Raw genomic sequence first — 55,821 nt, forward strand, 5'->3', positions numbered from 1 at the left:
AGGGGAGAAGATAAAATTCCAGGAGCTGAGTGGGCACTCTTGGGAACACAGGGAGAATGAGGCAGAGCTTCTGCTGGCTTGGTCACCCTCAAGCATTTTCAAAAACTTCATACAGGAATTCAATGTCTTCCATTCCCATCAGTACATAAACCAGAAGAGTTTGATCTCAGAAGGATCAAGGGATGAGACCCACAGAATCACAGAACAGGCTGAGTTGGAAGGGGCCCACAAGGAACACGGGATCCACAGGATCTCGGAAGGAACAGGCCCACATGGGGATTGGGCTCACACCACGCCGTCCCAGCCCAGAGCCTTCCTCCAGCCCAAGGACACGAGTCCCTGCGTGTTCAATAACACATCTGACTTGGGAGCACCTTTCCAAAACACGTATCCAAAAACGTGCAGAGCAGATCTCATCAGCCAGGCTCCAGCAGCTCTGAAAGCACAAGCCCTGAGGCGCTGTCAGCGCAGGACAGGGCTGCTGGCCCTGAAGCCACCTTCGCCTGGGGAGTGCTGGGCCGGGCTGGGCAGCCCAGGACAGAGCCAGACCACAGCCCCGCTCCAAACAAGCTCATGCTGGGACAGAAACGTGCCGAGAGCTCAGTTAAAATAGTTCACCTTCAAAGGAACGACAACAGATGAACAACCAACAAACCCCAACAGACGTGCTGTCCCACACTTCATATGCAGAGGCCTTTGTCATGGGATTTCTCACATTTCGCTTACTGCTAAACCTTGGGGAAAAAAATTCATTTGGTTTCCAGCCCCTCTGCACCAAGAAACTGCTCACAGTTATTCCCCTGCTGAGGAGTTCTATGAGAGATATTGAAAGAAAAATGAAGGGTAAACTTTGCTTAGAATTTGTCTTTTCCTAAAGCTTTAGAGTTCAGAGAGTTGTGTCCTCTCTCCACCTCCAGCCGTGACTACAGGCAAACCAAACTCTGGTTTTTAAACCTCCTGTCCTTGGTCCTTGACTTCTCACCAGTGCTCTATCTTCAATGAGAAATTTCTGCCCTTGGAAAATGGAAAAGGAAAACCCAAGAAGAAGGATTAGAAAGTGAGTAAGAAGATGCTGAGAGGCCAAAACCAAATTTGTCTTAAAGGCCTACAGTAAAACAGAGGGATAGAAGGGAAGGAGATCCAGAGGACATCATAAAGCAGGGAACACATGGAATGAAAGGGAATAAAATGTAAACCTCAGCCTCACCTCAGCCTTGGTAAGAACACAAGAGCCAGCATGTGAAGAGGGAAGAACAGCTCACTGAACTGTTTGCTAGGGTGACAGACAAAGGACAGGACACGAGGTCTGCTGCCTGCAGGGCTCAGGTTCAGACAGCTGTTTGTACCAATTTTAAATCCTGGCACTTACCTGGGAGACTAAAATTCAACTTCCAGCCAAGTCCAAAAGTCTTGAATAAGCAAAAGCAGTTTTTCCTCTCAGAGAAAGGTCTGATTAAAAAGTACCACATTTCCTTCAGGCTTCTCAAGTTTGTCCCTTGGTTTGCTGTAAGACACATCTATTGTACTGCACAGGCTGTCAAAACACTCAAGTATCATTTACAACTCTATTTCCATCTCATGGGTTATTCTCATTTCAGCCTCACATCAGGGTATGATGGTAAGGTTTGAAACACTAATGCTTCTGCCACTGTAGCTGAATGAGCATTTCATGGCAAAACAAAACCAAAGCAAAGGCAAGCCAAGCCTTTCTGCTAGGCTAGAAGGTAGTAGCCCTCTGCATCAAGCTGGGTCCTTCCATCCTCCATAATCTGGGATCATCACGATGTCTGTCCAATTCTCTTCATTACAGATAAAGATTTCCAAGTCTGTGGAGCACAGTCAACACAAAATAACTCAGCCTTCACCTTCTGAAAAAGAGCAGGACAGAGCCAGCAGTAGCTCTATGACATGAGAAGCATCAGCAAAACAAGCACTGGCCTCACAAAAGGGAGAGGCTGTACTTCAGAAATTTTTTTTTAACCACCCTAACAGTCTTCAGGGCTTCTTTTTTTTTTTAGTTGGAATATATGCATACATACATATCAAAGGCAGCTGTATACAACAGTGAGTTTCCTAGAACCAAGATTTCACATGTATTATTTAAAAAGGGATATCCCTTTGACCAGCTTCAGCTACCAGAGAAAGCAGATGATAAAAAACCCCCAGAGGTACAAAACCAAACCAAAATACACCCTCCCCCACCAAATTCATGTCCACACATGGAGTCATGGGTCAAGCTAAGACCATGGGAGCACAGCTCAGGAATCCTCAAGCTTAGGTGTTAAGAGTGACAGCCAGGAACCCACAGGCTCTGGGCATGTCAATTTTATTAAAAATTAGGAGATCCAAAGCAAGGCAAAGCACAGAGATGCCCAGCATCTTTCTTGCTTAGTGTCTTGCTCAGTAGTCCAGGAAGCAGCAGTAGACACTGACACACATGATGCCATACCTGAATCATATGCCTGCACACATGCTATGGTAAAATGTTGTAACTAAATTAATATATACAAACCAAATTAAAAACAAACAAAAATGCCAAAAAGCAAAGAACAGAAATAGAGAACAAGTATGCTTAAGGGATGTTGCAGAGTAATAGACAAGCAGGAAAGTACCAGAATTTCTAACAAAAATATTCCCTGCTTTAACAGCAGTAGAGGAAATATTAAGGGAATCACTTTTCCCTTTTATGCTGCCTATGAGCTTGCATTCTTTTTATACCAGTGGCTATTCTTCTCTATTCAGAGGGGTATTTTGGAAAGGGGTTTTTTTAGAAGGGTTGTTTAGGGCTTTTTTTGGCTTGCTTGGACAGGGGAAGTTTGTATCTTAAAAAACCAAAACCAACCAAACAACTTAAACACTTTGTTTCCTGTCTACAAAAATCTTTAAAGAGTGCAGAAAAACATTGTTAAGTAACAAAAATTTTAACATGTTTACTAGCTGATTAACTTAAGGTTGTATAGTCTTTAAAGTGTGGTATTTCCACTTTTTTTTCTACTTTTAGGAAGTTCTGAATACTAGGAGGCAGTTTATATGAACCAGAACTGAGGTGCCTTCAAGGATGGTTGATTCCCTGTTTAATACTTACAAGAGATGGCAGAAGGGCAGACACACACTAAGGCAGACTTTGTGATTTACACAGGTATTGACATTCCAGGGCACTGCAGTGCACCTCTTTGTGCTCACAGTGCAAACAGAGATTTCTTCTGTGAAATTCATGCTGAATTTGTGGCTCTTGCCTTCCAGGGGGTGGGCCAGGAGAGAAAACTGCCCTGCAGCACACAGGAGTCAGAGCTTCCAAAGAGCACCAGGCTTGCACTCCTCATTAATGCAAAGCTGTCCAGTAAAGGGGGCTGTGAACACTTCTGTATGGCTCAACATCTAATTTTTATTAACCTGGATTTTTTTAAGTTTCTAAAAGTGAAACCTCCTCAGTAAAATTTTCACTGAGTTACCAAATGAATCAATACACAAAATATGTATGATACATGTAAGAAATAATGTGAAGTTACCCATCTTAGCTGTTCAGAGTTGCTCCCAAAATACAGCAATACTCTGAAGTACATATTTCAATCTTATAGGTATGGCATGATCAGCATTATGTTATTATAGAAATATTTTTCTCTAACAGAAATAAATATACATGTATTTCTAAGCTCCTTCATATCTACACAAAAAAAACCTTTAATCTTTCTCCTAGCTGTACTTAACTACCTTACACTTACAAGGCTATGGATTTAAAAATACCTCTAGACAAAAAAAAAAAAGTAAAAATAAAGACACTAAAACCTGTAGCCTTTGGTGGAAACAACTACTCTGGCAGTGCAAAGACTACAGTTCATGGCCTTGCAAAAGTGGAATGTACCCAACATGTTTACAAATGCTAGGAAAGCAAGATCTCTTTAAAAACTATATTTTCTTTGATGAAATGAGTTCTGATCACAGAAGAACCTGGAAAAAAATACTGAGCAGTATTTATTTAATGCAACCACAACTCTTGTTATGCATTTTGCCACAAGCCCTTCCTGCTATTAATGCCCTTAAGAATTTGAATCTTCTAACTCTGGAATGCACAGTATGAAACCAGTTTGCAATAGAAGAGGAAAAAAAGAAATCACTTCTATTTAATTCTTCTGTATTACATTTTAGTAGGCCAAAGTCCTATTCCTTGCTTTTTCAAGGCAGTCTCTCAAAGAGTCCTAATGAAAGATCCAGGGCAAAATATAGCACATTTAAAGGAAAAAATCTTTGACACTGATGTAAACTGTTCACTGCAGGAGTCTGTTTGCCTTTACAGCCAGGAAAGTCCTGTGAGCAGCAGAACTCAGGCCCACAGGTGCCAAAGTTCAGGTAATGACTCTGGACAACTTGAATTTCTGTAACAGCAAACAGGTTTTGGAGCACTTGGATGCTTCCAGAGCAGCAGCATCAACTTCCTTGTCACCTCCCTTATAGAGCATTTTTGTGTGTCACTGTGTCACGGGGGAATTGAAGCAGAGCTCTTGTCAGAGCAGGGACAGTCTGGCCACCACCCCAGCCACCACAGCAGGACCAAGCCATCACACAGCAGAGTTCTGTCATTCTGCAGGGACTCCTTGTTAAGCAGTGCCACCTTCTTACAGGTAAATCACTTGCTTACTTTTAATTACACTCTAAAAAACAAAAAGGCACCAGTTTACATTTAAGTGTGTACAATCTACACAGTGTCAGCTTTAAAAATGGCACTGATGTATTTCAGTTCTTTAAAGAAAAAAATCAAAAAAGCAAAATAACTTTCTCTAAAAATAAAAGAGAAATAAAACCACTGGCTTATACGTCTGCACTTAGGCAGCAGATTTACAAGCAAAGTTGTGAGACAGATTTTATTTCAAAATAAACCAGTAGTCTGATCCTAACCAAGTGCTCAGTGCTTCCCAGTGCAGCCCCAAATGCTGTAAAGCCTCAGCGTGCTTCAGGCACTCAAAGTGGTACCACTCAAAGAGTCCCTGGAAACACAAGAGAGGACAGGACAAAGGGTAGAGAAGGAGGAAACAATTCTGCAACACTCACAACATCATCATGAAGAAAGTGCAACACATGACAATGCAAAAAATAAATATTGCTGCAACTAAGACTCAATGCACTCCACTTATACTGAACACTGCTACACTCTCCTTACAAAGCTTTAGTAGCTAATACAGCTGGTTTCATTCTGGGTATTCCACACAGAAAATTTGGATTTAGTGGATGCTTTAAGGTACATACGGCCATCAAAACATTTCTGAAGGGAGCAAAAGAAATGAGCAGTTTCTATAAAAGAGGAAGCTATAAGGGATTTTAATTCCTCCTAAGCATGTTTAATTAAAATTATTAAATTTTAATTAAATTATTATGCCTAAAAAGATAATGTTATTTGTAGCTTAGTACTCAGAGTTGCAACGACTGGTGTCTGCCTCAGGTTCCAACAGAGTTCTCTAGTCCAGTAAGACCATTGAAAGGCAAAGAAACACTGAATGCAGAGCGAGTAAAAGTACAAAAGAAATACCAGCGGATGGAGATTCCTCTGCAGCGACACATTCCTGTTCTCCTATCCACTAACATCACATACTGGCCTACTTCTGCCCCACTGCAATCTCAGGAATAGCAACAGTGACATAAACATGTCCCATTTAGCCTTGTACTGCACTCGCTGTGGCATTAAAGCACACTCATTTTTAGTGAGAAAGTTGGGAGCACAGACATACCACCTGTCATTGAAGTGCACTGCCACAAAAACAATGAAGCTACAAAATCTACATGGACAAAACAAAAATTTTTATTAGCAAACAAGTAAAGATTCATCATCACTGGTATTGTTTTCAGAGAGGGAAGTAGATGACTGTAACATTGGCACTTCCACAGAATGGCAACAAGCTGCATGAACACCCAAAGGCTCCTCCTGGTATGAGTTAGGGCAACATTGGTTTTGTCCATTCACTTGGATATGAACATTCACAGGGCTGTCTGGATAACCAGACTCCCACTTTTTTAAGGGTAATCTACATGGATCTTCACTAAGTGGATGACTTCCACTTAAACTACTGTCCTCTGGGACAGTCCTCCTGGATACTGACCCTCCATGGATCGTTTCTGTAACACTTTCAGATGAAGGATCTCTGAAAGCCTTTCCTGTATCTGCTTTACTGGACTGCTTAAGCTCTCTGTCAGAGTCAGCACTTAAAGATTTATTGGTGTGTCCAGCCTCAGGCTCTGCATGTGCTGCTGTGCAAGTATTTGGCTGGAAGATGTTGGAAGGCGATGGCTCTGTAAGTTCAGTCTCTGGCTGCAAGCTGCTACATCCAGCTTCTTGTGGGCCCCTGGCTTGGCCATTTGCCTCTGAACTAGGTCCTTCTGGGGAAGGTGGGGGACTCCCAACAGCCCCATCAGCACTGCTGATGATCCCATCACCCAGAGTGGTCTGTGAGGTGCGGGCAGGTGTCAGCAGGGGGATCTGCCCTCTCACCCGAGGTCTGTGGAAGAGTCTGCTCCAGAGCCTGCCCAAGCGCCGCCGCGACGAGCTGCGCCGGGACGAGTGGCGCCGCATCTGCCTCCGCATGGCTGTCCGGATGTTCTGCAGCACTGACGCCTGCAACACACAGGGAGCAAACCAGCATTTCACACTTACTCAAAAGACTTCTAAACCCTGTTCTCCCCATGAATATCTCCACTTTGCCACGATACTTAGAGCCCATCCCTGTGCTTGCTTCTTAAATGCGTATTATCTAACAAACTATTTGAGAACACCAAACGTGGCATTTGCATTCTCTCAACAGAGAGAGAGATCATTTTCTCTCACAAGTTTTTTCCTGGAGAAGCTTGGAGAGAAGAACAGAAAACAATTCTTGTCTCTATTTACTACTCCTGTTGTTTTTGCACATGTGCAATGTGTTAGGAAGATCGTTTACCTGAAGGGATTTGGTAATTGGATTCTGGTGATGGTTGTTTACATTAAGTAACCAATCACTTGAAGCTGTGTTCTGTCTGTCTTGAGACAGTCACAGGTTTTTCTTTAGTATTCTTTGTAGTATAGTATCTCTTTAATATAATATAGTATTAATGTAATATAATATGTTTAACAAAGCAATTGTTCAGCCTTCTGAATCAACGGAGTCAGACGCCAATCATTCCCTGCATACTATAACCAAAGACAGCTCTGCCTGTACCAGAAGATTCTCATAGGTTCATAGCATGGTTTGGCTTGCAAGGGACATTAAAGATCATCTAATTCCAAATTCCCCGCTGTGAACACCTCCCACTAGACCAGGGTGGTCAATGCCCCAGCCAACCTAGCCTTGAACGCTGCCAGTGAAGGGCAGCCACAACTTCTGTCCCTTACAGTGCTTCCTTTTTGAGTTTCAGCTCTGCTTGTCTGTCCAGGAAGTTAATTTTCCACTGGAGTAACAAACTACAAGCGCTTTATCACATTAGGAACTGCATCTCAGATGGATACTTCTGACACCATAAAGGAGTTTTCTGAGTACTTAGCAATGAAATAGAATGACTTAGTGGCTTTCCAGTATAATTTATCTGTAAATGAAAAACAACCATTTTGGAAAATTAAGAATTTTCCAAAAATCCTTATAGAGACTTTATTTTCTTACAATTTCAGGTGTATTTACAGTTTCAGCTTGAAAAGCCATTTTCTTCTATCTACTTTGTGACCTTTCTTTCTGTCTCTATTCCTTCTGTCTTGACATACAGCAAAAGTGCTTATGTCACTGCTGTTCCCCAACAAATACATTAAATGTATTTAATTTTAAATAATGTATTAATTAATGTATTTAATTTTAAATAAATGTATTTAATTTTAAAACTACCCACAGTAGCAACTACGGATCTTCAGCTCCATGTAACACATACACATTTTTATATTACTTCCGTATAATTAGCACAGCCACTGAAACACAGTTCCAGATTGATTGTATCTAATTTATAGCAGTTTGGCTGCTGAAATATTTATTGGCATGTGTCTGCATACTTGTGATGCATTGTACACAGGGAAGTCTTCCACGGGGGGGATGAGTCCTTGTGCAATCAGCTGTCCGTAGGAAGGTGGAGCTTCCCGCCGCACAAACTCTGCCTCCAGCCGCGTCATCTGAGTCTCAAATGCTCTGGGAACAGAACCAGAGAGAAAACATGGAACAGAAGTAACAGCTTGTCCTGCCTCCCTGACACCAATGTATAAAAGCACTGCCAAAGGGCTCCTGCTAGGAGTAAAGCCACAGAGCTTTCACCAAGCTCCATGGAAATCTTATCAGGGTGCAAAAATAAACAAAAAGACTGAGTACAGGGTATAAACACAAATGAATCAAACCAGCAAACCCTCTAGTGCAGTCTCAGGTTGGACACTGTACAAACAAGTTTTTTCAACCAGCCAGTAATTGTTGTGTCAGTAACAGCAATGGGACCAAAGTTATTTTTGGAAAAGACATTAAGAACTGGAAACAATCACACAACAGGGGCAGCTTGCAGTTGCAGTTTGCCAGTCCTGCCAGAACAGAGGCACTGAAGTTCCCACCTTAGCACAGCAGCTCTTTTGCAGGTCCTTAATCATGCAGATTCGATCAGGAGAGAATGTAAAGCACCCTGTTTCAAACACAGTGCCAGCAGCATAGCGCAGAGCTGGTGCACTTGATGAGATGGGACACAGAAAGTCCCTTACGACTCCTACAAGGCAGAACCCCACTTCTCATAGGCAAAGAAACACACACACAGTACACCTAGAATGAGGCATACAGAATCAGAGGAAAGGGGCACTGCTTATACCATGGACAACTCCCACTGAGAATAGGCCCCACCACAGCAGGACATCACTTTAAGAGAACTGAGAACTGGAGTATTTGGGGAGGGATGAAGGGTTGTTCAATTCAGATGCAGTGAAGACTTCACTGTAGCAGTTCAGCATTCAGTTTTTGGAAGGGGCAAGGGGTTTGTTGCACGGGGATGAGAAGGAAAAGGCAGATTAGGTTACAGATTCTGCCATACTGCACAATAACCACGTACTTCTCACAGACCACAGAAGAGCTGCTATTTCCACTCACTACTCACAGAAATCTTCTCTAAGCCTAATGCAATGACTACTATTTAGCTGTCATCAGGTCCTTGGATTTGATTTCACAGTATTTTGCAAATTCTCTGGTTAAGAATCAACTTTCTTTTCCTTTTAACACAACGGAAAAAACCACCACAGCTATGAACACATCAGCAAAGCAAGACACTCACCTGTACTCCCTGGTCCTCAGAGAATACAATTTAAATGCACAACCCAGTGCTATCACTAGCAGCAAGCCACACACGAGACTCCCAATCAGAGCAGCTGTGATGACCTTCCTGGGAACAATCACCAGGCAGTTACGTTCATCACTTCCATCCTGGCAGTCTTCTTGGCCATCACAGCGCCAAGTCTCAAAGATGCACAGATTTGTCCCGCAATGGAAATTTCCTGGCTGGCAAGTAAAGCAGTTTTTTTCATCTGAGCCATCTGGACAGTTCTTCTGGTTATTACAGCGGTCAAGTATTGAGTAACAAAGCCCACTGTTTCCTTCACATGGGTATTCATTCTTCTGGCAAGCAGGACAGTTCTCCTCATCCTTGCCATTTGGACAATGCCACCAGCCATCACAATGCTGCTTATCTGTGAAACACTCCTCATCACTTCCACAAGGGTGTTCCCAAGGAAGGCAGTAGCCTTTCACCTGATATGTTGCATTGAATCCATGGCCAGTGCTCTTGGAGCGGGCATGGTACGAGACAGTGAGCTGGCCCTTGGATGACTCCACACTCACAGAGTGCCTGTTGTTGTGGTGTGAAAACGTCTGCATTAATTTATCACCTCTCTCTCCAATGCCATCGTACACCTTTACATAGTCATTGTAGCCTAACTGCAAATCCAGCTGCAACAGAACGTGCCGATTGTCCTGCGTGTCCACATACCACGTGCAACGCAGGTCAGACCTGCTGTGGTCAGCACGGAATAGGTCTGGGGAAGCAAAGGATCCATAGAAATTCCCCAGCCTTTTGCCACAGGAAAGATCAGGACAATTATCTTCATCAGAACCGTCACCACAGTCTTTGACTGAATTACATCTGAGCTCGTTCAGCAAGCATTTAGTGGAGTGCCCTGTGCTACACTGAAACATTCCTGAGGGACAGATGCTGGAGGGAGGGTCTGTTGGAGGGATAGTGCAATTCTTCTCATCTGAGTTATCACCACACTCATCCATGGCATTACACTTCCAGGTACTGGGAATACACTTCCCATTTGCACAGTGGAATTCATCTGACTGGCACACAGACTGACCTATCTTTCCTGTGAAAGAGGACAAGGAGAAAAAAAAATCAGTATCAAAGCTTTTGGAACTATCTGATATCACTTTTCAGCACCTACTACCATGCATGTCAGAAGCCAATTAGTCAGGCCAGTACACTTCAGCAATACAGTTAAAAAGCCACATGCAAATAATACCAGTGTTACCACACCAATACTTTACAGTCATCAATGACCCAAGACACTTGTCAAAAAAAAGTACTCCTGTCTTCCAAGTTTTGCCAGAGAGAGTATGAAGTGAAGCCAACAAACCCCCAAGATTTTACCTCTAATATAAGAAAGGCGAAATCCCTGAGCCTGTCCTGAGCTTGATGCATCTGAGTGAAAAAAGATCCACACATGGTCCCTGGCAGAGATGAAAGATGGAGGTATGGAAGATCCACACACTTTGTACTCCTCCCTCTTGGAAGACGGGCCAATCATCAACCAGTCTACTGCACACTTCTGAGAGTCTTCCAAATCAAAGTTCTTAAAACTGTTGAGAACAAAAGAAAGCACAAGTTAGAAAGAGGACATGTATCTGGAACAAAACCTAAGAGAGAAAGAACAAACTCCAATGGCTGACTTTCTGCATCAAGCAGTGCTAACATAAAGGTATCACATTCAAAGATAATGAAACATCTACCTTCTATATACCACCCTGAGTACACAGGAACAAAGCACATCCCCGAATTTGGAAAACCACCCATCTCACAAGTATAAACATCATACCAGAGTAGCTCCAAAAGCTGAAAGAATGAGTCCTCTTTTACCCAGTTCTTAAATAAAACTGCTTCCTAAAATACAGGTATGAGGAAAAGCAAAATTCCAGAATACATTACACAGAAAATAGATTAATTTCAGCAGTCATTTCCAACAGTAAAAAAGCTATGAAACTAGGGGTGACAGGGCTGACCATTGTCTTGGAAAAAGAACAACAGAAAGCAGTACAAAGAATCCTAAAGGGCTAAATACAAGATACAAATCCACTCTTCAAGCCATGAATGAGAAGGAGAGACCAAGAAGAAAATAGGGGTGGAAATGGAACGTAAAATCTAACACCATTATCTTTTAATTCAAATATTCAAGTATTCCCTTTGTGGAAGTGAAAATGCAGAGCAAACAAGACTATAACAGAGTCAAATTTCTTGCCCTTCTGCTGACACAAGCCAAGTGATTATTCAATAGCAGCTTATCTGGTGCAAAGAGGAGCCCTGACTGTTTGCAGAACACTGAATACAACTGGATAATAATCCCTAACCTGTGGCTCAGGAACCATATGTGGTATTTGTTCTCTGATGAAACAGATTGCATTTCTATTCAGCAATCTGCAATGACAATAGCAGGTTGCAGACTGCACAGAAAAGCATACTCATTAGGAAAGGGCACACTGTTCAGAACACTTAGAAATGAATTTTGGTCCTTTTTTATGTAACTCAGCTACACCAAATTAAGTTGGCAGAAGTTGTGCATACTCCATGCAAATATCTAGAAAGAATTTTCAGAAAGGCAGAAAAGCAGTTGCAAAACACAGGTCTCCTGCTCTAAAGGATTATTCACAAACATCAATGACAAATTCTTTGAAAAAGATAAGTGGAAAGGTAATTTTCTGATATCAATGTGTATTTACAAAAGGCTGTCAATGCCTGCCAGATCTTGACCTTTGAAGCTGAAAGGGAAAGAACAGCAACCATGTAAACTAGCTAATTCATTTAGGCAGGAGACTCAGCCTACCCACACCTCCAGGTCCTGCCAAACACATTGGCTTAATAACTCTCAAAAAAATGTTATCAGTAAAAGCATGAGAAGTAAGAGAACACTGAAAATGATACGTTAAAATGGAAATTAAGAGATGACAACACATGTGCAAGGACATTCCACCCAGCAATGTCCTTCCTCTGTCCTTCCTCTTCCCTTTCTCCCAGCAACCTCTGTGTGTCTTCCCAGCTGTGAAGAACTATTCCCACAGCACTTAATTCTTTGCTACAAAGTAATCTCATCAAGCTTCTGAAACCAGCGTATTTTGCAAGGAAGTTTTAGATGACTGTGCAGCCAAAAGAAGATTTAAGTACTCAGCCATTCAAAGATAAACCAGAGTATTTCTGTTACAGGTGTTCAGCACAAAATGTTCTTAATGACCAAGAAGTGAACAGCCACTGCATCATGAAAAGGAATTATCCAAAGCATCAGGGAAGCTTTAGCTACTCACAAAGTTTGTTTGTTACATGAGATGTGAGAGCATTACTAAGCTACCACATCAGTTTTGCACTCTGTGACTCATTTTGGCCCCACACATCATGTAGGGTTTCTATCGTCTACTTGGAGGATTGCTCATAGGAAATTTTTAATGAAAACTTTTTGACTAAGTGTTAGAAATATCCATCTGCCCAACAACAGAAGCTTCTAAGAAAAGGGAACAGTCACTAAATCAAGAAATGTAAACTCAAAACTGGAAAGGGTGGGGGGAATGACTAAAAAATTTCTTTTTGCATGTTACAAACAACTTCATTTACTACATCTTCTGGTGCTTTACTTTTGTAGTTATTTAGATGTACCATGATGAACCTTAGAGATGCAAACAAATTGTTCTCCTATCTTACCCAGCTCCCTGCACTCCAACTGGGTCCCGCAGCCACTCATTTTCCTTGCTCTGCTGAAAAGAGCCACTTTTGTCTATCAAGTAAATAATTCAGCCACAGCATGGCTACACAACACAGTCTGCACAACCCAAGGGGAGAATTTGCCTATACAATAACCTGTCTATAACTTACTTTAAAAAGCATTTCTTTCTAGAAAAAAAAAAAAAAAAGAAAAATATCTAACACTTTCAAGAGTCATACAAAGGAAGAGTACAGAAAAGTCAGCCACATGCACATACCTTGTTTACAAACTCCTTTGCAGATGACAGCAATACCTCTCAAGAGCCTGCATTCATGTACAACTAATCTTTTACTTGCACCTTGTAAGTCTAGTATGGTACATTGCTAATAAACAGCTTTTTTTGGTTGTGGAAAAGTTTAGTTTCAGCTTCCAATGCAGAAGCCCAGGCATACAGAGGACAAATGATTTTCCTTAGTGTCACCTGTGGATCTCAGACAGATTCAGAGCAGAATCCCACATTTCTTCACTAACAAATCCAAACTTCAGCCACAGAGTACGAGGGTGATGAGGCAGAACAGACTTGCAAGGAAACACTGTGTTTAGTAGCTTCTCTAAGAACACCATGCCTCTCAGAGACACACATCCTACTGAAAAAAATGCCTTGCTATTCAAAAAGGGAAATACAGAATATTCACAAGAACAAACTCTTTTACAGAAACAAACATCCTAATCCCAAGTGCCTAGAAGTTTCAAACACAATTTCAAAATTTCTTCTGCTAAGAGACACAAGTAAAGTCAAAGCAATTATGTTCTCCCTTATGCAAACTAATCAACAGATGTATTTTCAACAAACTGTCCTTTGATTAAGACATCATCGCTCTATTTCAGCACCCTTTTAAGTCTGTGTATGTTCTAGTTCTAATGTGAAGTTTTATGTGTAATAGATACCACAGCAGTTATAAAATTTCTTCTGCTAAGAGACACAAGCAAAGTCAAAGCAATTATGTTCTCCCTCATGCAAACTAATCAACAGATGTATTTTCAACAAACTGTCCTTTGATTAAGACATCATCGCTCTATTTCAGCACCCTTTTAAGTTATATTGGCCCTATTAGAAGCAATTTTTTCCTCATTTACATTGATGGTGATTTTACAAGACCAAAAGCATTATACACACCACAATTAACACTACCTTCTAAAGAAATATGAAAACAATAAGAATACGTATGTTTGCACTTTTAAGTATATAAAATTTGGCTTCACTTCATAATGCATTTGTGACAAGATTTTGTGTTAGAGGTTTCTGCCATTCTACTCTGACATTAAGTAGCCAAATGATTTATTTTAGTCAAGACTCCTGAATACCGCACTAGCCTCTACAGCTTCACTTCTTTCATCATCTCTAATTAGATCTAGAGCTGCTCTGTTATAGTCCTCTGAAGAATAACTTAATCCTGCTACCCACAAAACATTTATTTATTCAGCTGAGCTTTCTCAAACTGGAATGCAAATTTTTCTATCAAAAGGGTTGAATGAGTATTGGTATACAGTGGAAATACAGGACAAAGACTTGTGCTTGTACTGTTTGTAGGACTACACAGCCACTGTACAGTCTTTGGAAAAGTACTGAAGTCTGTAGCTACTGATCTTGAGGGAAGTCTCAGACCTTTCGTATCAAAAAACTACATTTTTTGTGATTAAAATAAGAAGCAGGAGCCATACTGAAACAGAAAGTACTCACATGTAACATCATCCATATCTCATGCAGCACCAGCCAGTACCACAGTATTTTTAAACACCTGGGGCAGGGAAGCACAGGATTTGAGAAGAAAAGCAAAAGACAGTTCTGCTCAGTCACTAATCCTCTCCAGCAAAGCCCTCTGACAGTTCTGCAGGACTGGAACAGGGACCCAGGGGTCCATCCTACCATGCAAGCTGCAGGGCACAGCAGGGTTAACTCCAGCCCTTGCTCAATTACAGCCTTACCCCCTGCACCAGACACCCCCTCCACCCAAGAGTTTCACTTCCAGAGCAATGCTCCCCTGCCTTGGCATCTTGGCACTTGGTGATAAAGGGAAGGAGAACCTGGCTTTCCTCCAGGTTTTGTTTCCTCTCCACAAGCAGAGCACACAGCCCTAGTTCACAGGGCAGGGAGAGGAAAAGCAGTAAAACATTGGTATTTCCAGCACCAGAACTAGAACATAAACAAAATACAACACCCATCACAGAACATCCTTTAAAATGGCCTGGCCTTAGGCTGTTCTGTGGATCTCCAAAACAATACAGAAATGTAGAAGGAGACTGGTGTACAAGATCAAAATTATTGGACCAAAATTTTCAGGTTTTGTTTCTCCTGAAAGATGCTTTTGTTTTGCTCTTGGAATGTCTCTTCCACATTTTTATAGAGAAGTACAACAGTAACCAATCAAACATTGAAAGTATTCAGAATTTGAGGATCAGAACAACTCAATATGAACGGAGAAATGCAGCACTAAGTCTTGTTTTTACTGAATTCTGCAGAAATCAGTAAACTAATCTGATTCTTTTTCCAGTGGCATGATGCTAAAAAAGAGTTTACCTCCAACAGTGAGCAGACCTCCAGGAGTATACAGGAAATTACAATATTAGTCATATAGATCAGTTTTTGCCTATGTACTCACATGAGGTAACAGCCTACAATGGTATCTTCCTATTATCTATTTTTACATTGCTGGAAAGTACTTCATCAAACCAGACTACCATAAACACACATTAATAATCTATATATATGAGAAGAATGTGCTTCCTGCAAAACTAATGCTTAGGAGAGTTTAGTTTTTTGCCATCTGCACTGAAAGGAACAGTAGCAGCTAGGGGAAAAAAAAAGTACTCTATAAATAATGTAGGGAATTCTCTACAACCCTTTCAGTAATTTAGGCACGAGGGACTACAGAGTAAAGAAAAAGAAAGCTTTCTTAGTAACTGGGAAAGGACAAACATGGGATGCAAAATCTGAATGAAAGCAATTAGCAAATAAATAAAAAAGTAAATGTCCAATTTGGCCCTCTAAACTAATTTTAAAATTGGAGAATAAATATTATAGATAGGTCAATAAAGCACAGTCCCAAAATAAAACCAACCGACCAATTAAGCAAGAAAAGTTACTTCTATTTGCCAACTTCTCACAGAAAGTGTAGACTGTGAACAACTGATGACTTAATTGGCTCATTAAAACCTTCAGCTTAACCACAGAAGCACAAGGACCTGAAGTCAGGAAAGCTCTATTCCACTCCCAGCTCCCAAGCAGCAGCTAACTGCATAACCTTAGACAAGAGACACTCCCTAGCAGGGGCTATTTCTAGCAGGGGCTATTTCTTCAAGGGCTGAGCAAGTAAATGGCTATTGTGAGGTTTCCTCCAAATAATGTCAAGTTCTGAAATGCTGTGAGTTTGGTAAATAGACTGTGAAGCAGTCCCCTTAACTCTTCACACAATTACAGACCAGCAAGAATATATGAAGAGACCTCAATTTTATGCAGAAATTGAAACTCAAATGGTATCTGACAGTTTCTTTTTTCAAAGCCAGTGTTATGAATCACTGAAGTGAAAGCCAATGAAGGTGATCCCCTCACCTCAATTAATAAGAGACAGCTTGAGTGGGTCACTAAGTAGATCGTTTTTCAATACCCTTGTCTTGAATTCTGAACATGGAGAACATTTTACTTGCAATCCCCTAAATTCCAGTAATAAAAGAATAAATTTATACTCCACCCACACCAGGGTTAATTACAACCATCAAGTAACAGTGACTGCTAAACAAAATTTTTTTTCATCTTTTTCTTGATATGAGGAAACATAAACCTATAAAGCCTGTAAAAGATGGTACAAAGGCAGTTACTGCATATGACATCTTTATATCATCTTACATTGATTTATATAATTCTCTGTGAAAAGAAGCATAAAAATAGAGAAAATGGGTGGAAAAATCAAGTAGTTTCCAAAACAATAACTAGCAACTGATCACCTGAATTTAAAGAGACAATATAGTCCTGGAAAACAGTGGCTACAGGCTTGTTCACAGGTCACAATAGAACCATTCCATCAGACAGGTGAATTTGAAAGAAAGCACTGAAATATGCATATAGATATAAGCACAAAGAACATAGGTATAAGAACAAAGAACATATACTTTCTGTTCATGGGAGAGCTCCCACAAGGATTTCTAAAAAGTAAACTATAAAGCAAAACAATAACCATGGAAATGTGAAGATATGAAGAAAATCAATATACACATGAAAGACAGACATTAAGACATAGCTTCTAAAGGGGATGGCCACAGAAGCCAGCATCCTACATACACATGTATATCTGACCACTGCTCTACTGAAAGCTGCTGAAAAAAGGTTTGTAAAAAATAACCACCAAGTGCAAACAGTTTAGAAGTAAAAAAATACTTTCAATTGCAACTTTATCCCTTAATGACTCCTGCTGTATCTCATTATATATATATCTCTTACATAACACTGCTGCCTTGTTGTCAACAAGAATTCAAGATTACTTTCAATTGCAATTTTATCCCTTAATGACTCCTGCTGTATATATATCTCTTACATAACACTGCTGCCTTGTTGTCAACAAGAATTCAAGATCAAAGGAAGTGCATACTGTGTAACACAACACAAAGGAGATGGGCTTTTTTGAAACCTTTCAAAATGCAGATGTTAGCACAAGAACTGTGTTTGATTTTCCTAGGAAAATCTAAAAGGCTACTCTTATGCCCTTACCAACACATTGTTAGAATAAGAAGCATATCCAACAGGAAAGCAGAAAACATGTTTGCATCTGAAACCCCCTAGCCTAGGCAAGTCAGCTCCTTCTTTTACATCCTTGCCATTGCAAGGGCAACAGCCTTGTAAAGAAATCCTCAGCTGCTGTAACTCATACACTGGAGTGAGTCATTCCAAGCACATTTACAGTCACAAACATAACACCACAACACTAATCCCTGGGATGTAAACACACAGTTTCTATTGTTTGCATGTGCAGAGGAGGGCAGGATACGGCTGAGCATTCAGTGAGAGAAAACAAACCCATTCAGAAATCTTTCAAGTCATACTGCTGTGCATGTATCTAAACTGTACACACATTATTGGCACACCTCACGTTCCTTTGTTTCTCTAGCTTCTGTTACACTCACACTGGCAGAACAGAGTCCTAATTCTAACTGGAGCTCTGAGACATTTTCATAGCCTAAACTGCAGCATTATTCTCCTGAGTCAAGTCCTGTGTCTCATCTGTATGCTTTCTCAGTTTCCAACAATCTCTGCTTTGAAATGAATTCCCCACATCCAATGTAATGTAATGGGGTTTAAAAGCATATTTCTATTTATGAATTTCAAATGCTGGCAGGTATTTATTTCATTACTTTTGGTGAGTAGTTCCTATTTTGAACTACGGATGGTGGAGCCTTCCTATTATTCCATCTGTGGCAGATTTGTTTTCAATTTCTGAGCATCTGCACTTGAAGAGATTTTACAGCCCTTTTAAGCAGCTGAGCAAAGAATGAGCAGATGGTGTCAAATGTAACAGTACTAACACCCCCCCCCCAAAAAAAAAAACTTTTCCTAGGTTTTAATTTTTAAGTAAGAAATTCTTGTCTCATGAAGGATCCTACCACTAGCCCAGAGAAATTAGGCACATCCACAGTATGCTTATATTATACCCTAAACATTCTTAACAAACTATTTGCAGTACATTTTAGTCTTTATTGAACAGCATTTTTCTAGAATTGAGCTGAAATTGTACCACAAATGCTAACTATTATTTGATTTGTTGGAAATAAATATTAAGCAGAAAAGCATGTGTCTTTTGGTAAACAAGGAACAATAAGCAATAATTATCTTCAACTGTCTATTAAACATAGCACCATTTTAAGATATTAGTGAAAATGCTATTTTTTCCTCTAAGAATTTTACATGCCCATTGAAGCTGTTGCAGATTTTATAGCCTCCACCTACCCCTATTTATTAGCAATGAAAGGAATATAATGTGAGTAAATATAATGCTGTTTCTCACTCCCCCAAATGCCAGGGGTATATGAAATCTCACACAGGCATTGTGAAGATAAATACATAAAAGACCACAAGTGACTTGTGTAATCACAGATGTCAGAAGTAGCCTACAGAAACAAGCCACAGTGAAGCATTTTTAAATAGAGAGAGGTGCCCAACCTGGAATCATGTTCCAGTGTAACCAATTTCAGCTCTCTTTGATCAGCCAGTGGCTCTGAAGACAGCCTCTCATTGATGTATCAGGTAAACTCACATTTTGTTTTGTTTCAGCAAAGCAATCCTTTACCTCCACAAATATCCAACCATACCTAATTGTTATCATATCTCCATGATCTCCTTGGATGTACCAGCTGCAGTTTATGGCTGGAGGATAGTTGGATGGCCAAGAAGGACTATAGATGACTCCCCGTCTCTCCGTGTGCTGTTCCAGCTCTCCACTGCAAGCAGCTGTCAATAAGGGGAGAAAAATAATATTGTTAATGCTCTGCCTAATCAACAATTCACATTAGTTTCAAGAGCTTTCATCAGGTTCTGGAGACTGCAGACATAGGAGAGTCAACAGTTTTATCCTTTCACTGCTCTCTTCCCTGCCCTGTTTTTTAATTAAGACACTCACACCAAGTGTAGGTAGGCACAACCTGCATTGCAATGCAGGACCAATCCATAATCTTGTATGAATCTACCACAGACTACAATCAATATTACTGCAAGAGGATGTAATACAGAAATCCTCCTTACCTCCTTAGCTTCCCAAAGCCTAGGTAGGTCACCCAGCAAGTGAAGAAGATCTGTATTAACTGTAAAGTAGCTAGTAGCTCATTTTGCTGTGACATGTTTCTGGACATGCTGTTTATTCTCTTAACCACATGAAGAGTTTGTAAGGGTTAAAAAAATAACACCACCCACCACACCCTCACCCCTCCCACAAGAAAGTAAACTGCAGTCCAATGTTAAATGTTTTCACTGAACATTACTCAAGTACTCTAAATTCCTTCTGAACCCACACAGATGGGAAAAAATTTCAAGACAGGAAAGGAGCAAACAAGGCCAAATAAAGCTCAGCATTTTCAAAGCACATTTAGTTCTTCCTATGGAAAACAGCAGGCTATATCAAATAATTATAATTTGTAATTAAGCAATTCAAAAATGAAAATTAAATGTTCTGAGAACAAGCTGAAAAGCTGTTCTGATAAGAAAACATACTTCAAGCAGATTACAAGAGGGAAAATTCTCTGCAATGCAACAGCTATTCTGAACATTCTCCAAAAATATTATTTAAACTATTTTTAACACAAATTACTATCTAGAGCATGACTTGTGGACTGCAGCTGAATATTTCAGTTTTTGACAGAAGCTTACATTCTTGTAGCTGAAAAATACAGCAAGGAAAAAAAAAAAAGTTGCCTATACCTTGTCACTTCATACACATCCACATCCAAATACACTGCATTATAAATGAGAGATTTAAAGTATTGCTTGCTTGAAATCCAGCCACACAAATACACCACTTCCAATTCCCAGTTGGGATCAGATTTAGCTGCACTGGAGGGATGAAGGAAAGAAGGAGACCAGCAACGCTACTTGGCTGCAGTCGAGTCAGGCTGCCTGCAGAGCTCCTGGTGGGGCTGGGCTGCAGCACGTCCCCTCCAGGAAACCTAGGCCTGGCACTATTCTGTTTGTTCACAGTAAGCACTTTTGAAGTGAGAGCCACAGGAATACAAAAAGCATCAGGTGAGTAACTTACCTGAGGCAAAACATAAAAATGCTATTATTTTTATCTCCAGGTAGAGCATTCCACTGAAATACACGTATATAATTCCTACTAGTTTCAAAGGCCACAAAAACATACAGAATACATAAATACATGAAAGCATCTATTCCCAAACAAATATTTTGCAGTAATGAAGATACAAAAACAAGAACATTTTTGTTATCACATTTCTAAAACCAGAACAGCTCCATGCCACATGCTGGCAAATGCTGAGATGCAGTTGCAATTACAGAAACATAAAAGCAAATGTAAGATCCACAGGACTTTTCAACTCCAGTTCTCAGTTTCTTTAGGTCTATAATTGTGCTCCTCCACATACTTGTTGCTGCATCAACATATCACCATAGCAGAAGAGGACCAAGAGCTAGCAAACACATAAAGGAGCTGGAAAGGCTGCATTTCCTAACTGCCAGCTTAGTAACATTTCAAAATGGGAAGGAAAAATGAGGTTCTGGGTGAACGATCCTGCCTATAAATATCTTAAGTTTCTAATAAAGTTTCACGTCATGCCTCCTGAGTTTTAAAGTCAATGTCGTTGCTCCTCACCGTTCCTAATCCAAGGACGACAAGAAACAACAGCAAGTAACGACTAAAATACAAAACTGCTCAACCCCGTGGACCCCCCAAAACAAAAAGAGACCTCAAACAAAAATTGCCAGGCACAGCCCCAAGGTGGTGCCCTGGATTTCGAGCATGCAGATCACAGGACAAAGGAGGAAATGGTGTCAGTCTCTACTCCACTGCCCCCGCTCCGTTCTTCCATCTCTCCACTTGGCTTATCTCCTGACGGCTGGAGCCCTGACTGGAGTTCTTTGGATTCAGGGGGCTGCAAGCTCACGGAGGGCACTTGTCTTGTTAGAGGCAGGGGCAGTCAGGAGAGGGCGGCAGGGCCGGATCCTCTCGGCTGGGAGCGGCTGGAACCGGAGCGGGCTGCAGCGCCCTTTCCTCCCGGCGCGGCGTCCCCAGCGCCCGAAACCGCGGGGAGAGCCCAGACCGACACTGGGGCTGGAAATGGCTTTCGCTGCTGCTTCCTCTCGGACGGCCAGAGAAGACACCGAGCCTGCGGCTATAAACGGCATCGCTGCAGCTTCCCCTGTCCCCGTTATCTCCGAGCCCGCCACCGCGAGGCACAGAGAGGCTGCTCGGGGGGCAGCTTTTGAACAACACGCGCCAAAGCAAACTCGCACACAGCACTCACCGACACACAAACTCACACAGCACTCACAGACACACAAACCCACACACAGCACTCACAGACACACACACACACTCACAGACACACAAACTCGCACACAGCACTCACCGACACACAAACTCACACAGCACTCACAGACACACAAACCCACACACAGCACTCACAGACACACACACTCACAGACACACACACCACTCCTGCCCGGGGAACCTCAGAGATACAGGAACGATTTTTGGGCACCGATGATTATGGAGTACACTATCATTAGGAATGACACCAAGACAGTATTTTCAAAATTTAATTACACTGTTTTAACTGTATGTCCAGGGTCCCCTAAACCTGTTGGAGCACACCGGGGACACACACACATACACCCCTTCCAAAACTACTGTAGTGTTTACCCCAACCTCACTTAATTGCCTCATCTTTTTGATGCCTTTCTTCCCAATCTTTTTTTTCCTTATTACTACTAGTAGCCTTACTACAGGCTTCGCAAACATCAATCGACCTCCTCCCTAAAGCAGTCGCCTGCCCCTCCACCCCTTGTGCACTGACTGCTGCAAGGAAGAAAAGGTGAAACACCCCAGCACAGCTTTCAGCAGCTCTTTTTTCACACACATAAATGTTGAAAGAAATACTTTTATTAAACACAGCCTTCAGTGCTGACAACAAAATGGTAAAACCGCACAAGGGCAGATTTTTATACTGCTGGGGCTTCAATATTCATAAAATGGTCCCAATTCCCTCCTCAGCTCCTGGCCATGAAGTCTGCAAAATCACACACATGCCTAAGTATTGTGTTAATAAGTACTTAGGGCTTCACACTGTGATTCCTTAAGGAAAATAAACAAAAGCCTGTTCAAACTGCCAAAACATCTAAAGGAAAGGGAAGTTCCTAAATAGAAAGGCACAGTCCTGGATTCTGAAGACCTTATCATCAGTGACAACACAAAAAAATAGCAATGATAACACTTTTTCAACAATTCAGTGTCTTTCCACAGCCTTTCTGCACAAAACTAGAAGAAAAGTGAAATCCCAATTCACTAAAAACTCCAAACTTTCCCACATTTAGCGTTACTGAAGAAACATAAAATTACCAATTCCTGGTTTGGACAACCAACCCACCAAAAATCTTACTGAGGCGGTGCTTTTAAAGACAATATAAATTATAAAGACAGACAATAATAAATCTTCCACAGTTAAAAAAAAAACAAAAAAACTAAACAACAACTACCAAAAAAAACACCAAACAAAGAAAACCCCAAACTTTAAACAAATGCCAGAAGAGATCTGAGTTCAGAGAGTTTCTGTCAAGAGGGCATAAATCTTAATGAGGCTTTCTGTAATGATCAAATTGATTTCTTCTACTGTAAACAACAGTAGATTCCCTCTGCCAGCTAAATATGCCACAAATACGTGAAATGACATTTCCAAAACCTTTACATTAATAATATCACTTTTATTTTTGCAAGAGTAACTGTAATAAAATATACATTAAGCTTCACCAAAGGACAGCACTGAGGGTACTATGCTGCGCTGGAATACATTTTCAGACAATCCCAGACAAAAATAAATCATGTAGCTTCACATTCTTCTGCACCAGGGCCTGTCCCAGTCACAAGGAACACATCCCTGCCATCTGCTCCAGGATAACAGATGTTTTGCACTTGCACAAGGAAGCTCCTCTCAAACCCAAATGCCTGGCAATACACATTTCCTCAAGTAGCTCTCTCAGAGTCAGGAAACTCTCCCCAAGTTCTCACAACACTCCCTCAAGGAGGGCTTGCACACATGGTTTAATGCAGATCCCTTATGCCTGTGGAAAAAGAAGACTTAAGGCACCCCTTGGCTTTGCCCAGTCTCCAGCTGGATTCTGCTCTTGATCAGAGCCAGTGAAGGGACAGTCCAAGATGTCACAGATGTGCCAAAACCTGAGCTCACGCTGCTCGATCAACAGGCCCACCTAGCTTTGTGTGGGCACAGGTAAGAGAAGCTGCACATGGATGGATCCCTCTGTTGCAATGACCTTTGTTGATCATTTTCACCTCAAACTCCAGTTACACCAACAGGAGACAAGGTTACTCTCAAAAGTGTATGAAGACAAGAAAACATGAAGGCTACAATACTCTGAGGTTTTCAGCATACTTGCAGAATAAAAGCCAGATGTTACAACTCCATTTCTAGTGCAAAAAGTGTTAAAAAGCAGCACAGTCAACTGGAAGAAGCTCTGCATATTTTAGGCTGGGGCAGTATCACCAGTATAAGTAAACAACTGTGTAATTACTTAATTTACACTCTGTAAACTCATACATCATACACCAAACAGATGCCAAACTCCATCAAAAGCTGAAGAACCACCCAGGCAGAACATACGAGGACATAAATGACACTCTGTACTTTTTCCACTGAAAGAATGGAAAATACTGTGCTGCAAACAGCATGTCCTGCACGGTTTATCCACACTTCCTCTAAGCTTAATTTAGGCAGGTTACCTAATCATAAAATTACTACCTTCTCCTGATTTAAACCTTCTCTCAACCCCCAACTTTGACTTGAACACTCAAGCTCCCACATTATTTGATGTTCTGTCCTAGAATTATTTTTCTGTTTTCCAACATACTTTCCTCCCATCTCTCTTATTTGCTGTTTTCTTTTTTAATGTAAGTTGCAGCCTCTCTGGGAATAAAGTACATCTACACGCATGACGGTGGATTGACAGTCACAAGAGGGTCCTTATCACTAAGAGGACCCTGAATGCAATATTCCCATAATGTCAGTAAGTCACTGCTAGAGAGAAGAAAATTACACTAAGTGCTGTGATTCTGGTTGAATTTCCACACTGACATTCATGAGACATTTTTAATATTCTTGTTTTAGCTTCTTCAGGAATGAGCCACTCTCCCTGACTTGGTTCTCCCAGGCACACTTCCTAAACACAGAATTTTCCTCTAAACATACCCAGCACTACAACCTTAGCCTCAAGCTTACAATTTTCATCTATCACAATGACAATGATGCAGTCTGTAATCCTGTTGTGGTTTAAGCTCAAATGGAAAATAAACCCCATGCAGTCACTCCAGCCCCCTCAGCGTAATCCTGCTGTGGTTTAAGCTCAAATGGAAAATAAGCCCCATGCAGCCACTCCCGTCCCACAACCCTCAGGTGAGAGAGCCGAAAAGCAGACTGGGGTTGAGATAACAATTGACTGTTACTGGAACAATTGACAATTGAACAGCAACCAGAGGAGAAAACAGCCAGTGACAGCAGCGTGTGACAGAGGGTGATGTCCAAAGCACTCGGAGCGGGACAGGGCCAGGAGTGACCAGAACACAGGGACAGGGACAGGCATGACCAGAACAGAGGGACAGGGCCAGGAGTGACCAGAACACAGGGACAGGAGTGACCGGAACACAGGGACAGGAGTGACCAGAACTTCAGGACACCGCGACAAAACCTAGGAAGACTTAAAAGTCCTAAACTTCCTAAGATGTCATTGTTAGTCTGTCCTAAACAAATGTCATTTAAAAGGTCACTCTTTCGTTAGAACATCTCTCTGCATGAGGAAGAAACAGTAACAGCTCAAATTAACAGTAAACAGAGGTAAGAAAAGTATGTCTTACCTAATGAGGTAACAGCACTTTCTATTTTCCCAGTCAGGAGGAGATTCACTGTGTAAAGACAGAAAAACAATGTTCAGACAAATTCTAGCAGTACAGGGTGGCAGTCAATAGTTAACCATTCCTAGGTGTTTGCTGGGGTGTTAGCACAAATGTATTGCAGTTTCCCAACCAGAACTTTGCTTATCTGCACAGGCAGGTCGTGTAATCAACTATTATCCTTCACTGGAGCTAAAACAAGTCAATACACAGTGGATGTTTAGTATTTCTGAAACACACTATCAAAAGAAACAACTGCCAATCTATTTTAAATTATCTTCCATAGGATTAATTTTAATTGTGGAACACAGAAGAACAATCACACTAAAACGCAACTATTATCCTTAAATACTTCTCTGAATAAAGCAAAGTTTGTCCCCCTCAGGTAAATGTCACCTTGAAAATCAGCTGCTAAAGCTAACATGATTGCCTTGACTAAGCAAAAGCAATGAAGTTTTCAACAAGGTCCACTAATACAATCAAAACAGGATGAGGCAGTACTTGCAAACATATCTGACTTGCAAATTATGCTCCAAAGACTCTTCACTTTCTCAAAAGTCTCCTCTCACAGTGTATACCATTAAAGTGATCTGGAAAGAGTAGTTATTGCCGAAGAAAATTTGTCCTATGTCATTGTTGCTCCAGAAGTCAGCATTAACATGTAGTTCCCTATTAGTTTCCCCACACTTTCTTTAAAAATTACATCGTGTCCCACTGACCATTCTCATTTCAACAGTAATCTGTAATCTACAAAGATAGCCTATTAATAAAATGACAAATGCTTAAAAAAAAATTAGAAAGGTTTAAAATGTTACCAAAAACTTAATTTACAACATCCCAGCCCAAGCACTCACTTCGGCTTTATTTTTCATATGTTAAGTCCTAAATCTTTTAATAGGTAATCTCTTGGCAAGAATTTAGTTAAAAACATCATTTAAAAATCAACAATAGGAGAAGAGAGGAAGAGAAACCGTCCCTGTTCCCAACAGTCACTTAGGAAGCAGCTGACAATTAACACTATTTATGGCTCAGAGCGTGGGCCCCCATTGTCTTCTACACTGTCTAAACACATCCCAAAACAATGACCCTTGCCCTGACCACCTTCTGTTACAACTTAAACCAGCACAAGAGGTACAAAAAGTACTAAAGAGGTGGAAATAAAAAACAATCCCTCAGCTTTCCAGTTCAGGCCCAGTCATGTTTTTCAGTCACCACACTGCAGCAGCCCAGGTGCCTACAGCTGTCCCTCCAGGACTTATATCTGGCTGTCTACAGTTCAATTTTCTCCTTTTGAGAGGACTGCTACAGACCTCAGGCTGAGGCCAGGCCCTGCAAAACAGAGAGAAAACTGCTCCTGGGGTCACTCATCACAGACCTCAGGGACAAGGACAGTGACTTCCCCCTCCTACTAAGCAGTCTTGGGACTGAGCTTTTAGGAATACACGAAACAAGGAGGGAAACTAAATGGCAGCGTATGTAATGCTCCAGCTTGAGCAGAAACACACCTGAGCCATAGACTTGCATTAATAAGCATTATTATGATGTTCAAAGGACCCTAACAGCACTGATTTTATTACATAATCAGCTAACATTTGTAACATTTGTTATATGATAATAACAAGGTGCCATGTAATTATTTCTTCTTTCACAGTGCTAGTTTGCTCTGTTAGGTGAGTAAGAGTAGCTAGGAGCAAAAATACTATCCTGTACCAGGAAACAACACAGCCCTGTTAGCTCTGGCAAAGCAGCACATCCGTTTGTGACAAACTGGATCGCAGCAGTAACAGCAACACAACATTTCCTCATCCAATATTAAAGTGCCACTATTTCTGTAACCGTAGTAATACAGTCCTAAAGACTGAGATGAAATTAATTCATGATTATGTCACAAATTTATATTCACGAGAAGTAAAATACTTGGTTTTGCTCCAAAGAAAGTACATGAATATACTCTGCATAACTAGTATCAGCACAACTGAAAGCAGTGTTTGAAGATCCATTGCATGCAAGAGTCTGGGTCTGTACTACCATTGTAATCTTTCTGTATGTTTCCTACCTGAACATTCCCAACAGCCCTAAGAGAAACAAGCTCTGAAGCAGAGGTTTCCTCACGCAGCTTAGAAGTGGCCCCGATGCCCTTTAAATGGAAATAAGTAGGATGAAGACAAGGGGCACAATAGAGTGGAATTAGCCAACTCAGAGCTACATCACTGAGGACTGTTAAACAGAGAGCCCTCGTTTACTACCACAAATGCAGTTATAGGCAGCCTTGCACACCACACCTGGCAGATATCTAAGAAAGAGAACCCCCAAAAATACTCATTTATCTCTGCAAAAAAACTTTTATTGGTTGCAGTTGCAAGTTCTTCACTCTCATTTTCAAACCCTTTTATACCCAGAAGTCAGCAAAAATAGCTCTTTAAAATAAAATCTAAGTCTCAAACCAGATATTTTCCCAAGTAACTCAATAAGCTTACAGTTTCCAATACCCATTTTGCTCACTCAAGACCATCAAATCAAACCACAAGAGCACTGTTAAACCAGCACCCAACTCTCAAAACTAGCAGAGGCCAGTAAGAAAGAACAGCCATTCCCTACTGATCTTCTTGTCTCTTGTCAAAATAAAAACAGGCGAGAGACTAGAGTATTAGAAAGTTTCCTAGATGCTCTTTTTCTTAACTGTTGAGCAGATACGGGAAAGCCAGAAAAAAATCCCTGAAGTGGTTCAGTTGGCCTGAACTCCATGTAGGAAACTTACTGTGCCATTCATTTGGATTGCTAAATAATTCTCAGGGTGAGGTTTTCACCTTGGAAAGTGGCTATTTGGATCAAAAGGGAAATTTACATCTTGGCACCTCCAAACCAAATGACAGGCTTTCCCCACAGCCAGAAGGAGACATCAGCTTCACTGATTCCTTCTTATTCGATAACTTTCTATGTCCTCCAGAATTTCTCCAGAATGATAAACAAAATGGCTTCAGGAAAGAACAGTTGAAACAAACCCAAATCCAGCCTTTGGAGCAGCAGTTTACAGATGAGGTCACACAGCAATGGTCAGTGGCAGCACATTGATACAGACACCAAACACCCACACATGGGAAACACCCACAGGACATGGGAAAACAAGGAGAGAATGGCAAGAAGCAAGAACCAAAAACAAGGATAAAAGGAAAGGACAGACAAGCAGGAAGTAAAACACAAAAATAGTTAAAGTAGCAGCATTAAATTCTTATGGGCTCACTGAAGCAAAATACCTTACAAGCTTCCCTCCTCTCATGTTTCTCAACTTCCACTACTGTCAGTTGTGCAAGGAATAGGAATAAAACATTCCAGCTGAAAAGAAGAGCCAGACAGTGAAATTCTAGAAGTCATAGAAAGCAGAAATCTACTAAACTTTCACCTGACATCACCCACACCTAAACTTCCCTCTCTGAAGTGTTCTCACTTCAGCTCTGAAGTTTACATACGCTTTTATTATCTCATTAGTCATTTTAACAATACCCATGCTATTTACGACAACTAATAACAGGTTTAACAAAGGTCTGACTGGGCCACAAAAAAAAAAAAAAACCCTAAACAAAATTTTAAAAACCCAAAACACCCCCCAAAGAAGAAGAAATTCAGAGATACAGGGAAAATATGTATCTTTCTCTAACTTTAAATAAGCAGTGCAGCAGACATTATCCTCATGCTGTGCACATCTCTGAAATCCTGCTAAGACTCTGCAGAGTTGTATGACCTGGATGTTCAAACTGTTTTGTAGTTTAGCTAGCTTTTTACATTGTACTTATACTAATTAAAATAGATACGTTTGAAATAACCACAGCAACCTTTAAACTTCAACTTCCTACATGTTTCTAGGTAAGCACTGATGTTAAGGAAGCGCTTTTACAAAAACAAGCAGTCTGGCCACAAGATATCCCTTTCTGATCGTTTGCATAACGAATAGTAACTGTCACTTGGGATTATTAAAAATTAACTCTAATCCACTTTATTGTGGGTTAAAGCATTCTGGCTCAAGGAGCTGTGACAGTTTACCAAGTAAGTGTCCGGAGGGCTCAGCGCAGCCCCAGCGCTGCTCAGCTGCTCCTGACTGCGCGGCCCCAGCAGGATGCTCCGGCAGGGCGCAGGAGCGGAGCAGTCAGCTCCAGCAGCTCCGAACTCCACGTGCCCCTGTTACACACCGGGCCTGCCGTTCGCTCCTTCTACTCACAGCCAGGCGCCAACGCTTCTGCCTAACAACAGCCCTGACTGAACGGGCTGACAGACTGGAAACCAGTAATACGCTTCATCACGTTGCCATAAATTAACACCTGCTGAGAAGCAGAGCGGAAAGCAACGGCTTCAAGCAGACGGGAGGGAACTGAGCAGAATATGGTAGAGACAGGGAGGGAGAGAAAATGTTTCTTCTCGCTGCCACTCAAGAGAAGCGCCGGGCAGTCCGCAACCGAGCCCCGGCGCCGCTGCCCGCACGGCACTCCGCACACGCTCACAGCCCACGGAAGAACCGCTGATGCCTGCTGAACTTTTTTTTAAACTGGGCTATGCGAGGTTATGGCAGCACTTCCAGAGCCAAGGGCAAGGCGATGGGCTCCGCTGGATCCGGCAGCGCTCTGCGCGGCCCCACACCGCCGGGCAGCGGCCGGGCACGGCAGCCCCAGCGGGTGCCTGAGCGAGCCGTGGCCGCGCCGGCCCTCGGCCCGTTCGGAAGCGGGGAACGGGAGGGGGCTCCGCCGGCACGACCCGGTGTGGTGCAGCCTCGTCCCATCCCGCGCCCCCCATCCACGGTCACTTCCCGCAGGGGAGGAGGGGTCCCCACGGCCGATGCCCGCCGTGCCCCGCCGCCAGGGAGCGGCCGGGCCGCACTCACCCAGGCAGATGGCAGTGAGCGGCGCCAGCGGCGGGAGCGCGGAGCCGCGGGCCCGTGCCGGGAGGCCGCGCCCAGCGCTGCCGCCGCCAGCCCCCCAGCCGGGAGCCACCTCGGCCCAGCGGGTCACCCGGATGCCTTTTCTCGGCAGTTTCCTCAGGAGCTACGCAGAGTTGGCTCCGCTGCTGCTCCCGAGAGTGAGCGCTGTGATCGGTGATGGGCGCATGGAGAAAAGCCTCCCCAGGAGCCCGGCTGTCCTTAGAGCTCACAGCGCCTTCGGCCGCACCGAGTGCGGAGCCAGGCCCGAGCCCTTCCAGGCCCTGCCGACCGTGAAACAAGTCATCTGGTCATCACACAGGTAACGTATCCACAGCAAGGCAGCCAATTCGGATTACTATAAACGACTAAATCCATCCTCTCCCACTGAAAATGGACAAAGCTTAATGTGTTTACGAGCAGGAAGACGACAGACGTTAACTGGGAACTTCATGGAGAGAATCGCAGAACAGTGCAAGGGGACAGGTACCCCTGCCCAGCTACCCTAAGCAGCTACAGTGAACCAGCTGTACCTCACGTTTGCTGAACCTTTCCTTGTTTTCCCATCTGCAGATGCTCACATACTGCCCCTGAGAGCCAGTACCAGTGCTTTAGGCCTTTTATTTCAGCAATGTAAAGCGTGGCTATAGCCGTGTGTCGGGTTGAGATCCTTACCCTCGCTGAGCTACAGACCTGTGCTTTACCTTTTCTTTATCAATTCCTTTGTTGGAATTATTATAATTGTAATTTGCATTTGTCTATCACTCTGGCTCCTTAATGAATGCCTAATGGATGATTGGCCTGAGGATCAATAGTATCATGTCGGGTGTACCTGGAATGAGAGAAATGGATGTCATAATAAATACTTCTACTGTGCTAGAGATGCAGAAATAATAAGTGGATCAGTACAAAGTTTACCTGTAGGTGAGAAGGCCCCACACTCAGCACAGCAGTGAGCTGCCTCTGCTGAAGATACAGCCTATTTCACGTGTCTGTGCAATTTTAAATAGCATAATAAATCACATTTTTTTCACAACTAAATTCTTTGTAATCTAACCAGACAATTCTTAAACCTTTAATGGACCCATGATTGTAAAATCATTTCATCTGGGTTTTTGAGCAGTAATCCTCAAATTATGGGTCTGTAAAAGCAATAATGGAATGTTTCATAAAAGAATTTTTCCCTGGTGAGTCTATTATTGTAATTTGAAAAACATATACAGTCACTTCTACATTCTGCATTAACCCTTTTTATGAAAATTGGGCGTAAATTATATCTCTCATTTCCATTAAATAACAGCCTTGCATCTCACCAAAACAGTACACTGCATAGGACTGAAAGCAAAATGATGGATGCAGACTCCTTTTTTAATCGATTGTGCCCATGCCACTAAGTTGTTAAGATAAAATCCACTCAGTTTAGAGTTATACTTTGATGTTCACATAGGACTAATTTAAAATGTTGAGACCTGATTTTCAGTCACACACTTTTTGTGTTCACATAAATCTATGTAAGTTTCAGAAAACTATATATGAAGGTACATATGTGTATGCTCCAGCATCTGCTGGCCATGGGGAATTAATTATCACATCACAATATCCACCTTGAAAACACAACCAGCAGAACCCATCACAGGTGCTCTACTTTAGAGTGATTTGCAGATTATTTTAAAATCACTTTAAAAGAGTTGTGCCAAACTGAATCATTGCTCAAGCCAAGTGTCAAGCCTTCATATCCCATTTCAAAACATGATACAGAGATGGCTCTAGGAGTAGACATTATACATTATGTATGCTGGAGCATCATTTTAATGCTTTTGACAGAACTGGATCACAAAAAAGTCATATAACACCACCAAAATAAAGTTTTGATAAAGGTTTACTGAGTGTAATCAAAAGATATTACAATTTTTTAAAATATGCAGTAGAAAAATGAAGACATAGAATGATACAAAGATTATGGACTCCATCAATATTAGTACTAAAACCATTACAATAACTTGGAACCTTAGCCTGTCCATGTGTGTAATTAATACCTATCTTATTCTCATTACATGCCATTTTTTTACTTTATTCACATCAGTTCCAACTAATAAAAGCTTATGCTTCTTTTACAAGCATATGTATCTATGGATTAATTTGATTGAGATTTCTTTACACTAAGACTGTAATTTCACCAGTTCCACAAGTAGTTGATATGCATTTGTCTCCTTTTCAGCACATAGCAGTTTCAATGCATGCACAGATTTGTGCAGATCAGCAAGACTGTGATCCCATAGAATCACCATGGTTCTCTTTTGACAGCTGGCATTAAAGAAAAGTTGGGTAGAAAACATTAGGTGTGGTAAGACATTATTTGTCTCAGCCTCCCACTGTTCATCTCTGGTTTTATTGCATCACTGCACAGCACTATCTAGCTGCATTTAATAAGGTTTACATTTAGTGACAACTGCACTCTTCCTGAAAGAGAAGAAAATTCTCAAGGGTACTTTGCTGCACCAACTTTAACACTATTTCTGCCTTGATCCATTACAGATCATTACTAAACTTCACAGTGATCTATTTTCCTTCCTCTTCTTTAGGAATTTGTTATTCATGAATTCTGTGTAGAGCTGAAAAAACCCTGTTATAATTCACATCCATTTATAAAATGTGATGGGAATAAATATGAGCAATTTGGTATCACAGGAAGGCAAACACAAATTGTTTGATGGAGAAATACTGTAAGAACATCACCAATGTATAGGCCTTTTCCAAAGAGAGTGCAAAGCTGTGATATTCCTCTATGACACTTGGAGCATTCTATGGAATCCTGAGTTTGTATCAAGCAGACCAGATTATGAGCAGCAATTACATTAGGGTAATTACTTGAAAAACAAAATAAAATTATTCTCTCTTGAAAGGGTTCAGTTGTCTTTGTAACTACTATCAAGGCAGCATTAATTGCACATTAGGTTTTTTTTAATACTTGTAACTTAGCTCTCTTAACAAAACTGAAGGTCCACACAACCTCTCCATTAATTAAATTATGTCTCATTTGTGTTTAATTGTGTTACTAAGATCAGATTTTTGAAACATGCAGCATAATTACAGAGGAGGATTAGAACTGTCTGCGTTTCAAATACTTACAGAAATAATTGGAGGGAGTTTATGGAGGTTCCTTAACACATTTTTTAAGCTGCACTTTATTAATAAGTTGCACTGGACAACAAGCCATTCCAGACACCTGAAAGAAAAAGCCAGGCCACAACCAGCACTGTTTTATTTCTCTCTTCTCTGTGGCTTTAAGTATTTTCAGTGTGATTGGGTTTTTAAAGTATAATCTCAAGTTGCTGCTTCATGTCAGGAATGTGTCAGCTGTTTCAGGAGGCTGCCATCCATCCCAGGCCAACAGCCCTCTCATTCCCTGCAGCACTCTCAGCTCTGTGCCCTGCAATCTCCTGAGCTCCTGCCCAGTGCCACTGCACAGCACAGGCCTTCTGCAGCTCTCACAAGGACTGCAGCGAGTTCCTACACGTGCATTTCACTTGTGATGCCACACTGAAAGGCTATTTAAGCATCCCATCACATCTCCTACCTGCCTTGTGACTTTATCTTTTCATAACTGGATCTGGATTGATTTAAACTGTGGTGATGCTGGGGTTTATTATCTACTCAGTAGAAAAACACTGCAAGACAATAGTGAGACCCCATATCTACTAAAGATGCTAAACTTATTTCTCTCTTCTGCCAATTCTTTCATATCTACTGATGAGATGAGTTTGGATGATTTACTTTAGTTTATGACAAATCCTTTTGTGCTTTGGTTATATTAGGGGCTTACTCTCTCTGGTAGCTGGAGTCTTAAAGGATTTACTATTTTCCTTGACGGTAAATGAGGGCTAAAGTAACTCAAGAAGTAAGTCTCTTCTGCTTGTAAATGATAGAAGAGCAGTACCAAAATAAGGCTGAATCACATTTTAGGTGAATTAATGTGTTTTCAGATTCCCCTTCACCTGCAAAGATTCACAGAAAGAACAGGCTCAGCGGGGCCTGAGCTTGTCTTTATTACTTTACTTCTTTTCTACAGAAGGAAATGGAACAAACTATCACTACATTCTTAGCCAACATATACTAGCTGCTTGAGTTACTAGACTTATTTTAGAATTTAAGTAGGAGATCAAACAGATTGGAATTAGAAGCATGAAAGCTCCTCTAACTCACAGAATGAATGCACATTAAAGCTGTCTCCTAGGGAGAGAACGAATATCTTTGCTCAGAATAAATATTGTTATCAGAACAGATGAAAATAGCCACCTGAGGTTGCTCAGCAATGTGCTCCCATCCTCCAATTCTGTTAAAATGAAAGAAAAAAATTAGAAATTAATTAAAGTGTTAACACACAATCAGGCTTATCTAAAATGGAGCGTGCTCTGAAAAGCAAAACATATAATTAGGACTGAACAGACACTTAAATCAGTTCAGTGACTGGTTTTTGTAGTGTGGAGAAGGGTTGTAAACTACTGCAGTGCAGATGCAGAGGCTGCAGAGCAGCTCTCCTGTCACACCACCCTGTAGTGTTCCCCTACCAGCCCAGAAAATGCTCTCTGGTGTAATGTTAGCTGGAACACCAATAATTTTTAGACCTGCCTTCCACCCATTCTTAAACTGGGAAACTTGTGCAAAGACTTACAAGTTAGAGCACACTGTTGAGAGAGCTGCTGTCTGAGGAGAGGTGCAGCAAGTAACTCAGGGCTGGTGCTCTGCCCTTTCACCAAGCAGCTCGGGGTTAAAAACCACAGCAGTACTGACAGAACAGTTCTGAACCAGACTACAAGCACTGCAGCAATTCCACTGTAAACTGAATAACAGCTGCAGTCTGTACTACACTTATTAGAGACTGCCATTTTATTTGCACCCCATTTCCAGTTGAACAGAAAAAGCACAGCAGAGAATAAGGATAACCAGGCTTCTGCTGTTTCATTGACAAATATTTTCTTTCTTTTTTTTTCCTACTACTTGTGTTACCAATAACTAAAATTTATCATCTCTGGCTAGTCTTCATTAAAATTTGTCCCAGATACTTCCTTAAAGGTTTTGTTTGGTCCCAGAAAATGAAATTTGTGTTTCACCTGTCTCAGGGGTTGTCACAAAGACTGATGTATGGCTTTGTTTCCCTTATTTGTCTACTATAGTTATATTTTTAAAGTTCCAATGGTGTGGTTTCGAGCACAAATTTCTCTTACACCCATTCTGTATGAAGTGTGCACTTTTATTCACTGCAATACCCCACATAGTTTTAAAAGTTGTAATGATTTTAAAGTACGAAAGTATCCTTGAAATCAACTAGAGTAATTATTACTGACAATTCTAAATTTTCTTCTTGATGTTCTCAATACAAATTCATAGCACAGTGGTTTTGGTGTTCATAAAAGAGCAAATTAGATCTTATTTCCTAAAGCTCTTCTTAACATGAGTAGACTGATAACACAGTCTACTCATGTTAAGAAGAGCTTTAGGAAAACACAGCAAGAATTTGGAACTGTGCCTCAGTTCCAAAAAAAACTTCCACAGAGAGAGTGAAAAAGGATATAAATGGAAATATAAGGCAATAAATAGGAAATAAAAGGAAATACAATGTATTAGAGTATCAGGACAATAATCTGTTTAGCTAATTTCCCTAAAAGATAAAGTAAGTTTAAAGCACTAGGAAAGAAGAAATGCCAACCTGTGCTGAAGTGTGGATGTCTGATCTTTACACAGGCAGTGAGCCAGCACCTCCCAGGAAGAGGACACAGAATATGTCAAGTCCATCACTACTAAGTCATGAGGTGGATTTCCATGACACAAAATGCTCTGCTCTCTTTGGTTTGTCCACTGGATCAACAAACACTGTCTTTCTGGATCCTCAGTGATCCTGACAGCTATTGACAGTAACAGCTAGAGTAGTAAAAAACTGGTAGCATGTCACCAAGGATGGTGGGCTCACAGCTAGGGATGGGAAATTACACCCTCCCTGAAGGTGTAATGTTTTCATCTCTGTTCCATGCTGCCTAGGCTGTTTTTATTATTGCACATTGTACAAAATTTCTAAAAAGTACAATCTATCTGAAGCATACAAGTGAAGTCTGATTAATATAAAACCCAGTAATGTTTTCACAAATCAGCATGCTAATTCAGACCACATTACAGAGAGGAGAAAAAAAAAGGGATAATCATAAACCATGGAACAAAACGACTGTCAGAGATTTGTAGAATAATCAAAGCTGCTTCAACATTCAATGGAGTTTAAAACCATGGAAAGTCAGATTTTCTTGTGCATAAAGAAAACCCTGTAATCCAATATATCCTTTAACTATGACACAGTCTGTGCAGTAGAGCTGTGGATCCTAGTTGTATGTTCCAACCAAAGCATGAAAATAAAAGGAGAGCCTGTGATAAATGGGTTGAAGTACGAGAAGGGAAAACCATTTCAACAACTGAACAATGAGTGAACAAGACTGGCAGCCCTGTGGATTCATACACACATAGGCTGTAAGTATGCCTAGAGAGAAGGAAAGAAAAAAAAAGGCAGTGAGTATGAGGATAATCAGTGATTTAGATGATCAAAACTTTTAAGAGAGTTCTGGTACTTGTTTTAAACATACCTATTGTTAGGATACAACATCATCTGTAAACCCGATGCCTGAGGCAGTGAGATACTTGTCAAAAACTGGAAGACAGAATCGAGAACATTTCTGGCTGTGCACTTCCATGTTTGTGAAGGTTGAGTCATCTGAGATCCCCTTTCACACACATCAAGCTCTCCCAGGGGATCAGTGGTGCTCCCTGAGCTGGCATTCATTCATTTATCCCGAGGGCAGCAGTGCCATGGCTGCATGCAGAACTCCCCAAGAGGGCATCCTCTCCTCAATAGCTATGTGGCTGTCAGACATTCCAGCTATTTCCTCAGTTGAAGATAAAGGTGCCAGACAGGGCAGCCAACTAAATTAATAAAAATATTATTTAATAAAAATTGGGAAATAAAATCAAAGAAAACTGCAGTAAAACCGCTTAGGATAGTATCCACAAGTGCCTGTGGTGGCAGATGATCAGGAATGTTGCAAAAGGGTACCTACTTAAAATTGGAATTTTCTGAAGGTAACTACAACTTTTCTAAATAAATAATTTCTGTACAGAGTTCTCGCTCTGGGAAATCTCAGAACAAATCATATTTCAGAGGGATAGGGGAGAATCCTGCAGCAGGCAACAATAATAAAATCAATTCATATAAACATTGCTCTATACATTGCTCTATATTTATATATTACACATTTATGAATTCTTTTAAACAGGAAGCAAGCAAGCTGATAGAACCACTGGGGTCAAAAATCCTAAATTAAAAGTAGCTAACAGAAAAGTTCTTTGATCTTGTACAGATTTGAGAGGACTCCAGGGTAACATAGTATGCATAGCACAGAAAATCCCATGATCCCCAGATTGGTGTATACATCTACAGTGATCAGTGTTCAAATACCCTTCATTAGGGCACTATGGCAGCACAGTGATTGTTCTGTCCATGTCAGGGGAGGTGCTGGAAAGATTAAACCAGTTTTAAAACCTATTTGAGTAAAATACTGAAGTATTCATTTATATTTAAATTTGTAATCACATTGTCAGACTCACAGACTTTTGAGATGTTTATACATTTTTCAGTTACACAACCAGTTGTTCTGGGAGTTAACTGTAATTAGCTTTTATGAATCTATCATTATGCACAGACCCTCTTGGAACAAATGAACAAAAGTATGTGTATGCATTTGTTTTGTTGACTACCAAAAGTATGGCAGCTCACATACAATTGTCATGTACCTTAATAAAACCTACTCCTTTTAAACTATTTCTTTACTATAGTAATTTGCCAGCTTTCATAAATGAAAGTAATTACAACAATTGTTGTTTTTTAATCTTACTTATTCCATGCTCTAACTACAAAAAAATAGCAGTAGTTATGTCCAGGAAAATGGCATTGTACTAGCTTGAACAAGTCTGCTCTAACTACAAAAAAATAGTTGTTGTGGGCACGCTTCTTCAAATAGCAGTAGTTATGTCCAGGAAAATGGCATTGTACTAGCTTGAACAAGATCGTGATTCAAAGAGATAATATTTCATACCATTATTTCATTAGCCAACATGGCATTGACCTTTTCCACAGCCACAGGTGCAGCAATCACAAACACAAATCTTCTTGCCTCCCCTACTGTAAAGAACTGGTGTATAGTGATGAGTTAATTTGTTCTCAATCCTACATTTGCTGAATGTAATGGCAAAGCAGTGTCCATTGATTACAGTGACACAGAAGGAAAAATCACAAAGGCTTCCTACTTCTCAAAAGCAAGCCACACTAGCAAATATTTGAATGTCAATTAATGCCAAGCAATTTTAAATATTTCATCCTGTGTCTATACATCTACTAAAAGTACACTAATCCCAGTTGGAAACACAAATATTCATTGTAGTGCCCACATTTAGCTTGGCACCAATCTCACTGGTTTTGCTGGTAATTTACTTGATGCGTCCCAGCACAGGGCTCAGATTTCTGCATGGCCTCTCAAGGGCACAAAAAGTTAACACAAAACCCATCAGTGATATGTAAATCTTGATGTGCAAGATTTACATATTAAGACATTCACCATCTTAATATTCCCACAATGTAACTTTGTTTCAGAAATATTTGTATTTACTGCATAACATATGCTCCTCTTCCTTATGGGCAATTTTCACTCCCAAGGTCATTACTAATATTCCTCCTGAAGTTCTTCAAGGGGAAGAGCAGATGGAGAGCAAATATGTGGATCAATTTCAAACTGTACAGTACCAACCCAGAGCTCTGCAGCCACATTAGCTGTGCTCTCTGCCAGGCAGGCCTAAAACCAATCGTGCCAAGGCAGCCCCAAATCTATTTTTATGCTTTCCTAAGGGGCCCACATTAAGAGCTGCTGAAACACAGAAACCAGCAGCAGCTGCATAATCAGTTTATGGGAAAACATTTGGAAACTATTAAGTCAGAGACTCAACAAGATAACATCAAAAGAAGTGACTAAATCCTGCTCTTACAGTTATGTGACACTGAATTTGGACCACAATACCTAAACAACAGTGTTATAGGTCCAAGTGATGCCTTAGTAGTTTTAGCACCTTTTTTGAGAGATGTGCCATCTCAGCCTTAGGCTCTAATAATTCCAAATTTGTGTTTGCAACTACTAATTCATTCATTCTCCCTTAATCTTCTGGTGTTGTTTCCACAGATCACAGCCAGAGAGAATGCCAGAAGAAATCACAATTGACATCACAGGAATCAATGTTAAGGAGCACGTGAAGTTCACCCAGTTCTTAGAAGGGCAGCAGGTTCTGGCCATGGCCACCAAGGCAGTTTATTCATTTTGACCAGGTGTTCCAAGTTAGCTGTTCACCCAATGCTTTAGTTTGCCAAGATAGTAGTCAAAGAACTGCAGACAGACACCTGCATATCTTTTCAGCTGGTCAGAGTTGAGAAGTAAAAGTCTCGAGGGTTTTTTTCATTCAATATGCAAACTTTAGGACTCAGCCAGTACAGATAATATGGAATAAGGACTGGGTATAGTTTGCTTGAAAGGTAGAGAAATAATAGGACATTGGTACCCTGATCAATTAAGATAGTGCATCAATACAAATTTATTATATAAAGATAACTCAAAATACCTTGAGAAGCACATAATAAAAGAACATAACCCATAAGAAGAAAAAAAAAAAAAGAGTGATTCTGTTCTGCCTGAAAATGACATGCAAATTAAAATGTTAATTTTTAAAAAAATTAAGTCTAGTACTGAAAAAATAGCCGCTCAGGGCTGGCCAAACAGACCTGAGTTAGCATATTATTTGACAATTTTTGTTATTGACAGTAAGTATTTATTTTAATGGAGAAACACTATATATAGTGTAATTAATCAGAAATAAACATGCAAAATTAATTGAATAGTATCAGTAATTACATCAGTAATTGTTTTAAATATTAAGCCATACTCATAGTAATTAGGGACACTATAATAAATTATTTCTGAGCTATGACCCTCATTCAGCAAGATATGTTAAATGAAATAAGATGTATAAATGGTCATATTATTTGCTCTTATGATAGTATAACTCATATGATTTTTTTAACTATTATTTTATCACTGAACAAAAAGAGAGAAAGATTTCTGATGGACATAGTATACATACTAAAAAACACACTGTTTGAAAAAACATCTACAAACAACACTTGGTCAACCCTTAGATCATTTTTAAAAAGCTGTAATTCAGACAATTTCAAAATACTTCTCATGTTAAAGTATTAACAAGGGGTATTTCAGGAAAAGCCATCACTCAACAGTTTCCATAGACAACAAACAACTAATTATAGGGACTAATTGTGTTTACTCATTTGTAAGTAAAGAATAACATAACTACTACAGGAGATAAGGACAGACCTTGTTGTTTTGATGGCATTGCACAGTTAACAGCACAGGAAAGATCTACCCACACAGCTTGAATTGATTCATCTTTTCCTCCCTTCATTATGAATCAGATTCTTTATTGCCTTTTTATTGAATGAAAAACTCACTACAGCACAGTCAGTGGGAGTTGTGCCATCGACGTCAAGTGAGGTCGCTGCTTGTCTACCTCTCCAAATAATATTAAAAATAACCTTGCGTATTTAATCCTTAATCATAGCTAACTACAGTTTTCTGAAAGAAAGAAAAGTCCACAAAAACACAAAAGACAGATGCTTCCCCCTGGTGTCATCGTTCAAATGATGTTAAAGAGAGAAGCTGCTGGCTTTCTGATAGCTGCTGAATGCATGGAAACATGCATGCATCCCTTACAGGATGTGAAACAGAGCTTCCCACAACCCCTCACACATGTATGCCCATGCAATCTGTGCAATCTCACATCTCCAGGATCAGAAAACCTTAAGCCTACAAGCAACAGGTGTAAGTTCTGCAAATTACTTACAAATTAAACCATCCATATCAGTATTTTCTACAGGCAGCAAAGGAATAACTGGGAAATGTCTTTGTTTTCCAATATGCAGACTGCAGTATCCCAAACAGTTCTCCCCCTCCCTCTCCCCCAAAATCCAGAGCTGACACTGTGGCAAATCCTTCCACAATACAGACATCACATTGTACAGCCATGACACCATGGAGCTGAACATGCCTACTGAAGAATGACACATCACAGCACAGCTCGTCAGGAAAGACAAAAAGCAGTCCTACAAACAGGGGTTAACAGGCAGTGTGGCTTCACTTGATGTTTTTGTCAAATGTTTTCACCCAAGTCTTTGTGAATAACGTGCAGGCAGCAATGGCAGCTCCCAGGCAAAGTGGAAATCTCTTCCCCCAAGCCTACGGTCAGTGTTGCAATAAACAGCCACTAAACATTTGGCAGCCTCTAACTTCCCTTCTTTAGGCAACTGCCACTTTGATAAAATACATCTCCAATAAACAAATCTGCCTGCAGGAGTCACTTCGCTTTTCCCTATTCACAGACACGGAGGAATGAAAAATTAAATTTGATCAGATCTGTATTTGAAAGTTCAAGAGCCCAAGCTGGAAATCACCAGAGGCTGGCAGGGTATTCTGGCAAAACATTGCTGCCTGTTTGCCCTGTGCTTATGTTCTGCCCCAGACATGTGCTGTTGGCCATGGTTGTCAGAGAGGACCTGGGCCAGATACACTGTCAGTCTGATTCAATTTGAGTCTAGATATTTTCTTAAGTAATACTTGACTATTATTGTGGTAAGTTCTGGATACAATTTCACAGAGCAAGCTATGAAATGCCTAAGAAAAACATTAATCACAACAACACAAGAATTAAAGATCTTCTGCAGCAATTCTGACACTTAAAGAGTTCTTTACATTTCCAGATACTGGTTTTCTATTTCACCACTTCATATTTTTATACAATTACTAAGCTGCTAATATATAATTTCACATGCTATTCTTCCATAGCAGCTTGATAGAATCCCAGGACCTGATTCTCAAAAATGTTAGGGTTTTTTTAACAAAAAGGTTAGTTTTGTCTTCCTAATTCAGCTATTAATCAAAAACAGATACAGATCACATGTCCAGGATAAAAGCTTTTTAAAAATATACCTATCAGCATAACCAAAATTTATTCCCTACAGATCCGTAGAGATACTGCATAGGCTATGATTAAGTCAAACAAAGTATGGCAATATATCAACTTTTTCCACCACCTATGTGCAACTTATTTATTAAGTGTTCAAACAGTGTGTCAGTTAGACACCAGAAGAGAAAACCTGCATCAGCAGCAGCTGAAAACAAAGTTAGAATCTAAGTTGACATATTTCAAAATTTAATTTCTGGGCTTTAAAAATCATTTGGCTCAATCCAGAACTCTATAAAGCAGCTTAGTCTCCAATTGAAAGAAATAAAGGTTCTCATTAGAACTCATTTTCCAGTGATGCAGCTGCTGTTAGATAACAAGAGGAAACATACAGGCAGGCAGTTTCCTTGCTCTTCTCTTTCTCATCTCAATAAATTTGCCACCATTAGGATAAATCACGAGAAGCTGCTAGAACACAAAATTCTCTTCCAATTACATATATTAAAAGATCTTTTATTTATTGTTCCCAAGTTAATTTGTAAGGCTTTCATGAAAGATTGGAATTATGGTCTTTTCCATTCCAGATGGAAAATGTTTTATTAGACTAATTCAAGACAAGACTTCACTTTCAACTCGTAACACATGAGAATGTCACATGAAAACCAAAAAGCAGATTCTGGCCAGAGCACTGGTTTGAACCTGCTTCAGGCTGGACTCACCTGACCAGTTCTTTTGGCATGTATTTGAGTGTCTTGCGTTTAAACCATGCAAGAGCAAGTCAAAGGCAGGCATCACAGAAATAGCTTCTAAATGCATAAAGGTAACATAGCTGATTGTAAAAACTGTGCTTTTCTAAGCTGAAAATCTTTTTGCTGAGTTGAGACTGCACTGTATGACTGACATGAGGCTCTGGTCACAGATTACATATGAACAATCCAGAACCTCCTGACTTCTTCATGGATTTGTATCTTGTGTATTTTGTCCTTGCCCACAGAAAATTAAGGAAAACATGCACAATGATTAAGAAAACACACCACAATTTAGGAACCATTCAAGACAATCATGGTTAAATTACCTATGTTTTATAGCCAGAGACAACCCAAACAATTGCTGCTGAAGAACTTATACCATTAACTTTATCACAAATTTTCAAAGGCAGGTAGATTTGCTCTTCCTACTCAAATAATTTAACCAGATTCTTGCTATTGGCAATTAAATTATTATTTGGTTCCACCTTAATATGATTTCAAAGATTCATTCATTCTCTAAAACTGTAGAACACTGCGTGCTTTGTGGATAAGAAGTTAACAATTCTAGGGATTTGTGTCTATCATACAGATTGGTCAGGATAACATGTGAGCTCCTGTAAAATCCTTTTACCAAACATTATAGTTTATCATACTTTACTTGAAAGGACTCCCTGTCTTTACGAGGTGCTAATTTCAAGGAATCACAGAACCAATCAGGTTGTAAGAGATCTCTGGGATCACTGCATCAAGCTGTGGACCAAACACCACCTTGTCAACCAGACCAGAGCACTGAGTGCCACATCCAGCTGGTCCCTGAAGACCTTCAGAGATGGTGGCTCCCCCACCTCCTTGGGCAGTGCCTTCCAATGTTTAAGAATCCTTTCTGTGAAGAAATTCCTCCTGATGTCCAACTTAACTTCCCAGGTGCAGCTTAAGCCTGTGTCCCCTTGTCCTGTCACTGGCTGTCTGTGAGGAGAGCCCAATCCCCATCTCACTACAGCCTCTCACTACAGTCAGGGTGGTGTAGACAGTGACAGCATTCCCCCCGGGCCTCCTTTGCTCAAGACTGAGCCCTCTCCAGCTCCCTTATTTCTCAGCCGTTTCTCATCAGACTAATTCTCTACACCCTTAATCAACTTCCTTTCTCTTCTCTGGACTTGCTCCAGCACCTCAATATCCTTCTGGAATTGAGGGGCCCAGAGCTGGACACAACACTCAAGGCGTGGCCTCAGCAGCACCCAGCACAGAAGGACAATCACTGCCCTGGTCCTGTTGGCAACGCTGCTGCTGATACAGGCTGGGTGCCATTGGCCTCTTGCCCACCTGGGCTCACCTTCAGTGCTCTCAATCAGCTTCCCAGCCACTCTCCACAGCTGGGAGCTGCAGGGGGTTAGTGTGGCCAAAGTGTACAACTTGGCACATGGTCCTGTTTAACTTCATGCCAGTGCTCTCAGCCCATGGATCCAGCCTGTCCAGGGCCCTCTGCAGCTCTCCTGCCCTCCAGCAGATCCACCCTCTGACCAGCTTGACATCACCCATGGCTGCACTCGATTCCCTCATCCACATCATCAATAAAGCCATTAAACAGCACTGCCCCCGGTACTGAGCCCTGGAGGACTCCAGTACTGACCAGGTGCCAACTGGATTTAACTCCATCCACCACCACTCCATCAGCCAGGCCATCAGCCAGGTGTATCCAGGCAGACATGCTCCTGTCCAAGCCATGAGCTGCCCGTTTCTCCAGGACAATGCAGTGAGACAGTATCAAAGGCTTTGCTGAAGTCCAGGCAGACACATTCACAGCCTCTCTCCTCTCTATTAGCAGCTCCCTTGGTCACAAAAGAAGATCAGATCAGTCAGGAAGGACTTGCCTTTCCCAAAGCTGTGCCAGCTGTTTCTGATCCCCTGGCCATCCTGCAGGTTCTGTGTGGCACTCAGGATGATCTGTTCCATAATCTTGCCAAGCACTGAAGCCAGGTTGACAGGCCTGGAGTTTTCCAGATCCTCCTTCCAGCTGTTCTAGTTGGATTGGCATCACATTGGCACCTTCAGTCCTCTGGCACCTCCCTGGTGAGCAGGACTGATAGATAATGAAGAGCATTTTAAGCTTCCATTTGAAGGAGGCAGTCATAATGGGAACATAAATTGGGTATTCACTCTACTTTCTTTCAGACTGGCCATTTGATTTACATTTGGCATCAATGAATGTTGCAATTGGAAAGATTCTAAAGTGTTTCTTAAATAGTCATCATAACCGACATATTACGCGTAACACTTTTCAGGTAATATTAATCATATATTGATACCATAATCATGCATCTTCATGTAAAATTACACTATTTTGAGATATTAAAGTGGAAGTATCTTGTCAGAAAAATACTGGCCTGTAAAAATACGTACTACATATATTTCTGCGGATAAACATAGAACAATCTTAACAGTTAATAAGCACTTTCAACAAGAAGGTTAAAAAACAGTCCTACATGCTAAATTGTCAATGAACTCCCCAATTTAACAATGTCAAAAGTTTTATTTGCAAGTTATTTTTCTGCCTCATCAATGAGATGAAGTCAGTCAGGCCCCTTTTCTCAGAAACAGTCTAAATGCATCTGTGAACACTGCCAGCATTATTGAAAAGGCGTTGTCCCAGCATGACCTGAACTCGCTGAGGAGAAAAACAAAAGCATCATTCTAATAACATTGATTTTATCTGAGAGCTCAGAGTGCTTCATACTACATTCATTAACTCCTCCAGCAGCTCAGTGAGAGCAGCAGGTATTATGGTCATTTTGCAGGTGGCAAATAGATGAAAAGTTAAGAGCAGTGTGTGCAGAACCAAAGAGCAGCTGAGGGACAAGGACAAGTCTCGTGATGCACTGGGCTACTCTGACCAGGTGCTCCTGCTCACTGGAAATTAAATAAATCACAGCTGAGCATATGTGGATTGCAAATACGGGCTTGCAAATACCAGCAGCATAAAGGCCAGGGGGCACAACATGCCGTATTTTACAGCAATTGATAATATAATTATATACAGAGTACAACTGCTTTACCTCTCCGGATAGCGATGTGATGACAAAGCATTCGGGTGAGGAATGGGAGAAGTAAGCTTATTCAGCTCACATTAGAAATAAAAAAGCAAATATTTATGCAAAGACAGCCATTACTACCTGCTACCTTGTCACAGTGCCCCTCCAAGCATCCACTTGGAGTCACCCGCTGGCTCAGGCCCTGCGAGCGGCGGGGGACACTCTCCCGTTCCTCAGGAGAGCAGCCAGGGCTTTCGCCTTGCACGGGTGAGACACAACGCGATGTCGGTGGAAGGGGGAGAGTGGACTCCAGTTGGGGACAAAGTCCAGGTTTACTGGACAGCTTCAAGTTACCCCACACCCCAAAGGGAGCAGGGAACTAAAGACCCAGGACTGGGCTGTGCAACATGTTATAAACTGGGGAGGAAACAGGGGAGGGGCTTGCCCATCCACCAATGGGGCTGCAGGAGGGCGTGGGGAGTGGGGAGATTGACATTTAGGGAAACCAATGGGGGTCATTCAGGGGAGGGACCCCAGTGTCTGAACCAATCACTCGACACCCTTGGTAGAAGGTTCTGGAAGGAGGGGCTGGGTTGCCAAGTGATGGACAGGGCACCAGGGCGGGATCAAGGGAATGACTCTGCACTTTTTGGGGAGCAGGGGCTGGAGGTGAGAAGACTGACACTGAGGAGGAGATAACAGGGGCAGAACCATTATAACAGGGGAAAACTGGAACAAACCAAGGTACAACTCAAACACACGAAAACACAATACTACACTACCTGGCACACCACAAATAAGTGTTAATGCAATTTTAACAACATTCACAAATTTGTTACTCCAGTCCTACTTTAGAGTTAAGCAGCATTCTTCTGGTCTATTTCCACATATAAATGTAAAAGAAAAAAATCCCGCTACATACTCAACATATACATTTAGCTTAAGAGTTAGATGATTTGTTTAGCAGTTTTAAACTACCTTAAAAAACTTTGTAGAAAGTCAAATTATAAACAATACTGAATCTTTTTGGCATGATTAGTATTTAGATGTTTTAACAGTTTTTTGGTTTTTTTTAATCAAATGCATTAAAGCACTTTACACAATCCCCATTAGTGAGTATTTTCCTTGGGTTGCTCCCTCTACTCTTATCTTAAGAACTAAATATTACCTGTAACAGAGAGAGGACACCTGAAGCCTTAATCCTAGGGGAAAAGAAAAAAAGAATCTCAATTAATAGTTTCACAGAGGTTGGCTGGATTGACTGAAAAGTGCAGTTGCCCACTTTGGCAAGGAAAACAAGTGAGTGATGTAGTGCTCAGCCAAAATCAAGACCCAATTCAATAAGCATAGACACCCTTTTCATTTGCAAATTGAAATCTGCCCATATTCCCCATTTCAGGATACTCAAAAAAACCAACTTTTTTGGAGAAAATGGAATTTTGCCATTCATTAGACAGCACTTACCCTTCCTCCTCGCAATATGCACAAAGGTAGTGTAAAACACTGGGAAAAAATGAAGAAAGCAGATGGACTTGCACCTTGTTAGGCTGACATATTGCAGTCTGAGAGGATCCTTTTCCCCTCCAAGGAAAAGACTAGTAACAAATCTTGGAAATAACTGCACACTGGGATGTTGTTACAGCAGAACAGGCACAGTGAAGTGAGTGTCACATTTCTTATTAGTGTTGATTGGTAAATAGGAAATACAGCAAATTGCTTAACTCAGCAGGCCCTTCAACCACACACTCTGGGCAGTCAGAAAAAGCTCAGTGCTCAGATGAAGAGATTTCTTAAATACATACTTTAAAAGTCCAAGGTTGAGACAAAACAAGCAACTGTATGATATTTTATATATCCTTCAATATAGGCAAAAAAATATGCCTCGGTTCACTCAATTTACTTAAATATTGTCTTATGGGATGAATTCCCATGTAAGTATACAGACCAACCTTGAAATTTGGGGATTTCAGAAGGTGGGGCTTTACAGAAGCTGGAGCTACATATTTCTGACTAATGTATAAAAGCAGAGCCTTGCAAAATCCAGACAAATCAGGTCTGATTCAGATTCTGATTTTGCCCTTCTTATTCAAACATTTTCATAGAATCATAGAATATACTGAACTAGAAAGGGTCCATCAGGATCATTGACTCCAACTTTTGTCCCTGCACAGACACCCCAACAATCCCACCCCATGCCTGAGAGGATTGTTAAAACGCCTCTTGAGCTATGACAGGCTTGGAGCTGTGACAACTTTCCTGGGGAGGCTGCTCCAGTGCCTGACCACCTTCTGGGGGAAAAATCTTTTCCTGATCGCTGCTCCAGTGCATCACCACCTTCTGGGGGAAAAATCTTTTCCTGATAGCCATCCTAAACCTCTCCTGCTTCAGCTTATGCTGTTTCCTCGGCTCCTGTCCCTGGTCACAGAGCAGAGGTTGGTACCCAGGTTGGTACCTGCCCCTGGGCTGCCCTTGGGAGGATGTTGAAGAGCTCAGTGGGGTCTCTCCTCAATGTCCTCTCCTCCAGGCTGAACACACCAAGTGCCCTCAGCTGCTCCCCCCTGAGGGCTTCCCCTGCAGACCCTTCCCCATGCCCAGGGCCTCCTCTGGGCCCTCTCCGATGGCTTCATGTCTTTCTCATGCTCTGAGCCCAAAGTGCCCGGCACTGAAGGCGAGGCCGCCCCAGCCCAGAGCAGAGCAACCCCCGGCCCGGCAGGGCTGGGCCTGCTGCCCCAGGACAGGGATGTCCCTGCCGGCTGCCAGGCCGCTGCTGGCTCAGCTCCAGCTGCCGCTGCCAGGAGCCCCAGGTCCCTCCTGCAGCTGCTCTCCAGCCTCTCCTCCCCAGTGCCCCACAGCCGGGGCTGCCCCGTGCCAGGGCAGAACCCAGCCCTTGCCTCAGCTGAGCTTGCCGTGGCTGGGATTGCTCTCTAATTTCTCTGATTTGTTGAGGTGTCCCTCAAAGGAGTCAAGTTTGAGTTTTCAGGAGTTTTTTTAGGGTGCCCATGTTAAAGCAGGAAGTGACCAGCCCCTTCCAGTGCCAGCTTGGCTGGCTTATCATGCCATTCCTGCTGATGCATTACAAAAGAGCATCAACAATTTTTATATAAATGCCTAGAACTCTTTATACTGGTGGTTCTCATCTACCAGCCAAAGAAGAGAACCTAGCTGGAAACTAGCGGAGTAACAGCAGGTACAAATGTTCAAAGCAAAGCATGCCCAAGTCATCTCTCTTCTGTGCAAGAGCTGAGAACAAATCTGTTTCATTGGCTGCATTCACTGCAGCCTCTTTTCCCAAATCATCCTTAATGTGAACTTTCCAGTTGTCTAGTTCTTCTTGTTTTCTTTTGGATAATATTGATCTATGGGAGGTTAGTCTGAAGCTACTTCTATTTTTTAAAAAATATATCACACTTTTCAATAGTGGTTTACTTATATTTATGACATATCAAATACTATCTAGTCTGCATTTTTACAGTAAGTACTACTCAAAGAAAGATTCCTGCAGGTAAACATTATAACCAAAATGTTCATCCTAGACATTAAGCCTTACACATTACATTTGAGGCTACTGACCACTGTGATTTGGGTGCTGATCTGAGTCCTAAAAACTCTGAACCCCAAATGTGGCTGTGAATCCTTGTGATGTTTACTCCCATCACTGCTGTGTGAGTGCAAAAAAACCACCTGAAGGATATGGTTGCTAGGCTGGAACTTGTACTAACATATTTTTAAACCTTTTATCTTTAGGTTTAAGGATGGATTCTGCCTTTCTTTAGAGTAGCACAAACTTGGAGTATTTTCACTGAACCTAATTCCCATGCCTAAAAGAGCAAGGTTTGGCTTTTGATTTTTCAGGATTTCTAGGAAAACCCCTTTGTCCCTCTGCTGTGTCACTAATGACGTGGTAGCACAGAGTGCTTACTGCAACTCTCACTTGGAAAAGCCAGACTTAATGTGACAGTAGCAGCTAAGAGGTGAAAGGCAGGTCTCAGTGCTGATGGGCAGCAAAAAGCCTCGGCAGCAACCACTGAGTCAGCAGGCACTCCGGCTGTAAGGGCAAGAGAACCAGCAATAATAGCTTTGTTTGCCCTGGGGGATATTGAAGATATGGCAATTAGAAGAAAAAATGGTGAGAGGCGTTTTCCTGACTCTGTGTGAATTAACATTCCTGGAAAACAGCTTCCCCATAAAGCAAACAGGAGACAGCCTGAATGTCCAGCTGCCGGCTGTTCCTGTGTGTCCGTATTTACACACATGCCCATGGGCTGTTGTATTTACACATACACCCCCACGGGCTGTTGTATTTACACACACGCCCACCGCACACCCACCGGGCTGTTTGTTGTATTTACACACACACCATGCTGTTTGTTGTATTTACACACACACACACACCCCATGCTGTTTGTTGTATTTACACACACCCCCACACCATGCTGTTTGTTGTATTTACACACACCCCCACACCATGCTGTTTGTTGTATTTACACACACCCCCACACCATGCTGTTTGTTGTATTTACACACACCCCCACACCGTGCTGTTTGTTGTAGTTACACACACACACACTGCACTGTTTGTTGTAGTTACACACATGCTCACTGCACACCCACCGCGCTGTTTGTTGCAGTTACTCACACCCACCACACTGTTTTCCCCCTGCTGACCCCCCCGCCCCATCCCGGCCGGTAAAACAGCGCGGGGGACAAAAAGCCGAACCGCCGGCGCAGGCACCGCTGGGATTCGAACCCAGGATCTCCTGTTTACTAGACAGGCGCTTTAACCAACTAAGCCACGGCGCCGCGCGTTAAGCGCCGCCTCAGTGCAGCATTAATAGACTGACAGCGCGGCCCAGGCCTGCTGCCGGGCCTGCTCCGGCCCGCCCGCCCCGCCGGCCGCGGCCCTGCCCCGTGCGGGATGAGAACCGCACACGGGCCCGCCCTGGCCCTGGCACCGCACACGTAGTGTGTGGATTTAATGTGTGGATTTTATATGTGTGGTGTTAAAGTAACTTTGTTATAAATATTTCGTTTTTATTTCTGTTGTTAATTAAGCTTGGACATAGTAGGGAATAGCTGATATCAGTGTGCTTGTGTTAAAATGCCTGCTGGGATGGGATAACAGCCAAGGCACACAGGGTGAGCACACCTGGACACATCTGCCAGCCATCAGCACTCACCCTCTGAAGGCAGAGTGCACCATGGCCCAGAAACTGCAGGTGATGATAAAAAAGGACTAAAACCACAGCCAAGGGATCTGCACGCTCTAAAAAGGCAGACCCAAGGAGGAGCCAGGCTAAACAGCTCTTGGAACATGTAAACTAGTTTGGGGAAAAGCTTCCCATGCATAAGGGCCTATGAATGTGCAACAGACAAATTAAAAGATATCTAAGGAGTAACTCCGGAGATAACAGGGTGCTCTTGGCTGAGTGCTAAGATGCACCCGGCTGTAATAACCTTTGCTCTGTGGTCCTGCTCTCCCACTGTCCTTGATCAGACTCGCTGAACTCCCCAGGGAGTGCCGGTGTTCCCAGGCCGATAGAGCGGGCCCAGCCGCGCCCCGCCCCGCCGGCCCTGCTGCAGCTCCGGGCTCCGCCGCCAGGGGCGCTGCGGCTCCGCCCGGGCCGTGGCTCCCCCGCGCCCGCAGGGGGCGCTGTGGCGGGAGGGATGGACAAGGGGCTTCCCGTGCCCAGCCGCAGGGGCAGGCGGTGCCTCAGGGCGGCGCCATGGCGGCGGCGCGGCCTCGGAGCCGCAGGGGCAGCGCGGGGAGCCGCAAAGGCTCCGGAGCTGTGCCGGAACCTGCGGGGTGTCGCGCTAAAACGCAGCCAAAAACCCCAAGCAGCAGCGGCAGACAAACAGCAGGGCTGAGCTGCCGCAGGCCGGGAGGCGCTCTCGCCGGGAAGGGGTTGTGGTCGGGGTCCCCTTCCCAGCGAGGTCGGGGTTGGAAAAGGTCCCGATCCAACAGCTGCTCTTGCGAGAGTAGGAGCAGGTAGAGTGAGTACAATCAGAGCAGGATGAAAGCTCCGCGGTGGCAGCGAATCCTCTGGGAGCAGGTCTGGCACCACAACCAGCCCTGTGCACTCAGATCTGAGAGTGAGGAGCTGAGCCCAGCCCCTGAACCCCAGCCAAAATCTCCAGGTGTCTGCACTTCCCGAGGGAAAGCCCCGCAGCTAAGAGACCAGAGTCAGCTGCACTCCTCCTCCTCCCAGCACATCTCCTGTCTCCCAAGCATCATCACTGCCGTCTCTTAGGCAACAAATGGGAGAGAATTCCCTGAGAAATAAAGAAAAATCCTAAACTCCAACACACAATGAAATGGAAATAATACATAAAATTGTTATTGATTTAGAAAATTAAGGAGATATCTTGTTCAAAAATTAAAATGCAGGCACTGTCAGAATAGTTAGTTCAGCTGTGAATAAAACCAAAGGAGAGTTCAGTGTGCAAAGCATGCTTTCGGATTCAATACTCACAAACCTTTCTGTATTTGTATGTCCCCAAGCCACAGGTACATTTTCCCCCATAGAACTGCTATTTAATTACTTGAGTTGCCTAATTCCACTGGCACCATTAGGGGTGAGCCCGGATTAATCTGGTGGCAGCAGTACAGGAGTCATCTTCAGTGCAGCATTCAGGTCTGAAGGTGCAAAAGAAAACAGCCAACTACATCACAGTGTAAAAATTCACATGAGCCCCTGGCAGTGGAGAGAAGAGGAGCTGTTCAGGACAGCCATGGTTTGCAGTAACAAACATTATGTTATTTCATGTGGAGGCACCAAGAGTTGTCCCTGACCCAGTATTTAAACTAGGGCAGTAAGAAACAGCTCCCCAAGGCTTCCACTCAGAGACAGGCAAACTGGGCAGTCTGATTATTTCTCTTTATTCATCCAAGTTACAGATGCTGCCTTGTCTTGCTGTAGAATCAGAAGTATCATCTGCTTCACATACAGTAGTTCCTGTGCTCCTTCAAAGCTGCTGAGAATATCCACGAAATTTTTCAGGTGTGCATTACTGCCACGTGTGGTCTGGGCTCTGGGTACTAACAAATACATACACATTTTCCTAATTATTACAGATCAGTACAGTATTTACTGAAGGAGGGTTTTTTTACCAATTAATGTTAGAATATCTGTAAGTGCTAAGTTAATCTTTTAACATGCTGCCGTGCTTCTACTCCATTATGTTCCCTTTTTTTATACTTCTTGATGGATATATCAATTAAGCAAATGTTCAAGTTGCCTCATTAAGACAGAACCCAAACCATCAACTTCAATGTACTTATTTAGAGGGACATAAATGTCTCATAATTAAACATGTTTTCCTGCAAATGATGAATTAATTGCCTATATGATACCTATAGAGTGGTCACTCGTGGTGTATCTGGGCTGTCTTACAGATAGGTGTCACCCACTAGTACTGACATACCTCTCCTTCTTGGCTAAAAAGAGGAACTAACACAAGCTTGGTTCAAGGAAACAGGTTCATGACATTAAAATTCTCCTGTCTTTATAGCCCATATTTGTAAGCTTTTATTCCAGGTTGCTGCGCACAGGTAATGACTGCCAGCAGCAAAGCAGCAATCTGATACTGCATTGCTGCCCCCTGACACATGAAAACACAGGAAGAGCGAACTTTTATAACCATTACAAATCTCTCAAAGAGCATCCTGCAACTTTGAGATCCCGGTCTGCACCCAGCAGAAGCATATTCTGAACTTCAATCACACAAACAGTTCTGTGGGCTCTCTGGAGCTGCTCACAATCTCACAGCCAGCACAGGCTTAAAGCCTTATGGAAAGGTCATTTTTCAGGACTGAACCCAAGTTATTAATGAACAAAAGGCCAGGTGGTTTCTCTGTTCAAAGCAGTTTAACGAGAAATTGTTCAGCAGCTACAACCCACCTGCATTTTAATACATTACAAAAACCCAAACCCCCCCACCCCCATTTTTCATTTTAAAAAAATCCCCCTATCTCTATGCATAAATTTCAACTCACATATTCAGAGGGAAAAGATTAAAAATTCTAGATTAAAGTCCAATTCTCAAAGCAGTCAGAAAAGAAATCTGGATGTTCCAGAACTCTAGTGCTTCCTGAAATCTACAGAGGGGGAAAAGATTTATGAGCATCTTTTACAGGAAACAGTGCTGTAGTCACTGCAATTTAAAAGAAACCTTGTGGTGTTTCAGATTGAATTTCCCATCCAAAGTAATTCCTAATTCCTCAAAGGCAATTTTATTACAGTGTCTGGTGGCAGACTCTCTGTGATTATTGCTTTAAGAATGCAAAGCTAAATTGGTGGAGTTTATTTAATGCCATCAATATTTTTAACAGTTGATTTGACATCTCTGTTGTTGCATCCTTCCTTCCTAAAATGGTAACAATGCTCTAATTGACATAATGGTTTTCCTCTTGCTGACTTCAAAGCGAGCTTATTGGGTGAAGGCTCAGGAGATCATTCTGAGCAAGGCTTCTGGCACTGGGAATGGCTTTCTTCAAAAGCATACGAGGAAAAATGATACGGAAAAAAGATCTCCTGATAGTGTCACCTAACAGAATTCTAATTGTTGCAATCCATTTGTTGCACCTTTTGTTTTTAAACCTAAATGAATTATCATCAGGCTCTGATTCACTGGAGCTGAGTTTACATTTGTTTGGCTGCTTATATATTCTGAAGCCATTTCTTAAGGAATGTCAAACTCACTGACCTGAGTGGAAGCCTCACAGAAAGGAGGTCTCAGTAAGAAAATTACCTCCAAAGGAAAATTATTCAAAAAACAATCACTGTTTGTCTAACCTTGGCCCATTATCTCCTTTTTATAAGCATATGCTGAAGAATGCTAGGTTTAATGTCTTACAGATGACTCTGCCTTTCTCAAGTAAGGATATTCAAACTGAATTGAATTAATTAATTTGATCTTTTTTTGAAACAAGAAATTTTAAAAAATATCAAGAGCTGCATTAACAAGATGTAAAAGTCCTAAGTCTTGTTTTACCTTGGGTATGTGCTATTACTGTTGGATGTATTGCACCAAAAACATCCTTGGTATTTTCTTTGTCTGAACCAGATAGGCAGCCTTTGTCACTGTTACATTTTCAAAATTTATGGGGTTCCCTTTGCTGTCCTTCATGTTCTGAAGGATTTATCTATAAATAACTGGAAATTTCTCTCATAATAGAAAATCCCACTGATGCCTTGGAGTGGCTGCCTAGAACAGAGGCTAGACGGGGTTAAAAGAATAAAGCAAGTATTTATTAAAGGCCTTTGACAGGAAAATTAATCCACAAATACCAGAGGTTTATGTCCAAAAAGGAGACAGAGGAGTCCTGTAACTTTATTCAAATAAAGGGAGAGGCCATGGGGCATTTCCCCTGGGATCTCTCAGATTTTAGGAGGATGCAGCCTCTTTCTTATCCTAATTTTCTGGCCACATTTTCCTCTTT

At 41.8% G+C, this 55,821-nt stretch overlaps 1 protein-coding gene and 1 non-coding gene across 2 annotated transcripts; both read right to left on the reverse strand.

Moving 5' to 3' along the window:
- Window positions 1-5,769: 5,769 nt before the first annotated feature.
- On the reverse strand, window positions 5,770-30,488 carry LRP3 (LDL receptor related protein 3; the record flags this gene model as incomplete). Its single annotated transcript, XM_041490579.1, has 7 exons — window positions 5,770-6,601; window positions 7,994-8,126; window positions 9,238-10,324; window positions 10,609-10,817; window positions 19,280-19,418; window positions 25,558-25,605; window positions 30,464-30,488. Coding segments are annotated over 7 exons (2,448 nt in total), but the record flags the coding sequence as incomplete, so codon positions are not given.
- Window positions 30,489-51,108: 20,620 nt separating this feature from the next.
- Window positions 51,109-51,182, reverse strand: TRNAT-AGU. Its single transcript has one exon. It is a non-coding gene; the product is annotated as a tRNA-Thr (tRNA).
- Between the last annotated feature and the right edge of the window lie 4,639 nt (window positions 51,183-55,821).

The sequence above is a fragment of the Pyrgilauda ruficollis genome, unplaced genomic scaffold, assembly GCF_017590135.1.
Source record: "Pyrgilauda ruficollis isolate IOZ18807 unplaced genomic scaffold, ASM1759013v1 scaffold124, whole genome shotgun sequence".
In the NCBI taxonomy this organism is placed as follows: domain Eukaryota; kingdom Metazoa; phylum Chordata; class Aves; order Passeriformes; family Passeridae; genus Pyrgilauda; species Pyrgilauda ruficollis.